At 42.5% G+C, this 72089-nt stretch overlaps 3 protein-coding genes and 1 long non-coding RNA gene across 4 annotated transcripts in view; all 4 read left to right on the forward strand.

Annotated features, from left to right (window-relative positions):
- The first annotated feature begins 9050 nt into the window (after positions 1-9050).
- On the forward strand, positions 9051-13124 carry LOC117490906 (stonustoxin subunit beta-like). The gene is made up of 3 exons (XM_034140685.1): positions 9051-9063; positions 12193-12239; positions 12366-13124. Exons 2-3 carry the CDS (start codon positions 12194-12196, stop codon positions 12920-12922), a joined length of 603 nt encoding a protein of 200 aa, XP_033996576.1. The 5' UTR covers positions 9051-9063; position 12193; the 3' UTR covers positions 12923-13124.
- Positions 13125-16852: 3728 nt separating this feature from the next.
- On the forward strand, positions 16853-19100 carry LOC117490909. Its single transcript, XR_004556713.1, has 3 exons — positions 16853-16999; positions 18835-18939; positions 19061-19100. It is a non-coding gene; the product is annotated as an uncharacterized LOC117490909 (long non-coding RNA).
- A 10-nt stretch (positions 19101-19110) lies between these two features.
- Positions 19111-43436, forward strand: LOC117490904 (NLR family CARD domain-containing protein 3-like). Its single transcript, XM_034140682.1, has 14 exons — positions 19111-19285; positions 20309-20413; positions 25965-26123; positions 27146-27250; positions 27733-27811; positions 27965-28193; positions 28337-30140; positions 30222-30395; positions 32131-32304; positions 33322-33495; positions 36851-37024; positions 38582-38755; positions 42638-42684; positions 42811-43436. Exons 1-14 carry the CDS (start codon positions 19218-19220, stop codon positions 43356-43358), a joined length of 4014 nt encoding a protein of 1337 aa, XP_033996573.1. The 5' UTR covers positions 19111-19217; the 3' UTR covers positions 43359-43436.
- Positions 43437-56857: 13421 nt separating this feature from the next.
- cdc5l (CDC5 cell division cycle 5-like (S. pombe)) overlaps positions 56858-72089 on the forward strand; it is a 20692-nt gene continuing 5460 nt past the window's right edge. The window contains exons 1-14 of the mRNA XM_034140670.1: positions 56858-57473; positions 58673-58776; positions 60120-60281; positions 60606-60733; positions 63445-63544; positions 64615-64741; positions 65926-66017; positions 66363-66507; positions 67878-68069; positions 68244-68392; positions 69355-69520; positions 70860-71024; positions 71111-71191; positions 71918-72089. The exon at positions 71918-72089 is cut by the window's right edge and continues 80 nt beyond it. Of these exons, the coding sequence (XP_033996561.1) occupies positions 57429-57473; positions 58673-58776; positions 60120-60281; positions 60606-60733; positions 63445-63544; positions 64615-64741; positions 65926-66017; positions 66363-66507; positions 67878-68069; positions 68244-68392; positions 69355-69520; positions 70860-71024; positions 71111-71191; positions 71918-72089 (1828 nt within the window). The 5' untranslated portion in view covers positions 56858-57428. The remainder of the gene's footprint in view (positions 57474-58672; positions 58777-60119; positions 60282-60605; positions 60734-63444; positions 63545-64614; positions 64742-65925; positions 66018-66362; positions 66508-67877; positions 68070-68243; positions 68393-69354; positions 69521-70859; positions 71025-71110; positions 71192-71917) is intronic.

Raw genomic sequence — 72089 nt, forward strand, 5'->3', positions numbered from 1 at the left:
TTTGGTTCTCTCTACTAGTACTGCACATCCCATCATGCTGTTTCTTTGTTACCTTTTTTACCTTAAAACACTCTCCAGAGTAAAGTACAATTGTATAACACCTCACAGTTAAACAATTTAAGGATGCATTGCCCATGATTAACAATGTGCAAATAACAACTACCATAGTGCAATGCCCATACAACTGTCAGCCTGATGTGCTTAACACTCATTCATAGGCTAACTCACCAGAGAGCAGAAAGCAGTGGTGTGGTTTCTATATGAACAATAAAGAAAATAACCTTTCACAAACAGGTATTTCATAACTGCTTACAATTGTAAGGAAGACATTTAAACTATTATTGGCAGTCAGAGGCTGTTGTAAACTAAACACCACTCTCACTGACAGAACACCTCACTGAGTGATTTCACTAACTTTCAGGTTTCTCTTTTCAGCCGCAGACCCCATGTCGCCTCTTTATGTGCATCGCTAAGTTACTCGTACTACTTGTGTACTTTAAAGCGGCACAGCATCGTTTACAATTTGCGAGCGATTTTTCAAGTTGACCGTCTTTCTTGAAAAATCCGAAGTGCCAAACGTTTGATTTGTAGGTATTTTTCGGTGCGCTGTGTTTCTCTTTCTCCTCGACTTCCATGTGTGTTGATAACTGAGACTCTCGGCCTCCGTAGTGGCGAAGCAAAGATCAAAGATCGTCTCTGCTGAGTGCTGACAAGATGAGAGGATATTATATGAATGAACAACACACTCTCACTCCATAAACGTCCAGGAGCGACGCTTGGTCAGGGTCCCGACCCGTGCAGTTGGGACGCTCCTAGGCTCCTTCAGCTTCATAAAGGGACGCAAATAGCTTTCAACTGATTGCAATGTATTCCCATCTGCTGCGGGATTTGACGCTCAGGGAAGCACGGCATTCGTTTGTGTCGGCGTTTGTTAAAGGCAATGTGAGCGTCCATTCCCATTGGATAACCGGAAGTAAGTATTCCCCTTACTGTCGATTGATTTGACAGTGATATCTCCACTACTCATCAACTCAAAAACACCAGATTATCCTTGTTAATTAAACGACATTGATAGGTTTTAGTGTACAATGCTTTTGTCACGTTTTCCCCTTCAATTCTGAGAAACAAGTCGTTTTCTATGAGTTTTGGATGGCCGAAGACATTACATTACCCACAATCCTCTGTAGCAACCATAGACTGTGGGTGTTTCTCAATGTCGAGTAAAGCTGCTTCAGAGCCACTATTTCAAGCATACTATGTCATCGAGTGCCGCCGAAGTACTGTTCCAATCTCCAGCATACTTGGAAATCTACCGAGCCCGGCGTACTCCGTTTGGAGAAATATCGAGGCTGCACATGAGTAGACTCCGCAGTCTTAAAATCCCCACAATGCTTTGCGCACGGACCAATTTCCCCAAATCTGTGGCGGAAGATGTAAGGCGGGGCCTCTCATATGACGCACACCTGCACACTTGCTAGCGTGTTCCACTCTTCGTTTTCCGAATGCCAGGAAGTATTCTTGACTCGCTTCTGAAGCAAGATGCTCGGCTGTGCTACCAAGCAAGCGTACTCGCGATTGAGAAACACCCCGTATATTGCAACAGGCAACAGCTTCGGTTCATGTTAATTTACAAACTCTTCAACTACAACCGTAGTTATATTTAAAAACATGTTAGAAGGCCTCACAAAATACTTTAATGTAAATTTAAATTTAAATGTGAAGGAATGTGTGTATATTAACTGTGGGTTTTTCTCTGGAAGTTTTTCCTTGAGGGTCAAAGGATGCCGTTTTTCTCATACTGATATTCCGCTATGCATGCTGGGATTTGGTGTTTATGCGATGTGAAATCTGAAAACATTTAAAAAACATTAAATAATACATTATTCCGAGTGTGCTTGCTTTTCTCTTTGAAAGTCATCACATAACAGCATTGTAATACACGTTTCGGCCGCATTAAATATTACATATCTGCCGTAGTTGTCTATGTATAGAGCCCTGATGAGAAGACTTCTAGACAAACAGGAACAACTGCCGTCAAAACTGAAAACTTGACGTGGATCTTAAATATATAAGCAATTAAACAACATCTTACATTTCTTTTCACACAATACGTCTCCTTGCAGTATCAACACTAATTCGGCTGACTTTTATATTTGATCCAATTGGTAGATAGGCTGTATTTACGCCATAACGGTGCACAGCTGATAGAAAGGGACACCTACTGGTTAAAGCACGTTATTGCATTTTATAATTTTATTATTAGATATTAATAGGATCCCTATAAAGTATATTCTTTACTCGTCGTTATTCTCTACTAATAGTTAATTAAAGACTGTATATAATGACTATTTTGCACATCCCATTCAAGATTTCAAGATTTTCTAAGGTTTATTGACATATCATATTATACACAACTACGGTGTAGTTATGCAATGAATGAAAAACTTGGGTCGCAGGTTCCTCAACAGTGCATTACAAGACATCTATCAATATGTGTGTACCTCCACCATTACATTGTCATATTCTGCACATTTCTTATTCTATCTACATACATCTTATAAGAGTATAATACATATGTATAATATCAGATAAAATAAGTGCTTAAACATAGTTGACATTGCAGGAAAGCAATATATTAGACGTTAAGTACTTTGTCAGGCTTAATATTTATCTGTAGATACAAATTTCACTGTGTGTGCTGTGTGCTCTGCATGTGTGACCATCAAAGAGGGTTTCATCCCTCCATATTCATCTTCTATACCCCCAAAGCTTTTGTCTTATTCATAAGAAGACCTTAACCTAAAGTATTCTTTAATGTTTAAATAAAGCCTTATTAGTTTGTCTGTTTTGCACATCCTCCTATTAATATCTAATAATAAAATAAAAAAATTCAATAACGTGCTTTAACCAGTAGGTGTCCCTTTCTATCAGCGGTGCACCGTTATGGCGTAAACACAGCCTATCTATCAATTGGATCAAATATAAAAGTCAGCCGAATTAGTGTTGATACTGCAAGGAGACGTATTGTGTGAAAAGAAATGTAAGATGTTGTTTAATTGCTTATATATTTAAGATCCACGTCAAGTTTTCAGTTTTGACGGCAGTTGTTCCTGTTTGTCTAGAAGTCTTCTCATCAGGGCTCTATAAATAGACAACTATGGCAGATATGTAATATTTAATGCAGCCGAAACATGTATTACAATGCCGTTATGTGATGACTTTCAAAGAGAAAAGCAAGCACACTCGGAATAATGTATTATTTAATTTTTTTTAAATGTTTTCGGATTTCACATCTTATAAACACCAAATCCCAGCGTGCATAGTGGAATATCAGTATGAGAAAAACGGCATCCTTTGACCCTCATGGAAAAACTTCCAGAGAAAAACCCACAGTTAATATACACACATTCCTTCACATTTACATTTAAATTTACATGAAAGTATTTCGTGAGGCCTTCTAACATGTTTTTAAATATAACTACGGTTGTAGTTGAAGAGTTTGTAAATTAACATGAACCGAAGCTGTTGCCTGTTGCAATATACAGTCTATGGTTGCTACAGAGGATTGTGGGTAATGTAATGTCTTCGGCCATCCAAAACTCATAGAAAACGACTTGTTTCTCAGAATTGAAGGGGAAAACGTGACAAAAGCATTGTACACACACTAAAACCTATCAATGTCGTTTAATTAACAAGGATAATCTGGTGTTTTTGAGTTGATGAGTAGTGGAGATATCACTGTCAAATCAATCGACAGTAAGGGGAATACTTACTTCCGGGTGTACAATTCTCCGTTATCCAATGGGAATGGACGCTCACATTGCCTTTAACAGCCTCCGACACAAACGAATGCCGTGCTTCCATGAGCGTCAAATCCCGCAGCAGATGGGAATACATTGCAATCAGTTGAAAGCTATTTGCGTCCCTTTATGAAGCTGAAGGAGCCTAGGAGCGTCCCAACTGCACGGCTCGGGACCCTGACCAAGCGTCGCTCCTGGACGTTTATGGAGTGAGAGTGTGTTGGAATGAATCGTTTTTTTACCGATGCAAAGACGCTACAATCAATGCATCGCAAGTTCAACCCAAACTGTAGCCGAGGTGCACTCTTTCAACCGGTGCACTCGCATCTTGAACGTTTATGCCGTTGCACCGATGCGAATCGGTGAATCTTAACATCCCTAGTCTACTTGCGTGTGAGATTAACACACACAATACGTCAACACTTGTAATGTTTTTATGATCCTGATTGGCGGAAGTCTTTTTCAGCAGTTTTATTCTGCTGGTATATTTTGGCTGACTGAACCGAGATAAGAAAGTAATCCATTGATATTTATCATAGCTAATATTTAATTAGAGAACACTATAGGCAGACAGACATACACAGAGGACTATTCACAAAAACAGAGCAAGATATAGCTGGGGAGGGCAGCAGCTGAACACAATCAGACAATCACACAGGCGGGAAAACACAAAGACAGGAAGTAAAACCAGACAAGACAAAATGAGAAAAGGCATTTCAAAATAAAACCAGGAAACAAAACTGAGATCATGACACTAAGGAGTGAAATAACCCGGGAGTACCTACATTTTGTTTGAATGGTGATATGTACACTGGTAGATGTAGTCGTGTATATGCCTTAGTGGTCCTAAAGTATTATTTATTCAAATTGTTTCATACAATCATCCAAATTGGGATCCATGTCGGTTAATACCAGTGGACAGGAAGGCGAGGACCCATTTACTTTGACCTTCCATATTTAAATTCAATCCTTGGTAATGAAGTTACATATTTGTAACGGTTGTCAACGTTTATAAAGCCAGCATCAAACAAAATGATAACAACAAAATATCTAGATTTAAGAAGTCCATCCATTAAAAATGTTAGTTTTCCACAGCAGACGCACATTAATACAATCCGCTGTACATCATAATGACATCTCCAAGCGATTCTCTTAGCACAGAAGTTCTCTCCAAAAATCCTGAAGAATTCTCCTTCACACCTTTCCTTGAGCCCAAGACATTTTTCACAGAGGTTAAAGCAAAGTGGTCAGGAAGAGATAGGACCGGATCTTTTTTGACAATTCCAGATTATTTCCTGTTTGTCTCTGTATGGATGGAGATAATGTGAGTTATTTCTTCATGATTCCTCACAGAGAGGACCAGCAGAGCTCAGAGGCTCCCAGAGGTCAGTCTGCCCAGCAGCATCAGACACAGCTGGACTCCATATTTATGGTCTGTACATGAACTACAGCTACTTTACATCTGTTATTGTCACAATTATTTCCAAGATGCACTTTTTAGAACATTGGATGGTCAGTCTGACCAAGTCTAATGATTGGTGCCTTTAGTTTAAAGGTTTTGTTCATGTATTCTGTTCCAGCTGCTGGAGGAAGAAATCATCACTTTTGTGAAGAACGAGTTGAAGAAGATCCAGAAGGCTCTGAGTTCAGATTACCCAGAATGCTTAGAGTGTCAGAGGGAGGATGAGGAGGTGTTGGATGGTGAGGATGAAGAGCAGAGGAGGAGCAGCAGAGAGGCCTTTCTGAACATCACTCTGCACTTCCTGAGGAGCATGAAGCAGGAGGAGCTGGCTGACCGTCTGCAGAGCAGTAAGAGGGTTTCTATAGAGATTTAACAAGCTGGATAAATGTTGACTAATGTCTCAAGAGATGGAGCAAAGTATGTTCAGATCTTCATTCTTTAAGGATGTATTTGGAGTTGAAATGTCTTGACGTATTGATCTGATTTGTTGTGTGTTCATTCAGGAAGTCATTCTGGAGTGTGTCAGCGTAAACTTAAGTCTAACCTGAAGGAGAGGTTCCAGTGTGTGTTTGAGGGAATTGCTAAAGCAGGAAACCCAACCCTTCTGAACCAGATCTACACAGAGCTCTACATCACAGAGGGGGGGTCTGCAGAGGTCAATGATGAACATGAGGTCAGACAGATTGAAACAGCATCCAGGAAACCAGACAGACCAGAAACAACCATCAGACAAGAAGACCTCTTTAAAGCCTCACCTGGAAGAGATGCACCAATCAGAGCAGTGATGACAAAGGGCGTGGCTGGCATTGGGAAAACAGTCTTAACACAGAAGTTCACTCTGGACTGGGCTGAAGGCAAAGCCAACCAGGACATCCAGTTCACATTTCCATTCACCTTCAGAGAGCTGAATGTGGTGAGAGAGAACAAGTACAGCTTGGTGGAACTTGTTCATCACTTCTTCTCTGAAACCAGAGACGCAGGAATCTGCAGGTTTGATCAGTTCCCGGTCGTGTTCATCTTTGACGGTCTGGATGAGTGTCGACTTCCTCTGGACTTCCACAACACTGAGATCCTGACTGATGTCACAGAGTCCACCTCAGTGGATGTGCTGCTGACAAACCTCATCAGGGGGAAGCTGCTTCCCTCTGCTCGTCTCTGGATAACCACACGACCTGCAGCAGCCAATCAGATCCCTCCTGAGTGTGTGGACATGGTGACAGAGGTCCGAGGGTTCACTGACCCACAGAAGGAGGAGTACTTCAGGAAGAAATTCAGAGATCAGAAGCAGGCCTGCACCATCATCTCCCACATCAAGACCTCAAGAAGCCTCCACATCATGTGCCACATCCCAGTCTTCTGCTGGATCTCTGCTACAGTTCTGGAGGAGGTGTTGAAAACCAGAGAGGGAGGAGAGCTGCCCAAGACCCTGACTGAGATGTACATCCACTTCCTGGTGGTTCAGGCCAAAGTGAAGAACGTCAAGTATGATGGAGGAGCTGAGACAGATCCACACTGGAGTCCAGAGAGCAGGGAGATGATGGAGTCTCTGGGGAAACTGGCTTTTGAGCAGCTGCAGAAAGGCAACCTGATCTTCTATGAGTCCGACCTGACAGAGTGTGGCATCGATATCAGAGTAGCCTCAGTGTACTCAGGAGTGTTCACACAGGTCTTTAGAGAGGAGAGAGGACTGTACCCCAAAGACAAGGTGTTCTGCTTCGTCCATCTGAGCGTTCAGGAGTTTCTGGCTGCTCTTCATGCCCATCTGACCTTCATCACTTCTGGTATTAACCTGCTGGCAGAAGAACCAACAACCTCCAGGCGGCTTAAAGTCTTCAGAGTCAAACCTAAACTAGCCCATCTCTACCAGAGTGCTGTGGACCAGGCCTTACAGAGTCCAAACGGACACCTGGACTTGTTCCTCCGCTTCCTCCTGGGTCTCTCACTGCAGACCAATCAGACTCTCCTACCAAGCCTGCTGACACAGACAGGAAATAGCTCAAAGACCAACAAGAAAACAGTCCAGTACATCAAGAAGAAGATGGATGAGGATCTGTCTCCAGAGAGAAGCATCAACCTGTTCCACTGTCTGAATGAACTGAATGATCGTTCTCTAGTGGAGCAGATCCAACAGTCCCTGAGTTCAGGAAGTCTCTCCACAGATAATCTGTCTCCTGCTCAGTGGTCAGCTCTGGTCTTCATCTTACTGTCATCAGAAGAAGATCTGGACGTGTTTGACCTGAAGAAATACTCTGCTTCAGAGGAGGCTCTTCTGAGGCTGCTGCCAGTGGTCAAAGCCTCCAGGAAGGCTCTGTAAGTTCAGAAACATTCATATATCGTGATTTAAATGTTCTGTTCATCATTTTAACATATTACGTTTCTTTCCTTTATCAGACTGAGTGGCTGTAACCTGTCAGAGAGAAGCTGTGAAGCTCTGTCCTCAGTCCTCAGCTCCCAGTCCTCTAGGCTGAGAGAGCTGGACCTGAGTAACAACGACCTGCAGGATTCAGGAGTGAAACTGCTGTCTGCTGGACTGGAGAGTCCACAATGTACTCTGGAGACTCTCAGGTCAGATTAGTTTTTTTTTTTTAAACTATTTTTAATTGTTTATTTTCTCACTGACTTTGTATTCTTCATCACCGCTCTCTCTCTCTCTCTCTCTCTCTCTCTCTCTCTCTCTCTCTCTCTCTCTCTCTCTCTCTCTCTCTCTCTCTCATATTGCTCGTTTATAATCTCCCTTTGTCTCTATCTCTTTTTAAATCAGTCAGGTATCCAAAAGCAAAGTCTTCTTTTCTATTAAACATTAATAAACAACAGTTTATGTAAAATAATCATCCTGTTAATCAGACTTTTGACTGAAAAAGCAATAATTAATGCCATCGTGGAGAAGAGATTACAGTATATCATCAAAATTGGCCCCACAGATGTTAAGCAGTAAACTGTTGTACATTTGTAATAAGGATTAATGTGCGATAAGGCAGTCATTAATGAAAAAGAACACCCTGAGGTAATTGTATTTATGTTGTTGTTTATTATTTTCTCCTCAGACTGAGTGTCTGTAACCTCTCAGAGAGAAGCTGTGAAGCTCTGTCCTCAGTCCTCAGCTCCCAGGCCTCTAGTCTGAGAGAGCTGGACCTGAGTAACAACGACCTGCAGGATTCAGGGGTGAAGCTGCTTTCTGCTGGACTGGAGAGTCCACACTGTACTCTGGAGACTCTGAGGTCAGGATTCATCAAAATATGAAGCTACTTTCTAATATATATTGTTACATATATATATTGTTATATATAATGTAGCCCAGAGAAGTAATAGGCAAGTACCAATGGGAGGGTTAAAGCTTCGATCCCCACTCCCTACAGTTAACATGTTGAAATATCCTTGGGCAAGATACTCAACCCCAAATTGCTCTTCTATACATGGTATTGCAGTGTATCTTAGTCGCTTCAGTAAAAACATAAGCTAAAATAACATGTATGAATACTGGATGATCTGGATTTCAGATTGTATAAGCCCCTTTTTGAACATAAAGTTCCAGGAACTAGAAAAACAGAGGAACTGAAGTGGGTGTATGAATCCATTTTGTGTGTTTTTGTTTGGATGATATTTTTACGTTTACCGTACTCAAACAATTTTTTCACTCAGTTTTGTTGTTCAATTTTTAGACCCTGTGTAACATAATTTAGTATATTTTATATTAGTTCTATTTAGCTCAGAAAGATACATAATATGCACTCTTTATTCACTTAAAGTGGACCTATCATGCTATATTTGAATAATATAGTGTAGGAGACTGGACGCCCTCAGGTATTATAAACATATACAGTGGAGGAAATAAGTATTTGATCCCCTGCAGATTTGTTAAGCCTGAGAGACCCCGGTACCAAGGCCCTCCCGCAACATGTTGCAGGAAACAGTGTCTGAGGGCATGTTCATTTAATAAACTATGAATGTTTTATATCCATGTAACGGGAAGAAACTCATCTAACTGATCATTTTTTTTTTTTTTTCAAAAAACCCACCACAATGCTAACACTGAGCCTCTGAATTAGCAATGAGCGAAAAATGCTAACAGATTACTGCACCGAAATTCACTCATAAAACCTTATTATTTATCTTTTCTGCACATCCATGACATCGATTCACATCGTGAGGTGACACAGAATCGATGGGTATCCTCATTATCACTCTATGATACGAACTCGCGACTTTATAAACAAAAACAGACATCAAAACATGTGGCGCTAGGTAGCTAAAAACGCTAACATGGCTTACCTGTGTCGTAGTCTGGTCAAAAGTGGTCTTCAATGGCATTAAAACGATAAAAACGCTGCTGAAGTTAATCCATAGGTTAATCCAATGTGTCTGTGTCCCTTTGAAATGATTTCTGATAATCCATAAGCATTAAAACTGCTTTTCCGTTTCCAGATGTCAGAGCTAGAGATAGGTTCGCTCTGATGCAAAACTGCATGCGCGAAGCCCCCACCTTTTTTTTTTACCATGTGTGTGAGTGGGGAAATGCCCCTTCGATTCTATTGGCTCTAACGGTCAGAAAGAGATGTCAATCACCAAAATCGACCAATGGGTTCCAGAGAAACGGTAAAACCCCCATTTCCACCCAAATCACCTCAGAGGTGGAGTTTGTTTTGCTAAACCTCTCTAAAAAGGTCAAATGTCACTTGTTTTGCATCAATCTTGATACAGGATACTTATTATATGTTGTACTTTGGATTCCTAAAGCTTTCCTTTAGTCTACCTTACCATCATCCAAGGGTAGTTTTCACTATAAGTAAAAAATTATTTTTGGACGGACACTATAATTTACAGTTTTTTACTATGTTCAATCTGAATTTTCTTTAAAATAAAAAACATCTATATTGATTCTGACTTTTCTACATCCAACTCACAGGTTTATCATTACTTTGAGGAAAAAGATTATTAATTTAACCCTTTTAGAAGGGAAGATATGGTCATTTGTTCTGGGAATGTCATTTTCGAGACCTGAAAAACAGGCTCAGGGCTAAACAGGTTAAGTTTGCCCACAGAATACATTAACAGTCTATCATTTGAATGGTAGGTTTATATAAACATTGAGAGTAAGAATATCAACAAAGAAAATCCAGAAATGTACATTATATAAAAGATAAAAATGTATTTGCCTTTAATTGTGGGAAATAAAAAAGTAATCCTACTATCGACTTGTTAGCTGTATACAAGACACCTGTCCACAGAATCAATCAATCAGATTCCAACCTCTCCACCATGGGCAAGACTAAAGAGCTGTCTAAGGACCTCAGGGACAAGATTGTAAACCTGCACAAGGCTGGGATCGGCTTCAAGACCACCAGAAAGCAGCTTGGTGAGGAGACCACTGTTGGTGCGATTATTCAGGAGAATAATGTGTGTGTTTCTAATTGGAAGAAAAACAAAATGAGCATCAATGGCCCTCAGTCGGGGGCTCCACACAAGATCTCTCCCCGTGGGGTATTGATGATCATGAGAAAGGTGAGGGATCAGCCAAGAACTACACCGAAGGAACTTGTTAATGATCTCAAAGCAGTTGGGACCACAGTCACCAAGAAACCTATTGGTAACACACTACACCAGGAGTCGGCAACCTTTTTGATATGAAGTGCCATTCAAAAAAAGAATTGTGATCAGTGTGCCAACGATCGAGAACTGTCAACGGGGGGGTGAAGAGCTCGAAGCTTGTGAACTGTCAACAGGAGGGCGGGGGGAGCCTCGCAGCAGTGTCTGGACCTCTTTCACCTGTCAGCACAACTTACATGATGCAGTTTAAACACATTTAACTAATTGGTTTACACAGCATAATAATGCCGTTCTGTGATTCTCCAGAACACACAGATGGCCAGTCCACCCCTGTGTAGCATATTATTTCGATGAGAGATGAGCAGATCGCCACTGGGCTTTCAACTAAAGACACAGCCATGCAAAAACATTGGCATTTGTGCAGTTCCTTATGGGTACTGCAATTTGTGAAGTGCTTTCCTCTGTGGTGAAACGATCAGCCCTGCACCACGGAGGAAAGCAGCAGAAAGTCGCCTGGAGTTAAAGAGAGCGGGGCTGCATTGCATGCATGGCTACCTTCTGCAGGTAACGGAGAGACGCGCTCTGGCGGCGGTCTCGTTCAGGATCCGAAAATTAACTTTAAATATTTTGCACACTTATTCCACTTATTCCTAGTGTGCCACTGGTTACGGTGCCAGGGTTTGCAGACCCCTGCACTACACCATTATGGATCAAATCCTGCAGCTCCTGGCCCCCTGCTCAAGATGAACATGAACGAACCGTCTGAAGTTTGACAATGAACATCTGAATGATTCAGAGAAGGCTTGAGAGAAGGTGATGTGGTCACAAAATGTTGATCTTTGGCATCAAGTCGACCCGCTGTGTTTGGACGAAGAGAGATGCTGACTATAACCCCAGAACACCATCTCCACCGTCAAGCATGGAGGTGGAAACATTCTGCTTTGGGGGTGTTTCTCTGCTAAGGGGACAGGAGGACTTCCCTGCATCGAGGAGAGGGTGGACGGGGCCATGCACCGTGAAAATACATCTTTATCATTTTAGATTCTGAACTCGATTTTAATGCTCATTTTAATTTGCTGACCAAAACTGCTTTTATCATTTTGGCAATATAGTCAGGGGGACATTTACTTAGTCGGCAAGTTTCACAAAATCCATCCAACAACATAAACCTACAGCAGAGACCATCCCACTCCTGATGGACACAATCTACACTGGCTCCTGTATCTGAATGGAGTCTGAAGTGCTTCTCCTATTTTTAAAGCACAAAATGGCCCCTCCCTCTTTTAAAAACAACTTCTGTGCATGAAAGATAGCTTAAGGTTTGAGAGTGATGTAATGTCCATGTTTCCATGCTGCTCTGACCCCCCCCCCCCCCTCTTCTTTCAGGATGGAGCCTGGTGGAGTCCGATGGTTGAGACCCGGTCTGAGGAAGTGTGAGTGTGGTTTAATTTGATTCATGAAAACAAAGCAGCCACCATCTTCAAATGTAACCTTCATCATCAAAGTGTCAATAAATGAACAGCTGATAGATTAATAACTGCTGCTGTTTCTCTCATCAGATTCCTGTGAACTCTCACTCGACACAAACACAGCACACAGACAACTCAAACTGTCTGACAACAACAGGACGGTGACACATGTGAGAGAGAAGCAGCCATATCCTGATCATCCAGAGAGGTTTGATTACTGGTATCAGCTGATGTGTAGTGAAGCTCTGACTGGTCGCTGTTACTGGGAGGTCGAGTGGAGAGGAGGGGTTTATATATCAGTGACTTACAGAGTAATCAGCAGGAGAGGAGGCAATGATGACTGTTTGTTTGGAAGGAATGATCAGTCCTGGAGTCTGAGCTGGTCTGATGGTGGTTACTATGTCTGGCACAATAAGAGAGAAACACACATCTCCTCCTCCTCCTTCTCCTCCTCCTCCTCCTCCTCCTCCTCCTCCTCTGGTAGAGTAGCAGTGTATCTGGATCATCCTGCTGGCTCTCTCTCCTTCTACAGAGTCTCCTCTGACACACTGATCCTCCTCCACACCTTCAGAACCACATTCACTGAACCTCTCTATGCTGGGTTTACAGTTTGGTCTGGTTCCTCAGTGTCTCTGTGTCCTCTGTAGGAGGAAGAGTCTCCTCCTGTTCCAGAAACGTCCTCCCTGCTGCCCAGATAGTTCAGTCTGTACAGGATCACAGCTGATGAATAATTTGTACCATGGTGTACTTATTATGTGTTTTGACTTATTGTGCTTCTTTATTATTAATAATGTCTTCCTACTTTGTTATATTTTAAGAAAGAGACAGAAATCAGTTTGTGGCTCAGTGGTTGGCGCAGATTCAAGATTCAAGGCTTTTATTGTCATGTGTGCATAGCTACCGTTTAGTTATGACAATGAAGATCTGAGGTCACAGGCTCCTCCCACAGAGCAACACAATAACACAGATAAAAGAGTACAAGTAAATAAAATAAAATAGAATATAGTAGAAATAGTGCAGCCCATAACCAGTGCCGCTGTGTGAATGAGGGCTCAAACCCTGAGCCAGGTAAACAAACACATACTGGACTCTGAATACAAATGAAATCTCTCTGGCCAGAACTACAGAAAAGGATAGGGGACACGTCTGCTCCCCCATGAAGTGGAAACTCTGTACAGATCTTAACCTCTGCCTAACGTTAGCAGTAACATCATGAACTTCTAATGTACTAAAGACTGGTGTTTACATGGTGTTTGTCCTCGGTTCCCCTCCTCGACTCCTCCGCTCGCATCTCCTGTGGGCGGGACTAAGACGCGAGGAAAGGAGTCGAGGAGAGGAGTCGAGGAGGGGAACATTAGAATTGAGAAAGGGCTATAGGTTTTGAAATATCATTGGGATAACAAGTAGAGGTCGTAGAGACAGGCTTGAATGCCCTCTGAGAGTCTTCATTCATAGGACTAGCTTTACGGGGCGGGATGAGTGTCTTCCTAGTTGGTTAAGTTAGAAAGATATTGACAGATCAATAACTCAAACACAATCGTCGTCTCTGAACAACCACAGTAAGGTAGACAACAAGCTATAACCCCTCTTTTCTATCAAAACAAGCCAATACACACCGTCCTCTGAGCTGCACAACTTCTATCTGAATGCAGGGACCGTCTACAAAGTGCAACACCGAACAATTATAATACACAAATATTCAATAATTTCCCTTCCCACACTTCTACAGTTTATACTACTACGTTTATATTGGAGTTTTTTTAATTATCAATAATCCCTCTGCTATTCAGTAAAGTGCTTCCAGTTCATGTTCACATGAATGGTCAAATTATTCAAATTAATCGTTCAAATTCACTGAAAATGTCGTGCAATTTGAGCTTTATTTTTCTTTCAATTTATTTAGGATCTCTAAACAGTACCAGCTTCTTCTATAATTTGTATCGTCATCATGTTTGAAAAATATACTGCCATTTACTTTGTTTTAACCGTAGTGTACTTATTATTTGTTTTTACTTGTTGTGTTTTTTATTATTAACAACGTGTGCCTACTTTGATATATTTAATATACTTCTGCTGTTGTAATTCCGTAAATGCAAGTGTACTGTATAAATCAGGTGAAAGGGTCGGAGGAAACTGTTAACTGTTAAACAATTAACAGTTTCCTCCGTCCGTAGTTCCCGAATCCCCCTACCTCTTCAGCTTACAGAAATGTGTTAATAAATGAATGTAAGTGAAAATAAATGTAGAAAAACATTAAAGATATATAATAATGTGTGTCTTGTTTGTTCTCAATCTATATTTATTTATTTTCTACATCATTTTCTTTTTAGTTAAAGTATTTATTTATTTATTACTGTATTATTTGTATTTCTGTATCTATTTCCACAGTTATTTATATTTGTATTCCTGTATTTATTCAAACATTTATTCATACATTTATGTATTTATGTATACCTATGTCATGTTCTGTCCTCCATAGGTTGCAAGGAGGCGAGATGGTATAAAACCAATTTGAGCCAAGACTAAATACTCTTGAGTGTTGAACCCTGGGCCCCCACATTAAGAACCAGCACTCTGACCTCTGGGCGACCTTCAGTGTCATGAATGTGCAAAACAATGGCTCTGCCCGACCCTGCTCGGCTTCTGAGATATACGAGATCAGGCATGAGTTTATATATATCTCATTATCCAAAATACTTCATTACTTTCCATGTACACAAACAAAATACTTATTTTATAGTATTATATTGCACATAAGCACCACTCAAACAGAATGGAACAAAACAAATGCGTTGATAAAAGACTATAAGAAATAGAAAAGAAAACATTTGAAGTTTAAGGTTTCAGAAAAATTCCGTGAACAAGAATAAAAGACAAACGCACAAATCCTACGGGAAATGACGACAAAGCAAATACAAACATAATTTAAACTATGATACAGAAATAATTAGAACACAGACTTAGTACAACTGATCCATTGTGTTCAGGAATAAACAAGACAGAAAAACTGATCGTACTAACAGAATAAGTAACAAAATAGACTTTATAGATCAGAAATAAAAGTACAAAAGAAAAACTTAGCAGTACTTTTACTCCTAATACCTATTACAAAATAAGATTTGAAATGATTAATTTGATCTAAAGGGGTGAATGGATGTCTACCAATCTGAAGAACAGCATTCAATTCCTATGTAAAGTGTGAATAAACTACCATACTATAACGCGCGGAAAAACACAGTTTTTACTTAGAACGTGTTGAAATAGTGGCGTATTTTGGCACAACGAGCTTCAACCTTATTTCTATAAGAACAAGTCTATATTCAGATTCAGATTCAGATTACATTTTATTGTCATAACATAGTACATGTACTAGTGACGAAATGTAAGTTCGGCATCTGACCAGAAGTGCAAAATAGCAGTGCAGGTGTCTACATAATAAGAAAAGTTATAAATAGGCTATAAACATATGAATATGTACAGTATAAACAGTATTGACAGTAAAATATATAAACAGGTGGATGGTGGGTATGGGCAGGGGTTTCTCAGGGGGCAGAGTTCAGCAGGGTAACAGCTCTGGGGAACAAGCTGTCCCTGAACCTGCTGGTCTTGGACCGGAGGCTCCTGAGGCGCCTCCCCGAGGGTAGGACGACAAACAGATAGTTTGCAGGATCAGAGGTGTCTTAAGCATAAAGTGAGCATGCAGACATACCATCTATAGCAGGTAAAGCACTGGAAATGTGTGTTTCTGAATCCATCATTGTTGGGTCAAAGGCTTTGTATGAAAATAACCCAGTAAAACTAAAGCAGAATATCAGCTGCCAATTCTCCTTTTAGCCGTAACCCTAATTTACAAAAAAACCCACCCGGTAAAATTTGACTGCAATCCGTCCGGGTGGTTTGGCTCAAGGGGTTAATGGATGTCTGAGAGTCTGAAAGTTGACAATCCCCAGCATGACAAAGTGAACGTTGGTGTGAGGCAAGAGGCACGGAAATGTGGGAGAGATGGTGGAGATAACACACGTTGGAAGGGCGGTCGAGAGGATGTTACACCTGAAATGAGAGTCAGATACCTGTACTCATCTCAGAGGTACATGTTGTACTTTTTACTGGACTACACTTATCTGACAGCTGCGGTTACTCTACAAATGAAAAACCAGATCACCAAAGAGCAGTGATGAGATCAGTTTGTGTTGTTTTAATGAATGTATATATTCAAGCTGTGTCCAGGAAGCAGAACTCTACACAACAGAGGCTGCAAAGAGTCCAATCTGACACTCTGGACTATTCTGCAAAATTGCAAAAAAGTAATGACTTCCTATATTTTGATAAAAGGCACTGCAGGTTAGAGTAGCAGGAAACTCTGTTAAAGATCCCTTCCCAATATTTATATTCACAAACACATTTGATCCTGTGAACGCAGCACAGACTGAGACTCAGTCCAACCAGTCTGACTGCTAACTGTCATAGTGAGGCGAGGACACACACACACACACACACACACACACACACACACACACACACACACACACACACACACACACACACACACACACACACACACACACACACACACACACACACACACACACACACACACACACACACACACACACACACACAGACTCAGGATAGGAAGCGCCTTCACTTCACTTCGTCTGATGGACGCTGAAGTTCATGAAGCTCAGACGAGGCTGCTACTGATGAAGCTCACGGCTAACAGTTCAGTAAGTAGAGCTGTGATTGGTTGACGTTGTTGATTGTTGTTGTCGCAGAAACGCTTGAGTTGATGAACGTGTGATTGTTTAAAGCTGGGAAACAAGATGGCCTCCTAGCTGTGAGAGCAGAGAGAGTGCAGGTTAGTTTAAAGAGTTCCCTGTGAGGAGGAAGAGGAGTTCAGGCTGATGGGGGTCAGTCTGTCAGGACGGCTACTGATGTGGAGGGGGAGGCAGCAGGCAGGCACTAGGACCCAGCAGCCATCAGAGAGCTCACCTGGGCCTTTGCTCCTGAAACACCTGAGAGACTCTGGCTGTGTTTCATTGGTCGATCAACACCCCCTCCTGACCCCCCCCCCCCCCCCCTCAGGAACTCTGATCTAAAGTCTAAACAGTGACATTCAAACGTCTTAATGCAGTATTCTCACCTTGTTACATGTGTCCTGATAATGAAGAAGTGTACTTGTACTAGACTGTAAAGTTACAAAATGTACTTACAGCCAATATCTGTATCTGATGGCATTAGAATATATTCTATAAACTGCCATTTAAAGGGAACTGTTTCACTACTTTAGCTGACAGACTTTCAACATATTTCTAAGTTTTCTGTTTTCACAGAGCACATTAAGGCTGTAGTTTCTGATGAAACTGGGACTCTTTCTCTATTGTAGTCTTCTCTTCAGGTGTTCTGTGTCAAACACCAGCTGAGAAAAATACATGTTGTTTCTTAGTGTTCACTGTAAAGACAAAAACTCAAGTCCAAACACGTCAACAAACCAAAAAAAAAGGTGTGTTCCATTCAGTCGGGAAGTTCAAATATGTGCCAAAAATAAAAGCGAGAGGAGGAGGAGAGGAGAGGAGGAGGAGGATGAGGAGAGGAGAAGAAGAGGAGGCGGAGTTAAACAGGGAACAGTGAATGGAGGACCTCCAGTGGTCACTCTGAGGAACTGCAGCTGGTTTCTGGTTTCTCTCAGAGGAGGACGAAGGACTCAGATCTTTAGTTTCAGAAACATTAGTGAAACCACAGTGTGATAATAATCTGTTACAGGTCCTCTATTCAACACTTCACTAAAGTACAAGTTTAAACATCAAAATATACTTAAACTACAAAAGTAAAAGTACTCATTCTGCACCAGAATATTTTAATATATAGTTATTGCATGATATTTTGGTGATTATATTTAGTGTTATTAATCTAGGGCTGAATTTTTTTTATCTTAAGATATCACATAAATGTACTGCAGACTAAAGTACAATACTTGCTTCAAGGAAGTAGAATGGTAGAAGTATAAAGTAGCAGGTAATGAAGTGAACTAAAGTACCTAAAAGCTAAAAGTACCTAACACCTGAGTCAAGGTGCAGCAGTGAAATCCTCCATCAGCTTCATCTGGTGGAGCTTCCTCTGCTCTGATTGGTCCTCACCACTGACTCGGGACAATAAGCAGACTCTTCTCTGTCCAATCACAAACCACTAGTGTGTTCCTTTATTAAAGGAACTAAAATACAGAACATATATTTCTTGTTCTTTTTTTTTTTTAAATAACTTTATTTTCTTATATTTTCATCATCTTTATTTTTTACCCTCCTCTGAACTCCAAACTCAGTTTCCTGTTGGTTGTTTAAAATGTATGAACCTCTAAAACAGAGGAAGATTTTAAGGCCAAGTATAATCCACATGAAGGATATTCCTGAAGTCTTCAAACCGTCCTGAAGACCACAGAGCATTGAGAGGGTCTTTAACACGCTGCAGCTCAAAGAGCCAACAACATGGAAACTGTCTCATGAGTGTGTTTAGTTTGGAGGTGTGTGAGCTCTCTGTCCTGATGAGATCATGTGTGATTCTCCAGCAGGTGGTTGTGTGTGTGTGAAGGTGTGGGCTCTGCTATGAATCCCTGTGAGGACACTGAACCCGCTCTGAGTGGGGACCCTGAACGCCTCACCAAAGCTCAGAGGTGAGATGAAGACCTCTGACTGTCCTCTTCTCCAGAGCTCAGCAGGCATTATTCACACTCAAAGCTCTGTGTGTGTGTGTGTGTGTGTGTGTGTGTGTGTGTGTGTGTGTGTGTTTTGTAGCCCAGAGCAGCATGGACCTGGACCTGGACCTGGACCTGGACCTGGACCTGGACCTGGACCTGGACCTGGACCTGGACCTGGACCTGGACCTGGACCTGGACCTGGACCTGGACCTGGACCTGGACCCAGCTGTGTGTCAATAAAGAGTGACTGGTCGATGCACGAACCAATGCGTTTTCAAAGACAATCTTCAAAGAAAATACAAGTAGAGACTATACTAGCAAGGTGTGTTCAGCCTGAAGCCAGAGTTTAATGTGTCGCACTGGCTCAATAAAAGAGATCCTCTTTAAAATCGCATCTAGTATATGTTAGTAGTTGACTATACTATTCAACAGAATGACGTCTACTTGCGTGTGAGATTAATACACTTGTAAGTCAACACTTGTAAGGTTTTTATGATCCTGATTGGCGGAAGTCTTTTAGTCAGCCGTTTTATTCTGCTGGTATATTTTGGCTGACTGAACCGAGATAAGAAAGTAATCCGTTGATATTTATCATAGCTAATATTCAATTAGAGAACACTATAGGCAGACAGACATATATACACAGAAGACTATTCACAAAGATAGAGCTGGGGAGGGCAGCAGCTGAACACAATCAGACAATCACACAGGCGGGGAAACACAAAGACAGGAAGTAAAACTAGACAAGACAAAATGAGAAAAGGCATTTCAAAATAAAACAGGAAACAAAATGTAAGATCATAAAATTAAACATTAGTAGATGTAGTAGACGTAGACTGTAGGCCATACCAGTCATGCATATATCGCATAAAGTATTATGTATTCAAAGAGTTTCATACAATTATCCAAATTGGGATTCATGTCGGTTAGTACCAGTGGACAGGAAAGCGAGGAACCATTTACTTTGAGCTTCCTTTTCTATTTGAATTCAATCCTTGGTAATGAAGTTACATATTTTGAACTGTTGTCCACGTTTATAAAGCCAGCATGAAACAAAATGATGAGAACGCGCGGGGCAAAATATCTAGATTTAAGAAGTCCATCACTGGAAAATGTTGTTTTTTCACAGCAGACACACATCAATAAACTCGGCTGCAGAATGACGTCCTCAGTGATTCTCTGAGCACTGAAGTTCTCTCCTGAATCCTGATGAGTTCTCCTTCACACCTTTTCCATGAGCCAAAAAAAATGTTCACAGAGGTTATGGCAAAGTGGTCAGGAATAGATAGGACAGGATCTTTTTTGACAATTCCAGATTATTTCCCGTTTCTATCTTGTGTTTTAGGTGGAAGCTGGAAGAACCTGAACCCAGCTGTGTGTCCATGAAGAGTGACTGGTCTATGGGTCATCCTTATAAATTCAAAGAAGGACATCACTCTGATGGTCAAAGGTGAAGTTGCAATTTCAACATGAAAAGTGATAGTTATTTGATGATAACCTTTACTTCAACCTGGTGCCCCGTGCGAAGCCTAGGTAAACCCAGGGATGTATGCAAACCCCTCCTTTCTCCTGATGCTCACACGTGCACTCAATCCACATTTTCAGCACCACTGAAGCATATCAAAACTGACCTGCATTGATTTTATGTTATTTTACAAATGTGCTGTGCATAACAGTATACATGTGCATAGCTGGACATGTATACATAGGTATAGGTATGATATTTGTGATTCATTTGTAATTTACCAGGTCAGCTTTTTTCAGTAGTTGACAAATTTGGTAAAATTCTACAACTGATAAGCCAAACTCATTGGGATTAGCAGGAGGAATAAATATTTGCTACTACAGGAAGTCACTTCAAGGACCTTTACCTTGTGTTTGTCTCTGTATGGATGGAAATAATGTGAGTTATTCCTTCATGATTCCTCAGCTGAACGCAATTTTTATTTTAAACAAACAGTTTTTATGATCCTGATTGGCGGAAGTCTTTTAGTCAGCCGTTTTATTCTGCTGGTATATTTTGGCTGACTGAACCGAGATAAGAAAGTAATCTGTTGATATTTATCATAGCTAATATTCAATTAGAGAACACTATAGGCAGACAGACATATATACACAGAAGACTACTCACAAAGATAGAGCTGGGGAGGGCAGCAGCTGAACACAATCAGACAATCACACAGGTCCTGGACCTGGACCTGGACCTGGACACCCCCAATGTTACCTTTTATACTGACGGTATCTCGGCACCGAAACCGTAGTTTCGGATACACACCGGTGGTTTCTGACTTGGCTCGTTGTCAGCCGGTAACCAGCTGTCCAGATATTTCGAGGGGAAAAAGGATGAAGACGATGCGTTCAGGTGCCGTGGGAAGAACCTCCGTTTATTCACATTCTTCAATTACATTGACACTGTATTGAATACATACAAACTAGACACTATTCCTTTTCTGACCACTTTCTCTATACTTTCGTCTCTCTCTTCATACCTCCGCACTTCGCCTTGGCGTGTGTGTGTGTGTGTGTGTGTGTGTGTGTGTGTGTGTGTGTGTGTGTGTGTGTGTGTGTGTGTGTGTGTGTGTGTGTGTGTGTGTGTGTGTGTGTGTGTGTGTGTGTGTGTGTGTGTGTGTGTGTGTGTGTGTGTGTGTGTGTGTGTGTGTGTGTGTGTGTGTGTGTCATAGCGGCCACGCGTGAGTGGTGAGAGGAACTCGCTCACCTTTTTTGAACATCTAAGCTCACATACACCCGTTGTAACTGCCATCGTTATTGCAGTGGGGATATAAGATGCACTGGACGCTTTTGGTACACAATGTGTCTCGTTACCACGCTGAGATTGGCCTTTAAACAAGCCCTGAATAGTGGGCGAGTCTACAAACAATGCCTGAACGTCTGCGACCCAAGCCCAACACCGGCCGGAGATGTTCGTGTAGACTTCGAGCAATATGCGCGATTATTGTCAGATTGTGAGTGGACTACTTTCCAGAGAGATGAAAGAGCGTACAGGGGGACACTGGACACAAAACTGCTCCAGGTAAGATCTAACTTTGCTGTTACTCACGGAGGCGCAGAGAAGTGGGGCAGGCTGGTGACAATCCTGACCAGCGCTTTTTTCATTAATGGAATATTCTCCACGACGCAACGAAACTCGCGTCCGTACGGATTCCAGCTTCTGAAATATGTCCCCAGAATCCTGAAGAAATTCCCTCTTTCTGCCAACTTCCCGGTGGACCTTACACCTGACTCGCTGATACCATGGATAGAAATGCAGCTTCGCTTCATCCGTGAGAGAATACAACCAGCGCTGCGGGCCGCCGGGACAGAGACACTACGGCAGCAAAGGAAAGTTTCCAGGAACAAGCTGGCATATCTCTGGCAACAACGCAAATCAAAGGCAATCGATATCATTTTAAATAACAGCTGTTTTCCGGAAACCCCACCCACTGTTAGTGATACAGCCAATGTATATAACTACTATAAAGCCAAATGTCAAACTGTGCCGAGGGCTACTCCCCTGGCCACGCCCCCTTGGTACAATTTCATTGACAGAATAGAGCCAGGCTATTTCCCAGATACCCAGGATTTTACAACTGAGGAGGTGGATGCAGTTCTGGCTTCTCTTCCTAATAACAAGGCTAGTGGATCTGATGGGGTCATCTATGAGACGCTGAGAGCTACCAGGCCCACGTCAACACAGACACTCACACACATCTTCAATGCCTGCCTGATCAATGAGAAGGTGCCTGCTTCGTGGAAAGGGGCCCTCATTCACAGGATACCAAAAAAGGAAAATGTCCCAGATGATCCTTCCACTTGGCGTGACATTTCACTATTGCCCACTATATACAAAGTCTTTATGAAGTGCCTACTCACCCGCATCTTACCCTGGCTGGTGGACACTGTGATTCTCTCCCCCCATCAGAAAGCATATATCAACAGACAGGGAATGAACGAACATGTGTTTTGCTTAAAAACCGGAATAGATGATTTCAAACATTGATCATCTAAATTCGACACAGTGTTTTTGGACTTTAGAGACGCGTTTGGTACACTCTCCCATGAGGTGATGCTAAAAGCATTAGAGGAAATACACCTGCCTCAGCCTTTTGTGAATGTGGTATCCAATGTGTACCAAGGTTCATTTCTCCAGGTTATCTGTGGGCAGCAGCTCACAGAGCCGATTGCACTGAAGGTGGGAATAAAAACTGGCTGTCCCTGGAGTGCCGTGAACTTCATCCTAGCACTCAACCAATGGATGAAGTGGATTTACCAGTGCGCTCCTCTGCATGTCAGGTCCCCAAATCCTGTTCAAGGATACGCTGACGACGTGCAGGTGTCGTCACGACAGGAGGATGTCATCATTGGCATGCTAGCACGCACTGATGAGTTCCTCCAATGGTCAGGGCTGGAGGTGAAGCAAGCTAAGTGTGCCATACTCCATGAGCGCCGCAGTGGAGGCAACCGCTGGTATAAAGCCAAGAACGACAAGCCCCCCTCCTTTCTTGTAATGGGCCAACCTATTAAGGTGTATTCCCGTAATGAGACCTACCCATACCTTGGCCACAGGTTTAACATCGCTGGCGAGTGGGGGGAGCAGGTCGAGGAGCTCACGACAGAGTTTCTCCATCGTCTCCACCTGATTGACTTGTCCCCCCTCCCCGTCCTCATGAAGTTCCAGGCTGTGAGAGAGGTGGCTTTGGCTAAAATTCAACATCTCTTTGCCAATGTACACATCCCTCTCAAGGCACTGAGAGAAATGACAAACAAAACTGTCCAGTTGGTCAGAAAGTGGGTGGGCCTCAACACACACTCCACACGGGGCATGATCTTTCTCCCATGTGGAGAGGGGGGGCTGGGTGTCCCCAATGTCGAGTGGACCTACATAGCCACCAGGCTAGCCCACCTGATCCACATGCTTAACAATGATGATGTCAACGTAAGAGAAATGGCCAGGGCCTCTCTCCTGCTGGATCTACAAAGAAGGAAGATCCCCCTGGCCAGCGCAGACCGGAACAACTTCCTCGGCTTCAGGAGGAAGGACTCTGGGAAACTGGACTCTCAGGCCAAGGGCTTCGGGGTCTGGTCTGACTGGCCAGATCTCAATGACCTCTGCAATCGGACTGGAGTCCAGCTGAAATGGACAAGACTCAACACACAGACTGAAGTCCCCGTCTCTGATGAACTGATCACAGACCCCAGTGTGGTTGTGAAGGCCGACATCACAACACCTCAGGAAGAGACTGTGGAACTGCACCGAGACTCTGCAAGGAGGGTTCTGCTCAGCATGAAGCAGTCTGAGATCAAGCAGCACTGGTGTGGACTCAGATTACAGGGAAAGCTAGCCTGTTTGGGGTTTGCTGACCACTCAGTCTCACACTCAGTGTTTAAGAACGCCGCTGTTGGTGAGGATGTTCTGACATTTACCATCAAAGCAAGACTGCAGGTATTACCTACTAATGGCGCGTTTCCACTACACGGCCTCGCTCGGCCCCGCTCGGTATGGCTGGGCCTCGTTAGGACTGGCTCACTTTATGGCGCATTTCCATTACAGTTTAGGAACTGGGGCAGTATCTATAGTAACGCAGTGTAGGCGGAGCCGTGACGTGATCTTCAGAGGACCCCAGAAAAACAACACAGCCGTTAGCTGTTAGCACTCAGAGCTCATAGCTCCTCATATATGTTCAGAAACTGGACAAAAGTTAAACAAGTACAAACCACAGACTGCCTGTGTCATGGTGAATACAGTCGCTGCTTTATTTATGTCTGTATAGGCCGTTGTTGTGAGTGTGGACGGTCGGAGCATATACTGCGTTAGCTTAGCCAATCTCCATTTAGAAAACAAGCATTTTATAAGGTTTTTCCCCTGCCGTCTGTCTGCAGACTTGACAAAGCATTAATTCATGGTTTTTACTAACCGGTATCAGTATGTTGTTACTTCGGCATCATTTTGAAACGTGTATTACAATTAAATCACGGTCAAATATGTCCATCTTGTTGTAGTTGTAGCCCCCTTGCCAGCGACGCTCTCTCTAGTTTAGCATACTCAGCCCGACTCAGCCTCGTTGTCTCTGGCCCTGGACCCACGATTTTATGAGGCCAGAAAAACTGTGAATTAGGACCCGCCGGCCGGTACTAGGCCAAGTGGAAACGCAACCAAAGACGGGCCGCTGACATCACAGCCCTCTTAAACCGGGCTGCGCGCTGTAGTGGAAACGCGCCATAAGTACAATCTGTCCACCTGGTACCCTCACATTCACACTCCATTCTGTTTAAACCATCAGGATTCACAACAACACCGAGAATCCATTGCACACATAACAAATGGATGTAATGCATACAAACGCCTGTACATAGCCCGTCATGACCGTATTGTGGACATTGTGTCTGATGCGGTACAAAACATCTTACCATCTAGCGCAGCAATGTACAAGCACACTAGAGTGTTACCAGAATGGTTTGGTTTGACCAATGATGTCTTTGCTAACATCCCAAATACACCTGATGTTGTTTTTGTTGACACCAACCACAGGGAGGTGCTAATATTAGAAGTAGGCTGTGCCTTTGACCTGTACATGGACCAGGCTTTCCAGGACAAGTATATAAAATACCAACCACTGCTCCATGTGATAACCAGCTTTGGGTACAAGTGTAGATATAGCATACTCATATTCGGAAGTCTTGGCCATGTATATAAATGCACCATGATTGGTCTGAGAATTGCTGGAATGTCAAAGAGAAAAGCCAAACAAATTGCCAAATATTGCTCTGTTTCAGCTTAGCCGTGTGGAGAATGAGATGCTATGTGTTCCCCTAAGTCTTCTGTGCTGCTTAGCCCCGATATATTTGATTCCCTGTCTTATGTAATATAATTTGTGGAACCAAATAAAGTATTCAAATGTGTGTGTGTGTGTGTGTGTGTGTGTGTGTGTGTGTGTGTGTGTGTGTGTGTGTGTGTGTGTGTGTGTGTGTGTGTGTGTGTGTGTGTGTGTGTGTGTGTTTTGAAGCCCAGAGCAGCATGGACCTGGACCTGGACCTGGACCTGGACCTGGACCTGGACCTGGACCCAGCTGTGTGTCAATAAAGAGTGACTGGTCGATGCACAAACCAATGCGTTTTCAAAGACAATCTTCAAAGAAAATACAAGTAGAGACTATACTAGCAAGGTGTGTTCAGCCTGAAGCCAGAGTTTAACGTGTCGCACTGGCTCAATAAAAGAGATCCTCTTTAAAATCGCAGCTAGTATATGTTAGTAGTTGACTATACTATTCAACAGAATGACGTCTACTTGCGTGTGAGATTAATACACTTGTAAGTCAACACTTGTAAGGTTTTTATGATCCTGATTGGCGGAAGTCTTTTAGTCAGCCGTTTTATTCTGCTGGTATATTTTGGCTGACTGAACCGAGATAAGAAAGTAATCCGTTGATATTTATCATAGCTAATATTCAATTAGAGAACACTATAGGCAGACAGACATATATACACAGAAGAATATCCACAAAGATAGAGCTGGGGAGGGCAGCAGCTGAACACAATCAGACAATCACACAGGCGGGGAAACACAAAGACAGGAAGTAAAACTAGACAAGACAAAATGAGAAAAGGCATTTCAAAATAAAACAGGAAACAAAATGTAAGATCATAAAATTAAACATTAGTAGATGTAGTAGACGTAGACTGTAGGCCATACCAGTCATGCATATATTGCATAAAGTATTATGTATTCAAAGAGTTTCATACAATTATCCAAATTGGGATTCATGTCGGTTAGTACCAGTGGACAGGAAAGCGAGGAACCATTTACTTTGAGCTTCCTTTTCTATTTGAATTCAATCCTTGGTAATGAAGTTACATATTTTGAACTGTTGTCCACGTTTATAAAGCCAGCATGAAACAAAATGATGAGAACGCGCGGGGCAAAATATCTAGATTTAAGAAGTCCATCACTGGAAAATGTTGGTTTTTCACAGCAGACACACATCAATAAACTCGGCTGCAGAATGACGTCCTCAGTGATTCTCTTAGCACTGAAGTTCTCTCCTGAATCCTGATGAGTTCTCCTTCACACCTTTTCCATGAGCCAAAAAAATGTTCACAGAGGTTATGGCAAAGTGGTCAGGAAGAGATAGGACAGGATCTTTTTTGACAATTCCAGATTATTTCCTGTTTCTATCTTGTGTTTTAGGTGGAAGCTGGAAGAACCTGAACCCAGCTGTGTGTCCATGAAGAGTGACTGGTCTATGGATCATCCTTATAAATTCAAAGAAGGACATCACTCTGATGGTCAAAGGTGAAGTTGCAATTTCAACATGAAAAGTGATAGTTATTTGATGATAACCTTTACTTCAACCTGGTGCCCCGTGCGAAGCCTAGGTAAACCCAGGGATGTATGCAAACCCCTCCTTTCTCCTGATGCTCACATGTGCACTCAATCCACATTTTCAGCACCACTGAAGCATATCAAAACTGACCTGCATTGATTTTATGTTATTTTACAAATGTGCTGTGCATAACAGTATACATGTGCATAGCTGGACATGTATACATAGGTATAGGTATGATATTTGTGATTCATTTGTAATTTACCAGGTCAGCTTTTTTCAGTAGTTGACAAATTTGGTAAAATTCTACAACTGATAAGCCAAACTCATTGGGATTAGCAGGAGGAATAAATATTTGCTACTACAGGAAGTCACTTCAAGGACCTTTACCTTGTGTTTGTCTCTGTATGGATGGAGATAATGTGAGTTATTCCTTCATGATTCCTCACAGAGAGGACCAGCAGAGCTCAGAGGTTCCCAGAGGTCAGTCTGCCCAGCAGCATCAGACACAGCTGGACTCCATATTTATGGTCTGTACATGTTCTACAACTACTTTACATCTATTCTGATCACAATTATTTCCAAGATGAACTTTTTAGATCAGTGGATTGTCAGTCTGTCCAACATGGATCTGATGTTTGGTGCCTTTAGTTTGATTGTGTTGTTCATGTATTCTGTTCCAGCTGCTGGAGGAGAACATCATCACTTTTGTGAAGAATGAACTGAAGAAGATCCAGAAGGCTCTGAGTTCAGATTACCCAGAATTCTTAGAGAGTCAGAGGGAGGATGAGGAGGTGTTGGACGTGGAGGATGAAGAGCAGAGGAGGAGCAGCAGAGAGGCATTTCTGAACATCACACTGCACTTCCTGAGGAGCATGAAGCAGGAGGAGCTGGCTGACCGTCTGCAGAGCAGTAAGAGGGTTTTATAAAGATTTAACAAGCTGGATAAATGTTGACTAATGTCTCAAGAGATGGAGCAAAGTATGTTCAGATCTAGCTTCATTCTTTAAGGATTTATTAGACTTATTGCTCTGATTTGTTGTGTGTTCATTCAGGGCTAATTACTGGAGTGTGTCAGCGTAAACTTAAATCCACCCTGAAGGAGAGGTTCCAGTGTGTGTTTGAGGGCATTGCTAAAGCAGGAAACCCAACCCTTCTGAACCAGATCTACACAGAGCTCTACATCACAGAGGGGGGGTCTGCAGAGGTCAATGATGAACATGAGGTCAGACAGATTGAAACAGCATCCAGGAAACCAGACAGACCAGAAACAACCATCAGACAAGAAGACCTCTTTAAAGCCTCACCTGGAAGAGATGCACCAATCAGAGCAGTGATGACAACGGGCGTGGCTGGCATTGGGAAAACAGTCTTAACACAGAAGTTCACTCTGGACTGGGCTGAAGGCAAAGCCAACCAGGACATCCAGTTCACATTTCCATTCACCTTCAGAGAGCTGAATGTGGTGAGAGAGAACAAGTACAGCTTGGTGGAACTTGTTCATCACTTCTTCTCTGAAACCAGAGACGCAGGAATCTGCAGGTTTGATCAGTTCCCGGTCGTGTTCATCTTTGACGGTCTGGATGAGTGTCGACTTCCTCTGGACTTCCACAACACTGAGATCCTGACTGACGTCACAGAGTCCACCTCAGTGGATGTGCTGCTGACAAACCTCATCAAGGGGAAGCTGCTTCCCTCTGCTCGCCTCTGGATAACCACACGACCTGCAGCAGCCAATCAGATCCCTCCTGAGTGTGTGGACATGGTGACAGAGGTCCGAGGGTTCACTGACCCACAGAAGGAGGAGTACTTCAGGAAGAGATTCAGAGATCAGGAGCAGGCCGGCACCATCATCTCCCACATCAAGACCTCACGAAGCCTCCACATCATGTGCCACATCCCAGTCTTCTGCTGGATCTCTGCTACAGTTTTGGAGGAGGTATTGAAAACCAGAGAGGGAGGAGAGCTGCCCAAGACCCTGACTGAGATGTACATCCACTTCCTGGTGGTTCAGTCCAAAGTGAAGAACATCAAGTATGATGGAGGAGCTGAGACAGATCACCACTGGAACAAAAAGAGCAGGAAGATGATGGAGTCTCTGGGAAAACTGGCTTTTGAGCAGCTGCAGAAAGGCAACCTGATCTTCTATGAGTCCGACCTGACAGAGTGTGGCATCGATATCAGAGCAGCCTCAGTGTACTCAGGAGTGTTCACACAGGTCTTTAGAGAGGAGAGAGGACTGTACCAGGACAAGGTGTTCTGCTTCGTCCATCTGAGCGTTCAGGAGTTTCTGGCTGCTCTTCATGTGCATCGAAAATGTATAAATTCTCGTATGAACCTGCTGTCAGAAGAAGCAACAACCTCCAGGCGGCCTAAAGTCTTCAGACCCAAACCTGAATTAACACATCTCTACCAGAGTGCTGTGGACCAGGCCTTACAGAGTCCAAACGGACACCTGGACTTGTTCCTCCGCTTCCTCCTGGGTCTTTCACTGGAGACCAATCAGAAACTCCTACGAGGCCTGCTGACACAGACAGGAAGTAGCTCAGAGACTGAAGAGGAAACAGTCCAGTACATCAAGAAGAAGATGGATGAGGATCTGTCTCCAGAGAGAAGCATCAACCTGTTCCACTGTCTGAATGAACTGAATGATCATTCTCTGGTGGAGCAGATCCAAGAGTCCCTGAGTTCAGGAAGTCTCTCCACAGATAATCTGTCTCCTGCTCAGTGGTCAGCTCTGGTCTTCATCTTACTGTCATCAGGAGAAGATCTGGACGTGTTTGACCTGAAGAAATACTCTGCTTCAGAGGACGCTCTTCTGAGGCTGCTGCCAGTGGTCAAAGCCTCCAACAAAGCTCTGTGAGTACAGAAACATTCATATATCATGACATAAATATTCTGCTTATCATTTTAACATATTACGTTTCTTTACTTTATCAGACTGAGTGGCTGTAAACTGTCAGAGAGAAGCTGTGAAGCTCTGTCCTCAGTCCTCAGCTCCCAGTCCTCTAGTCTGAGAGAGCTGGACCTGAGTAACAACGACCTGCAGGATTCAGGAGTGAAGCTGCTGTCTGCTGGACTGGAGAGTCCACACTGTACACTGGAGACTCTCAGGTCGGGATTCATGAAAATATTAAGCTACCTTCTAATATATATATATATATATATTGTTACGTATATATACTGTTGCCCAGAGAGGTGATAGGCAGGTACCAATGGGAGGGTTAACCTCTTAAGCCCGATCAGCTATCAGACAATATTAACCACTTTTAGCTAAACGAAACACAAGGGTAACACCAAGTGTCTGATTTAGCACTAAGCGAAGAAATGCTAACGCACTAAGCACATAACTCACGGTAGAGATATTTTATACTTCATGCTATCTGCACAGACTACATATGAAAGCTGAGATTCCACAGATCCCATTGGTATAAATGTCATCACTGTACAACCAAAAATCACAGCAGCGAAAGCCAGGAAAGACAACACACAACTTCACTTTACGGGGCCAAAACGGCAAATACGTCTTACCGTTGCTGTTTTCTGATCAAAGGTTGTGTTCAAGGGCATTAAAACGCATATAAACGCTGCTGAAGGTTAATCCAATGTCTCTGTGTCACTTTGAAATGATTACTGATAATCCATCATAACATTTATGGCAATAAAAGTAGTTTTCATATAGAGTGTAACAGAGCTTTCGGTTTTGGGCAAACTGCGTGCGCATCACTCTCACTCCTCAATGGTAATGTTAAGATGGATTTAGGAACACACCATCGATTCTATTGGCTCTAACGGTTACTAAGAGGTGTCAAACGTCAAAATCGACCAATGGGTTTCAGATATACGGCAAATACATCCAAATGTACCAAGAGGTGTTTTTTTTTTTCTAAACCTCTCTAAAAAGGTCAGATTTCACTTGTTTTGCATCAATCTTGATACAGAGTACTTATTATATGTTATAGTTCGGATTCCTAAAGCTTTTAGTATACTATCCCATCATTCAAGGGTGGTTTTCACTATAAGTAATGGTTTTTTTGGACAGAAACTATCATTTACATTTTTTTACTATGATCAATCTGAATTCACTTTAAAATAAAAGCATCTATATTGATTCCGACACTTCTACATCCAACTCACAGGTGTATCATTGCTTTGAGAAAAAAGATTATTAATTTACCCCTTTTAGAAGTGAAGATATAGTCATTTGTTCTGGGCATGTCATTTTCGAGCCTGAGGCCTGAAAAACAGGCTCAGGGCTTAACAGGTTAACCGCAAATTGCTCTTCTAGACATGGTATTGCAGTGTATGTTAGTCGCTTGAGTAAAAGCATAAGCTAAAATAACATGTATGAATACTGGATGATCTCGATTTCAGATTGTATAAGCCCCTTTTTGAACATAAAGTTTGAGGAACTGGAGAACCAGAGGAACTGAAGTGGGTGCATTAATCCATTTTGTGTGTTTATGTTTGGATGAGATTTGTACGTTTACCGTACTCAAACAATTTTTTTTTTACCCAGTTGTGTTGTTACATTTTTAGACCCTATGTAACATCATTTAGTTTACTTTAGAGTAGTTCTATTTAGCCTAGAAAGATTAATCATATGCACTCCTTATTCACTTTACATTTTTGCAATTCTTTTGTACATTTGCTTTAAATCCAACTATTATGCAAAATTATCTCTTTCAGTTCAAATAATTGCTTTCAGGGGATAACATTATTAATACAACAGACCAAATGTCACACTTTGTTTCTCCTATATGTGGTTTTATGACCATTATGTTTGATTATTTTGTTAATGCAAAGGGTAAATGGAGAGGTTTTTATTTCAATTATTTTGTCTCTTCAGACTGAGTGGCTGTAAGCTGTCAGAGAGAAGCTGTGAAGCTCTGTCCTCAGTCCTCAGCTCCCAGTCCTCTAGTCTGAGAGAACTGGACCTGAGTAACAACGACCTGCAGGATTCAGGAGTGAAGCTGCTGTCTGCTGGACTGGAGAGTCCACACTGTACTCTGGAGACTCTCAGGTCAGATTAGTTATTTTTTCTTAATTATTTTAAATGTATATCTTTCTCACTCCGTATTCTTCACCACTGCTCTCTCTCTTTCTCTCATTCTGCTCATTTACAATCTCCTTCTTTCTCTATCTCTTTTTAAATCAATCAGGTAGAAAAAAGCAAAGTCTTCTTTTGTATTAAACATTAATAAAATACAGTTGATGTAAAACTCTCATCCTGTTAATCAGACTTCGATTGGAAAAGCAATGATTAATGCCGGTGTGGAGAAGAGACTACAGTATCTCGTCAACATTGGCCTCACAGATGTTAAGCAGTAAACAGTTACTCATTTGCAATAAGGAAAAATGTGCGATAAGGCAGTCATTAATGAAAAAGAACTCCCTGAAGTTATTGTTTTAATGTTGTTCATTATTTTCTCCTCAGACTGAGTGGCTGTAACCTGTCAGAGAGAAGCTGTGAAGCTCTGTCCTCAGTCCTCAGCTCCCAGTCCTCTAGTCTGAGAGAGCTGGACCTGAATAACAACGATCTGCAGGATTCAGGAGTGAAGCTGATGTCTGCTGGACTGGAGAGTCCACACTGTACTCTGGAGACTCTCAGGTCAGATTAGTTTTAGTTTTTTTTACTATTTAAAAAAAGGTTATCCCTCACTTAGTATTCTTCATCACAGCTCTCTCTCACTCTTGTTCTCTCATTCTGCTCATTTACATTCTCCTTCTTTCTCTATCTCTTTTTAAATCAGTCAGGTAACCAAAAGCAAAGTCTTCTTTTCTATTAAACATTAATTAATAAACAACAGTTGATGTAAAACACTCATCCTGTTACTCAGACTTTTGATTGGAAAAGCAATAATTAATGCCATCGTGGAGAAGAGACTACAGTATATAATCAAAATTGGCATCACAGATGTTAAGCAGTAAACTGTTGCACATTTTGAATAAGGAATAATGTGCAATAAGGCAGTCATTATTGAAAAAGAACACCCTGAAGTTATTGTTTTTTTGTTGTTGTTTATTATCTTCTCCTCAGACTGAGTGTCTGTAACCTCTCAGAGAGAAGCTGTGAAGCTCTGTCCTCAGTCCTCAGCTCCCAGTCCTCTAGTCTGAGAGAGCTGGACCTGAGTAACAACGACCTGCAGGATTCAGGAGTGACACTGCTGTCTGCTGGACTGGAGAGTCCTCCCTGTACTCTGGACACTCTCAGGTCAGATTTTTTTTTTTCTTAAATTATTTTAAATTGTTATCTTTTTCACTCACTTTGTATCTTTTACCACCGCTCGGGCTCTCTTTCTCTCATTCTGCTCATTTACATTCTCTAAGGTCGCATTCACACCTAATATCCGTTTTCAGGTGCGCACCAGACGACTATTTGTTACATTGTTTCATTTTTCAGAAGGTTCGGTTTGCGTTCACACGGGCAAAACTCAAACGGACTATAAACTTTAACCTGTTACGCACCGCCCCCCCCGGTACCGGGCGGATAAACGCGTCATTTGCAGGAAACAACGTCTAAGGAATCTTAATATTTAATAAACTATGAATGTTTTATATCCATGTAACGGGAAGAAACTCAGCTAACTGATCTTTTTTTTTTTTAAATCCAAAAAAAAAAACACAATGCTAACACTCAGCCTCTGAATTAGCCACGAGCGAAAAAATGTAACCTATCACTGCACCTAAACTCACTCATAACTCCCTTATTACTTATCCTAGATGCACAGCCAACCCCTCGATTAGCATCTCCTGGAGACGCAGAATTTGGAGGTGCCCACCTCAACACTCAGTGATAAACCTTTGCGACGCTATAAACGAAAACGTACATCAAAACATGTGGCGCTAGGTAGCTACAAACGCTAACATGGCTTACCTTGGTCAAAACTGGTCTTCAATGGCATTAAAACGATAAAAAAACGATGCTGCAGTTAATCCATAGGTTAATCCAATGTGTCTGTGTCCTCTTTGAAATGACTTCTGATAATCCATAAGCAATAAAACTGCTTTTTCGTTTCCAAATGTCAGAGCGAGAGATCGCTTCACTCTGGTGCAAACCTGCATGCGGGAAGCCCCCACCGTTTGTTTTCACAACGAGTGTGTGTGGGGGACTCCCCCTTCGATTCCATTGGCTCTAACGGTCAGAAAGAGGTGTCAAGCATCCAAATCGACCAAGGGGGGCCAGAGATATGAAAAAAAAAACATTTTCACCCAAATCACCTCAGAGGTGGAGTGGTTTTGGCTAAACCTCTCTAAAAAGGTCAAATGTCACTTGTTTTGCATCAATATTGATACAGGGTACTTATTATATGTTGTACTTTGGATTCCTAAAGCTTTTAGTCTACTAACCCATCATCCAAGGGTAGTTTTCACTATAAGTAAAAAAGAATTTTTGGACGGACACTATAATTTACAGTTTTTTACTATGTAAAATCTGAATTTTCTTTAAAATAAAAAACATCTATATTGATTCTGACTTTTCTACATCCAACTCACAGGTTTATCATTACTTTGAGAAAAATATTATTAATTTAACCCTTTTAGAAGGGAAGATATGGTCATTTGTTCTGGGAATGGCATTTTCGAGCCTGAGACCTGAAAAACAGGCTCAGAGCTTAACAGGTTAAACACAAGTCATGTGCTCCGAAATGCTGTTCAACCATTGGTAAGTAAGTAAGTAAGTAAGTAAAACTTTATTTATATAGCACCCTTCTCAACACGGATGTACAAAGTGCTTTACAGTACAGTACACAGGACACAATTCAAAGTACAACTATAAAATGTAGAATAAAAGGCATAAAACAGCAGCGGGTAATACATACGATAAAACATACGATAAAACACCAATAAAAGACAGCCACTAACTCACCTCCTCCGACGACCCAAAGGCCTGTCGGAAAAGGTGGGTCTTTAACTGCCCCTTAAAAATCTCTACTGAGGCAGAGGCTCTTAGTGTCTGGGGGAGTTTGTTCCAAAGCCTTGGGGCCACCACCTCAAAGGCACAGTCCCCCTTAGTTTTTAGCCTGGCTCGGGGCACCCTTAGAAGGCCTTGCTCAGAGGACCTCAGGGCCCGGGTTGTGCTGTGAGGGAGGATCAAGTCATTGATGTAGGCTGGGGCTTGGCCATTGACAGCTCTATATGTGAAAACCAATACCTTGAATTGGGTTCTGAGATGGACAGGGAGCCAGTGCAGAGCAGAAAGAATCGGAGTGATGTGGCATGTTTTTTTGGACCGAGTGAGTAATCTGGCTGCAGCATTTTGGACCTGTTGTAGCCGGTTTATTGATGTTTTGTTGAGGCAGGAGAACAGAGCATTACAATAATCAAGCCGGGATGAAATAAAGGCATGGATAGCCATCTCCAGTTCTGCGTTTGATAGAACCCCCCTGAGCTTGGCAATGTTCCTGAGATGGAAAAAACACGTACGGGTCAGAAGTTTTATGTGTTTGTCTAGTAGCATAGACTGATCGAAAGTTACACCAAGGTTTTTTATGTTTGCCCTTATGTTACCACTGAAAGAACCCAGGTGGCTTGCTACCTTAGAGGCGATGTTATCAGCCGCTAAGATCAAGACTTCCGTTTTTGATGCATTGAGCTGCAGGAGGTTGCTTGACATCCACTCAATTGCAGACAGACGTGTGATGAGGTCAGACATTAAGGGGTTAAAACCGCAAATCCCGGCAATTTCTACCAGAGCCTCCGCCATAGAGCATCGGCATTTTCGGCAGGTTATTTTTATGCGGCTGTTAATCTGGAGATCAACAGACACTAGTGGCCCGTGCAAATTATTATATAATCAGACAACGTCCGTTAAAAAACATTATAACACATATAATGAGAGAAGTTCTGCAGTAAGGAGAGGCATTTCACCGACGATAGGTGGCTCTGACTTTTATGTACAGTTGACGGAGCATTTTTACTTTACACGACACTGTTCAACACTTAATTCTGCTTCACTCTTTAACTGAACAACCGTGGATGTCTTGAAAGACCCTTTCGTTAAAGATTTTGAAGACATCCGCATTCTTGTGACTCGTAAATACCACGCTTGTTATGTTTTGGTGTGGACTGCGTTCACACCAGAGATTAACCGCTCCAGAGTTCACTTGCAAGCGGTCTGAGACCACCTCTTTTAGGCGGACCAGAGTCCAGTTGTTTAGTTCACTTCAGAGGTCTAGGAATGCGTTCACACCGACCCAAACGAACCGCACCAAGCGGTGAAACGCACCAGGGTTCGATTCAACCGGACTATACAAGGCTGGTGTGAAAGCGACCTTATTTTATCTTTCTCTTTTTTAATCAGTCAGGTAACCAAAAGCAAAGTCTTCTTTTATATTAAACATTAATAAACAACAGTTGATGTAAAACACTCATCCTGTTAATCAGACTTTGATTGGAAAAGCAATGGAGAAGAGACTACAGTATCTCGTCAACATTGGCCTCACAGATGTTAAGCAGTAAACAGTTACTCATTTGCAATAAGGAAAAATGTGCGATAAGGCAGTCATTAATGAAAAAGAACACCCTGAAGTTATTGTTTTAATGTTGTTCATTATTTTCTTTATCAGATTGAGTGGCTGTAACCTCTCAAAGAGAAGCTGTGAAGCTCTGTCCTCAGTCCTCAGCTCCCAGTCCTCTAGTCTGAGAGAGCTGGACCTGAGTAACAACGACCTGCAGGATTCAGGAGTGAAGCTGCTGTCTGCTGGACTGGAGAGTCCACACTGTACGCTGGAATCTCTCAGGTCAGGATTCATCAATAAGTTAAACTTATATGCCTTTTTAGTCATGTATTCTGTACCTGCTGTGTTTATTTATTTATTTAATTTCATTATCTTTGCTTTTTATGCCTGTTTTTAAATGCCTTTTTAATAATGTAGTTATGCTGTATTTGTTCTTAACCTGTTAAGCACCAAGCCTGTTTTTCATGTTTCAGGCTCGAAAATGACATGCCCAAAACAAATGACTACAACCTAACTTCTAAAAGGGTTATATGAATAATTTCTTTTATCAAAGCAAGGTTACATCTGTGAGTTGGATGTAGAAGTGTCAGAATCAATATAAATGTTTTTTATTTTAAAGAAAATTCAGATTTTACATAGTAAAAAACTGTAAATTATAGTGTCCGTCCAAACATTATTTTTTACAGATAGTGAAAACTACCCTTGGATGATGGGTTAGTAGACTAAAAGCTTTAGGAATCCAAAGTACAACATATAATAAGTACCCTGTATCAAGATTGATGCAAAACAAGTGACATTTGACCTTTTTAGAGAGGTTTAGCCCAAACCACCCCACCTCTGAGGTGATTTGAGTGAAAATGTTTTTTTTTTCATATCTCTGGCCCCCCTTGCTCGATTTTGATGGTTGACACCTCTTTCTGACCGTTAGAGCCAATAGAATCGAAGGGGGAGGCCCCCACACACACACATTGTGAAGAGAAAAGGTGGGGGCTGTGCGCATGTAAATGTAGAGCAGAGTGGAGCTATCTCTCCCTCTGGCATTTGGAAACTAAAAAGCAGTTTTATTGCTTATGGATTATCAGAAATAATTTCAAAGAGGGCACAGATACATTGGATGAACCTATGGATTAACTGCAGCATCGTTTTTGTATCATTTTAATGCCATTGAAGACCAGTTTTGACCAAGGTAAGCCATGTTAGCGTTTCTAGCTACTTAGCTCCACATGTTATGATGTACGCTTTCGTTTATAGCGTCGCAAATGTTTATCACTGAGTGTTGAGGTTTTTTACACAGATTCAGTGTCTCCAGGAAACCAAAAACGAGTGGTTGGCTGTGCATCTAGGATAAGTAATAAGGGAGTTATTGTGAGTTTAAGTGCCGTTTTAGGTTAAATTTTTTCGCTCGTAGCTAATTCAGAGGCTGAGTGCTAGCATTGTGGGGTTTTTTTGGAGAAAAAAAATTAAAAAGATCAGTTAGCTGAGTTTCTTCCTGTTACATGGATATAAAACATTCATAGTTTTATTAAATATTAAGATTCCTTAGACGTTGTTTCCTGCAAATGACGCGTTTATCCGCCCGGTACCGGGGGGGCCGTGCGTAACAGGTTAATGTCTTTTGCTTTTAATCTGTAAAGCACTTTGAATCGCCACGTGCAGAAAAGTGCTATATAAATATTGCCTTGCCTTGCCTTGCCTTGCCTTGCCTTGCCTTGCCTTGCCTTGCCTTGCCTTATAGCCAGTTAAATTGCGATTTACATTAATGATGGATAAACTCATAACCTTTTCAATAACATGTGTTATTGTTTTTTTACTCTCTTGTTTGAACTTGTTTGTGTTCAGTCTGTCAGGCTGTCTGGTCACAGAGGAAGGCTGTGTTTCTCTGACTTCAGCTCTGAGATCCAACCCCTCCCATCTGAGAGAGCTGGACCTGAGCTACAATCATCCAGGAGACTCAGGAGAGAAGCTGCTGTCTGCTGGACTGGAGGATCCACTCTGGAGACTGGACGCCCTCAGGTATTATAAACATATACAGTGGAGGAAATAAGTATTTGATCCCCTGCAGATTTTGTATGTTTGCCCACTTATAAATACATTAACAGTCTATAATGTTAATGGTAGGTTTATATAAACATTGAGAGTAAGAATATCAAAAAGAAAATCCAGAAATTGACATTATATAAAAGATAAACATTTATTTGCCTTCAACTGTGGGAAATAAGTATTTGATCCCCTTGCAACAAACAAGGATTCTGGCTCCCACAGACCGGTTGAATGATTCATCTTCCTTTAAAAAAGTACTCCTAATCAACTTGTTAGCTGTATACAAGACACCTGTCCACAGAATCAATCAATCAGATTCCAACCTCTCCACCATGGGTGAGACTATAGAGCTGTCTAAGGACCTCAGGGACAAGATGGTAGACCTGCACAAGGCTGGGATTGGCTACAAGACCACCAGAAAGCAGCTTGGTGAGAAGGAGACAACTGTTGATGTGATTATTTGGAAATGGATGAAAGACAAAATGACCATCATTGCCGTCGGTCGGGGGCTCCACACAAGATCTGGCCCCGTGGGGTATTGATGATCATGAGAAAGGTGAGGGATCAGCCAAGAACTTCACAGGAGGAACCTTTTAATGATCTCAAGGCAGCTGGGACCACAGTCACCAAGAAAACAATTGGTAACACACGACACCATAATGGATCAAATCCTGCAGCGCCTGATGGTCCCCCTGCTCAAGAAGAACATGAACGAACTGTCTGAAGTTTGACAATGAACATCTGAATGATTCAGAGAAGGCTTGGGAGAAGATGATGTGGTCAGATGAGACTAAAATCAAGATCTTTGGCATCAACTCGACACGCCGTGTTTGGAGGAAGAGGGATGCTGACTATAACCCCAGAACACCATCCGTCAGTGGAAACATTCTGCTTTGGGGGTGTTTCTCTGCTGAGGGGACAGGAGGACTTCCTGCATCGAGGAGAGGATGGACGGGGCCATGTCCTGTGACATCTTGGCTGATAGCCTCCTTCCCTCAGCCAGGAATATGGGTCATGGACGGTTCTTCCAGCAGGACAACAAACCTGAACATACGGCCAAGGCAACACAAGAGAGGGCTAAAGAAGAAGCACATTTAGGTGATGGAGGAGCCTAGCTAGTCTCCAGACCTTAATCCCATAGAAAATCTGTGGAGGGAGCTGAAGCTCCGAGATGCCAAGCATCAGCCTCAAAACCTTCAGGATTTGGAGAGGATCTTCAGAGAGGAGAGGACCACAATCCTTCCTGAGATGTTCACAAACCTGGAGACCAACTACAAGAAGCGTCTGACCTCTGTGTGACCTCTGTGTGTCCAACAAGGGTTTCTCCACCAAGAACTAACACATGTTTTGCAAGGGGATCAAATACTTATTTCACTCAGTTAAATGCAAATACATTTTTATCTTTTATATAATGTCAATTTTCTTTTTGATATTCTTTCTCTCACTGTTTACATAAACCTCCCATTAAAATGACAGACTGGTCATTTCTTTGTGGGTAAACTTACTAAATCTGCAGGGAATCAAATACTTATTTTCTCCACTGTGTGTATGCCAAGACAATAACATTGAATGGAACTAAAGTCAGTGGATAAGACTCAGGCAGCAGCTGTTACGGTTTTGTATTTATGTTTTCATTTTCCACCTTTGTTTTGAAATGTTTTCCTCCTTGGCCCGTTCTCATGTCTTCAAATGTCCCTCCTCGACTCCCCTCCTCGACTCCTATCCTCGAGACTTAGTCCCGCCCACAGGAGATGCGAGCGGAGGAGCCGAGGAGGGGAGCCGAGGAGAGAGGAGGGGAAGCAGCAGGCAGTTAGAGAAATGAGAACTCCTCTCCTCTGAGCGGTCATTTTAAAGAGACGTCCATTAATGATGACAGGAGACACAGCCCTCTGTCTGATGGACAGATGTGTTCATGACCACTTACATATTTACTTTGATTCATTCACAGTGCGGTATAATGAGACAATGCGGACACACACACACACACACACACACACACACACACACACACACACACACACACACACACACACACACACACACACACACACACACACACACACACACACGTATATATTTATATAAATATATACAATTTCAGAATCAAACAGAGCACTCTCATAATAACGTAACACTATCAGAGACTGGATATATCCCCCCCCCCTCTCCCCTCTCTGGTCACTACAATGAGGGAAATAAATGACGGGCCAAAAGTTGTATTTACAAGTATTAAAAGTAAGCAGAGGACACCAAACCAACTGAGACCTGTCTGTCCGCTGCATCTACGCACACACTGTACCACACACACCTACACACTGTACCACACACACCTACACCACACACACGCACCTACAGCTCCTAAAGCATAATCAGGCTACAGCCGTTGTGTATTTTATTTTGTGAAGCAAGCGATGAAAGCAGTTAATAAAATAATATCCAGGGGATGCATGCAGAGCTGTCATTGGCTGAGATAAGTCCGGCCGTGTGTCTCGACTCTTTGAAACATCACTGTTCCCGGAAATGCATCCACGAAGGAGCCGTGGAGGACCGTGGAGGACCCATCAGTGTATCCTCGGTTATAGCTCCTCCAGAGAGCCTCCTCGACGCTTGATGCTCGGTCCTCGATGTGCATTTAGAGAAATGAGATGTCCTTCAACATGGCGCACTAAAATTAATTTCCGGGTCACTACCGGAGGACCGAGGAGTCGAGGAGTCGAAGAGGGGGATTTGATTAAATGAGAACGGCCCCTTGTGTCTTCTCTGTTCCTTCTTCCTGTGTTTGCCTTCCTGTCGTTAGTTTCCCTGGTGTGTCTGATTGTCTGATTGTGTTCACCTGTTGCCCTTGTGTTTCTGCCTCCCTTACCCCAGCTGTGTCTTGTCTTGTGATTACCCCTCTCTGTATTTAGTCTTGTCTTCCCCTGTGTGCCTTGTCGGTTCATTGTTGGTTTTTCCTGTCTCCCTCCATGTCAGTCACGGTCAGTTTTTCGGTAAATGTTTTTTCCTTGTGCTTTCGTTTTGTTTCAAGTCATGTTTTTTGTCATCAGCTTTTGTAATAAAGCTCGTTTTTGTTTATAGACCTTTACCCTTTTTGTAGTCTGCATTTGGGTCCTACCTTTTTCACGCATCATAACAGCAGCTCTGTGTTTACAGAGAAGACACGACAACAAGAAATACATCTTTATCATTTTAGATTCTGAACTCGATTTTAATGCTCATTTTAATTTGCTGACCAAAACTGCTTTTATCATTTTGGCAATATAGTCAGGGGGACATTTACTTAGTCGGCAAGTTTCACAAAATCCATCCAACAACATAAACCTACAGCAGAGACCATCCCACTCCTGATGGACACGATCTACACTGGCTCCTGTATCTGAATGGAGTCTGAAGTGCTTCTCCTATTTTGAAAACACTAAATGGCCCCTCCCTCTGTTAAAAACAATGATGGACTATCAGATGTCCTGTGAATTAATAATAATAATAATAAATGGTATGTGTAAAGCACCTTTCATTGCTCAAAGCAAACCCAAAGTGCTGTGCATGAAAGATGCTTTTAAATAAAGTTAATTTATTTTCCTCTTCAGATTCCAGGTAAGAAACACTCCATGACTGCTGCTAGCAGATGCTGAGGGAACACTAACTGAACACTGATCAATTCTTACATCTTATTTTCTGATCAATAATAATTGAAGTTAATGAGCTTTATTTATCGGCTAATAATATGTTCGACTAATCTAAAATGATATCGTGAACATATAGGTTCATCTGTGGAGGATAACAAAGCTCTGTGTTTGAGAGTGATGTAATGTCCATGTTTCCATGCTGCTCTGACCCCCCCCCCCCCCCTTCTTTCAGGATGGAGCCTGGTGGAGTCCGATGGTTGAGACCCGGTCTGAGGAAGTGTGAGTGTGGTTTAATTTGATTCATGAAAACAAAGCAGACACCATCTTCAAATGTAACCTTCATCATCAAAGTGTCAATAAATGAACAGCTGATAGATTAATAACTGCTGCTGTGTCTCTCATCAGATTCCTGTGAACTCTCACTCGACACAAACACAGCACACAGACAACTCAAACTGTCTGACAACAACAGGAAGGTGACATGTGTGGAGGTGGAGCAGCCATATCCTGATCATCCAGAGAGGTTTGATTACTGGCGTCAGCTGATGTGCAGAGAAGCTCTGACTGGTCGCTGTTACTGGGAGGTCGAGTGGAGAGGAGGGGTTACTATATCAGTGACTTACAGAGGAATCAGGAGGAGAGGCGCCAGTGATGACTGTTTGTTTGGAGGGAATGATCAGTCCTGGAGTCTGATCTGCTCTGATGGTCGTTACTCTGTCAGGCACAATAAGAGAGAAACACACATCTCCTCCTCCTCCTCCTCCTCCTCCTCCTCCTCTCGTAGAGTAGCAGTGTATCTGGATCATCCTGCTGGCTCTCTCTCCTTCTACAGAGTCTTCTTTAACAGACTGACCCTCCTCCACACCTTCAGAACCACATTCACTGAACCTCTTTATGCTGGGTTTGGGTTTACAGTTTGGTCTGGTTCCTCAGTGTCTCTGTGTCCTCTGTAGGAGGAAGAGTCTCCTCCTGTTCCAGAAACGTCCTCCCTGCTGCCCAGATAGTTCAGTCTGTACAGGATCACAGCTGATGTTAGTTAGACCAACGTTGTTTAAAAAATATATTTCCATCTATTTGTTTTTAACCATGGTGTACTTTTTATGTGTTTTGACTTATTGTGCTTCTTTATTATTAATAATGTCTTCCTACTTTGTTATATTATAAAATACAGTCTACTCTGTTCACTTTATCTGCACTTTACTTCTTTTGATGTAATAATGTAGATTTCCACTTTTTGGGACGAATAAAGGAATTCTGATTCTGAAAATATGCTTTTGCTTCAGATTCAATATATTGGCTGTGATTCAGGAAAGTGCTACAAACATCACTTCACACACAAATACAGATAGAAATCAAACAATCAAATGTATACTATAGGACAGTAAACCAAAAATATCGTTTAAAACTGGAGAGATTAAAAAATATGCATGAATAAATAAATGTTAACTAGGTAAAATAAGATATGAATGAACAACAAAAATAAAATACGTTACATTCATTTGTTATTGGCTATGGTAGGTTATTGGTTGTTCACATACTTATTTGATTATTAAAATGTAAACCGATCTTTTTCATATGGGTGTTTTACGGCCCGTCCACACAGCGGCTTTGGAAAAAGCTTGCCGGCGGGCGTGTCTGAAGCTCGACCAACAACCAATCACATGAATCTCCCGCCCCTGACACACAAGCAGTGGTTTGATTGGCTAGAGCTTGTACTGGCATATGATTTGATTGGCTGACGCTTCCACCAAAAGCTTCAGAAGCTTCAAAAGTTGAACATTGCTCAACTTTTGCAGCCTGAAACGCCAGGAAAGCTCCGCTCTGCTTCCCACAATGCAGTTCGGCGAAAAGTGACGTCACCCCATTCAAAGTGAATGGGCAGAAGCGTTGGAAGAAGCTTCCAACGCCGCTGTGTGGACGGGCCGTTAGAGTTTAAAGTAAACAGATATGGTTCTAAACTGTATTGAAGTAAACATGTATTATTTTGAATTGTATTTTAGTGAACATGTATTGTTTGAACTGTTTTAAGTAATCACATATATACATATTGTCTTCTCACTTACAACTCACTGACCCAGAGATCCTGTTACACACACATACACCTCCTTCCACCAGCACACACACATATTCTTTTCAAGGTTCTTTCTGGGCATCAATATATCTGTGTACAATGTTTGGTTGTCTGGGAAAGAATAGTTTGTGTGAAATATTCCTTGGGAAAGTAAAGGAGTGAATACAGGTGCAGAGATAAGATTGACTCTGTCCTTGTGTACTTCCGAATCTCACGCTCTGCTCAGAAGAAAACATACTTTTTCTCAGAACTCTGATTCGCTGTATTGGACCCGACCAGAAGTGAATCCAACCAGTAAAAACACCTGGGGGAGTGAGCAGCTCACACAGCTCCTCCCCACGGACTCTCTGATTCGCTTCGGAGTAAAATGGGAAGGAAGAAGTCAACACATCTCCGCCCCAAAATATGGATATGAATACTGTTGTTTTTGCATGTAAAATGCTTCCTGTTTTCTGACTGGCTGGTCCCGATACCTGTATCGCACAGCAGTGGAAATTGAAAGTCCGGAGTACTCTGTAATCTTGTATACGTGTTTTGTTTCTTACCAGTAAAATCAGATTATTGTTATAACCTTTATTCCGGTGTTTTGAATTCTTTCTTTATTAAATATAACCAGCCTCATCTAATGAACGGCGCGTAGCGGAGGGGGGCTTCAAGCCACCATCCAAAGTATTTGCTATAACAATTATGGTGACCTGCGACGTGGTGAGTGCTGATCTCTAGAAAGGAACACCGACAGCCAGCGGATGGAATTCAGTCCAGGGGAGGACACCTCGACACCGTTGACAACTAAACCATGGCCATATACAAAAGGTGAGCAGACACCTGTTTTGACTACCAAAAATCTGTGATTGATTATACTACAACATTTTAGAGTTGTCAGCGGCGTTCTCAGTGTTCTTAGTCACGGTAGGAAATACAATACATATTCTAGTTGGGAAAGTGCTTAGAGTCAGGTAGAGCATTCCTGTACCTAAGGCACAAAGTGTTTGTAAGAGGCGGGTAGCTAAGTCCCGTGCCTTAACTCACTAAAGAAAGACTGCAAGTACGTAAAAAACAGATGGGTTAAAATCCCCGTAAATCAAGTAAAGATTATACGGTTGTCTTGTTAGTGCTTTAATGAAGACTGCGAGGGCGTAAAAAACAGATGGGTTAAAATCCCCGTAAATCAAGTAAAGATTATACGGTTGCCTTGGTAGTGCTTTAAATGTATAGAACTGCGAGGACGTAAAAAACAGATGGGTTAAAGTCCCCGTAAATCAAGTAAAGATTATACGGTTGTCTCGTAGGTAAAAGGTTGTTATAAAGAACTTCCTATTGAATAACAATCGAGTGGGCAATCCCTTTTTGAAAATTGCTAGAATTGTTATATGTGGGTGATACGAGAGGAGGGATACGCGACTTCCAACTAACCATTTGGAACGACCGAATCTCATCACAACTCTTGCTGTGGGGTTAATCAGGCTCATTAAACGTGACGATAAAGAGATTTTGTTGACTGGGTTCCGACTCCTTGCCTGAAGCCGCAGCCGCCGTAAGGGGGTTGTAGAAGCTTGCTTCAGGAAGTCACGCTATCTGTTGAAATATACATCGCACAATAAAAATCTGCCTGACTGTATGGGGATAAATATATGTAAAACTGCAAACATAATTTAAGAACACCACTCTGTACACAGTACATACTTAGAAAAGAAGTAGTACACGGAGATAGAATTCAGATAGTACGAAGTCTGTATAAGGGAATAAACTCTGTGTGATTTTTTACGTCAAATCTATGTAATAATTGAGAGAAAATTATAGAAGGAGAGTTGTGTGGAAGACTGTGCAGAGTCTGCACCAGAGAGGGGAAGCTCATTCGTGGTCAGCTGCTGCCCTCTGATGGCGAACAGGGTGTGTAACAATATTCTACACTGTTTCACGCTGGACAACTTTAAATTTCGGACAGGGCATTCCAATAAATATAATAAGGACGTTAAGAGTAAAGACAAGAATTGTCTAGTATATTAAATAAATACAAGCGAACACATATCAACATAGTCAGATAATAGAAACGAGGTCAATCATGGAAGGAGAGTTTGAAAAGAGTGATATAAGCGTTCCAATTTCCGGAAGCTTCCGCGAGCAATGGGAACAGACTGAGAGATTGATTTTCAGTGGAATCAAAAAAAAAAAGTATTTGTGGCTGAAGTGAAGCTCATTCCTGGTCAGGTGCTACCATTTGGTGGCCAACAGGGTGTGGCACAAAACAAACAGAGACTAATGGTAAATTAAGGTTTGGCTCCATCTGCTGGACATATTGTATATTATATTATATTTAGAATTTGAACGAGAAGAACAGTGGGGGCAGACAGAGAGATTGATCGTTAGTGGGATCAAACTGGGGGACCGGAAGAAGGCTGATATTTAATGACTGATATATAAGTAATAATAATATATAATATATAACTGATATTTAATAACTGATATATAAGGCTCGATATTTCTGAAAATGAGAACACCGTTAACGGCATTCTATTTCAGAAAAAGGGGGGATATAGGTCAATACTGATGTACATAAGTATCACACTGGACAGAGTTGACAGTTCCAAATGCTCGTCATGAAGTCCACTGACTTGCTGCCCGCCATAACAGATGACACTCTTAAAGAAGCACAGGAAGCAGGCTCTTTACTGCTTTGCAAGAAATATAGTACTCAGAGAGATGTGCTTTTCCAGACACTGAAGAAAGCAAAATTCCATGACTTGTCGCTATCAGGACTGTTGGGAAAAAACATCAGGCAATATGTATGTGAGATTATTATGTTTTTAAGAGAAATTGATCAATTTAAAATAATCTAGTTTTGGTTCTTTTTTTTTGTTTTGTTTTGTTTTGATTGTTTGTTTGTTTGTTTGGTTTTGTTTTATTTCTTTTGTTTATTGTTTTCTGCATAGTCTCTTGTCCACACTCCAGTCCAGTTGGTGGCGGTAATGCACCTACAAGTTGGTTTGCCAACCGCCAATAAACACTAAAGAAGAAGAAGAAGGCTCCCCACAGGATAAATCAGTATGGTTAGACAGGGGAGCTACCAAGAAGGACGGGATATGGCTCTCCCCAGATGGGAGACCTGTCCTGCCCCCAGGGTGGATGATTGATTGATTGATTGAAAAGTTTATTAACAGCTTGTATATTGGGTACAGTACAGTACAGCTCAAAACATACAATTGTTAAGGGGATGCAGACCAGAGAAAGACTTTCGTCTTGTTTACATCAGGGTCCCCCATTTCCAATTCATCATATCATTTAAGACATATAAGACATATTTGACATACAGATGGCTTATTTACAATTTACATACAGGTGGTTTTTTACATACAGATGGCTTATTTACAATTTTCATTTTAGATTTCGTTCTAATACATCCTAACCGGACATTTAAGACATACCAAGTCTACAGATATACAGTTAGTAACAGAGTCTAAAATGCGAGTATATACATAGATGGGGGGGGGGAAGCTGTCCATTGTACGACAGGTTGAGATTTGTACCATTACCGGGGCCAGTTTTGCAATGCTTTCCCCCGAAGGTGCTCTTTAAGAGAGGTTTTGAAGGTAAGTATAGTTTTACTTTCCTTTACAGTTGTGGGAAGAGCGTTCCACCTTGATGTGGCATAATTGCGAAACGTGTATTCCCCTTTTTTTTGTGCCAAATCTGGGTTTTACATGATTTGTGGAGCTCCCTCTGGTGTTATGATCATGGTATTCCTTGACCTTTGGGAAGAATTTTGACATGTACATGGGTACCATAGAGGTGTAGTGGATCTTGTAGACCAGGCCCATTGCAAGTAGCTGTACTCTGTCGTCTACTCTAAGCCATCCTAGGTTGTCAAAGTGGGCAGAGGTGAGGTGGGTTCTAGATGAAAGGTCAAGCAGTAGTCTGACCAGTTTATTTTGCGATGTTTGAAGTTTTATTTTTAGCGCCTTGGAGGTGCTATGGTACCATGACGTGCAAGCATAGTCATAGTACCCTTGAATGAGTGCTCCTGCCAGAGTTTTCAGGGTGTTTTTGTTTACCAGAGAGGAGATCCGGTATAGGAATCTAGTTCTTTGATTGACTTTTTTTATTACATTGGATGCCATTTTGTCACAGGAGAGGTTTGCCTCAAGAATAGATCCTAGGTATGTAATTTCCTTCTTACTTGTGACAATAATGTCACCCACTGCAACTGAGAAGTCGTCGGATTTGCTGAGATTATGTTTCGAACCGAAGAGAATGGACTCTGTTTTACCCAGGTGTAATGATAATTTATTATCGGCGAGCCAGGTGCAGATTCTGCCGAGCTCGGAGCTGAGGGTTTTTTCAACCTGCAATCTGCTCCTGTCAGAGACCAGCAGGGCTGAGTCGTCCGCGAACAGGAACAAGTTGCAGTCACATGCTGATGACATGTCATTTGCATAAATTAGGAACAGTAACGGACCTAATATGCTTCCTTGTGGAACACCACAGCTCACTGGGAGGGGGGGGGGACAGAGTACCGTTTACCTCCACCATCTGTTCTCTCCCCTCCAGGTAGGATTGCATCCAGCTCACCGATAGTTTATCAAAACCAATTGCTTTTAGCTTGTCAATCAGAATGGGGTGATTGACAGTGTCGAAAGCCTTTTGTAGGTCCAGCATCACCATGCCGCAGTATTTACCCTCGTCCACCTCTTGTTTGATGTGGTCGTTCAAATAAAGAAGGCATGTGTCAGTGGAGTGGGATGTTCTAAAGCCAGATTGAAATTCATAGATTAGTTTCTTTTCTGCGAGGTACTTTTCGACCTGTTCATATACTATTTTTTCCATGACTTTCGAGATGGAGGTAAGTATAGAAACAGGGCGGTAGTTGCCTGGGTCCAATTTGCTGCCCTTTTGTGCAGGGGGGTTACTCTTGCAATTTTGAAGTCTTTGGGTACTTTTCCCTGTTTTATGGAGAGGTTAATTATGTGAGCTATGACTGGTGAGATGGCGGTTGCTGTGTCTCTGAGGAATTTGGAGGGGATATTGTCGTGGCCAGTGGCCTTGTTAGGTTTGAGGGCGCTCAGTTTAATGAGTACCTCTGCTGTTGTTACCCTTGCTAGACTGAAATCATCTTTGCGTACCCCTAGGTTTTTGTAGTAGGTCATGATGTGATCTACTCCAAAAAGCCCTGAGTGGGAGGGTAATTTATTTACAAGAGTTGTGGCTATGTTTGTGAAAAAAATGTTCAAGTACTTGGCCACATCCAGTTTGTCTGTGATGAGCCTGTTATCTGTCTTTATGTTTAAGTTTGAAAATCTCGTTTTGAGTTTTTTTACTGCAGCCAAGCTGGTTATTGAGTAATTTCCAAAGTTCACGGGGTTTATTTTTGTTTTCCTCAGTTTTGTCATTGATGAAATTCTTTTTGGCAGTTTTGATCATGGAGCTTACGTCATTTCTTAGTCTGTTTCTTTCAATTTTTAGTTCAGTCACGTGGGCCTGGAGTTCACTGCTCGTGCTTTTGGAAAGCATTGACTGACTTTTATGAAACTCAGAGCATTTTTTGTCTCTGGTTTTCATGGCGGTCAGTATGCCGGAGTGCATCCACGGCTCAGCGCGATTTTTTACCCTGGTTGTTCTTAGGGGGGCCAAATCATTGAGTATTGCAGAGAATTTGTTTTTGAAACCAAGCCATGTTTCTTCAACTTGTGTACCACTGAGCTCATCTGACCAGTCCAGGCTCTCCAGTTCTAGGTTAAAGGCCTCGCTAGAGTAGTTTTTGAGGTCTCTAGATATGACTGTTTTGTGACAGCCGGCCTTTTGTTTTAGCTTTTTGCGGGTACAGAATATCATATAATGATCACTTAAACCGCATGCTATAACCCCTTTACTGGAGATCTTGGACCTGTCAGAGGTCAGAATGAGATCAATGGTAGTTTGTGTTGTTTCACATACCCGGGTGGGTTGGGTGATTAGCTGGCTGAAGCCGTGCAGATCACAAATCCTACTGAAGGACCTGAAGACGGACGTGTCTTTACGTTGCATATCCGTGTTCCAGTCTCCAATAATAATTGTCTCTACATCCCCCACATCAGCCAAACACCCATCTAATGTATCATAAAAGTCACTCTGTTCCGGTGGTCTATAGATTGTCCCGACTATTACAGATTTAGCATTGTCAAAAAGAATTTCAACCCACACAGATTCAATATTTTCATGATGCAGGTCAGTACGGTTTTTGAAATTGGTGTCTTTATGTATGTACATGCAGACACCACCTCCATTCACGTTCCTGTCCCTTCTCACTACAAGATAATCTTCAATTTCAATCTCTGAATCTGTAATGGAATTGTCCAATTTGGTCTCAGAAAAGCATAATATGCTTGCCTTACCGTTCATGAACAGTTGCCTGAGTTCAGCCAGTTTGTGTCTCAGGCTGTTAGTGTTCAGATGAAAAATATGTAGTCCATTTTTGTTGTTTAAATGCATAATGTCGTCAGCTTGCAGATATTTGTCTTTGTCCGTTACAGCAAACGGCTTGCGGCCTGCCGTGGTGCTTGGAGCGGTGGGGTGGTGGGGGGAGGGAGGCTCCGTTGTAGCTTTAGCCGTCGATATGCTAGCAGGGTGGCTAACAACATGGTGGATATTTGTTCCCTCGGATCTCGGTTCTCTTCCTCTCGTCACTGCCTCATGCGTGTCTGTCTGCCGAGGCGTCCCCGGGGGAATGTCGAAGTCTCCGTTGATTCCTCGGTCTCCGCTGTCTCCATGGTCTCTGTTGTCGTCGCGTAGTTGTTGCTGTAGCGGAAGAGATGCTAGTTGTGATGCTAGTTGTGATGCTAGCTCCTCGAGCCTGCAGGAATGGCTTCTTGTCTGCACCGGGCCCGGATTCAGATGGATGTCTCCCGCTAACAATAAGACCAAGACGATCATACTTCTTCGGTCTAGTTTGCCTGACGGGGGTAAGTACTTTCGCGTCGGGTTTGCAGTTAATAATGCATGAATGCTTGCACTTCCAAAAGCGAGGTGTTTCCTTTCCCAGCCGTTGAGAAGGTAAAAGTCATTGTGGTTCATTTTATCCCTGCTTTCACTACTCTCCTTCTCTAAGTGATGTTGCCTCATTGATGAGTTGAGGTAGGAGTCCATAATCCATATTGTCAGGAGGATGAAATATGTAAAAAATCGTGAGGAATAACCTCCAAAGCGGGAGCTCTCGAAAATGCGACCACTCATGGCGAAACCGGAAGGCAACTCGATAAGATAAGGATAAGATCCATGCTTAAAGAAGCTCAGCAAGGCATGTGATGAAACAGGCAGGAACTGGTTAGATGCACTACCCCTAGCTCTTATGTCAATCAGAAGCTCTATTAACCGAGGGACAGGTTTCTCCCCTTTTTAGTTGACCCACGGCCATCAGTTCCCAGGCCCCGGAGCCTTGAGCGTAGGAAAGAAAGTAGAGGTCATGAGTTCAAAACCATATTTCCAGCAACTTAAGGGCTTGGTATGAGACTTCTCCACACAGGTTGCTGACGCCAAAGGGGGACCCGAGAAACACGAGGCCAACACAGCAGAGTTCGTCTGGCTGAAAGTCATCAGGCCTAAGTGGCTCAACCCCAGGTTTTCTGGCCCCTACCGAGTGACCCAAAGGACCTCCCATGCCGTCCGCCTAGAAGGAAAGGGAGACAACTGGTACCACTGGAGCCAGTGTGCAGTCGGGAAAACACCTGCGAGGACCCTAGACGACATCAGGACAGATCTGGCCCTCGTCACGTCATCAACGGACCGGAGGAGGAGGATCGGGAGGACATCTCTCCAGCAGTCGACCCAGAAGGCGTCATCAGCGGACCGGAGGAGGAGGATCGGGAGGACATCTCTCCAGCATCGACCCGGAAGCCGCCATCAGCGGGCCGGAAGGAGGAGGATCGGGAAGACATCTCTCCAGCATCGACCCGGAAGCCGCCATCAGCGGGCCGGAGGAGGAGAATCCAGAAGACATCTCTCTAGCAGGCAGCCCAGAAGCCGCCGTCAGCGGGCTGGGGGGATAAAGACACGGCAAACCAAGACGGCACAGGGAACTCCACTTCCCGCTGAAACAGGTTGATATAGCCGGTGTGGAACTTTGTTTTAATAATCCATTTTTTGAGGAACTTTGAACTTTGTTTTAATAATCCATTTTTTGAGGAACTTTGAACTTTGCTTTTATATCCCATTATTTAAGGGATTGGTATATTTTTGCCCATTATTTTTGGGGACTTGATTCATCCCATAATTTAAGGGATTTGTATATTTTTTGCCCATTGTTTAAGGGATTTGTTTATTTTTATTCTACAGAACTATGTGTTAAAGGTTCTAGGAAATGTTGAAGGGTTCTTTTGGGGCAGACACAGGAATCTCTCTTCAGACTCCGAGCAACACGAGTACCTTTCAGAGGCGCTTAGAAAACCTCTGTGAGATAGGTAATAAAACCCGGGTATCTCCCTCACCCCTGCTAACTTGGATCAGTTGGTGGAAGACTACTGATATATGTGGGAACCCGCATTTACCATTTAAAACCTATAGCTTAAAATCAATCACTAACCAAGTTGGGAGTAACTCCTGTTTTACTTTCCAAATAGGCCCTTTTAAAATAGGCCCTTTTATCATTACTCAACATCTGGACGAGGGTAGATGTATATTTAAATACTCCTCGTATTCAAGAGGGTTTTGGCATATCTGGGTCTCAATCTCCCTCAGGGGGCACGTTTTGTATTCTGGGGAACCAAGGTACGATCGCATTGACCATTGGTAATATACGGTTTAAAGATACCAGAAGAATTGGAGCTAACAGCATAATTATGTACGGGCACTGGAGAATGGTAGCGGGCCTGGGCCTCCTACTTACCATTATGGTAACGATAATTTTCATTATCTGTAAAACTAATGATGTTCTTTCTCCAACTCCCGCCCCAGAGGAAGAGATAGTAAGGACCAAAAGAGGGACTAGAGTAGCGAGCCTTATGTCTCCAAAAAGAACCTTCACTCTCCAAGAAGGTAGCGACGGAATAGTGGACATAGATCTGTGCGCAATCGCCCCATGTTCCAACTCTGACAAATCATACTCAGGTCTCGCTAAATATGTCTGCCTCACCCCAACAGTCTTCTAATTTCTGTGGCTATTTTTATTGCCATTTTAGTGACATGTGGTTGTTGTTGTGTGCCTTGTATCCGCTCATTGTGTGTTAGACTCATCAGTTCCACCATTGAGGGAAAAGCTGCCCCTTCCCCTTCGTACCAAATGCCCTTGTTGGCTTACGCGTCGGAGGGGGAAGAGTACGATGACTCAGCCGACAAGGACGAATTTTTTTAAACATATTTTGGTCTCCCTCCACTGTCATAAGAAGTTGTTATGGTGGACTGTTCCTAAAGGTTTAAAGTGCTCTAAATCCCAGCTTCTGATGGATTTATATAAATGTTGGGACAGACACAGTAGAAAAGAATGACAGTGGTTATGTTTCAAATGCTGTGTATATGTTGATCTCGTGAGGTGAGATCAAAAGAGGGATTAAAGTAAACAGATATGGTTCTAAACTATATTGAAGTAAACATGTATTATTTTGAATTGTATTTTAGTGAACATGTATTGTTTGAACTGTTTTAAGTCATCACATATATACATATTGTCTTCTCACTTACAACTCACTGACCCAGAGATCCTGTTACACACACATACACCTCCTCCCACCAGCACACACACATATTCTTTTCAAGGTTCTTTCTGGGCATCAATATATCTGTGTACAATGTTTGGTTGTCTGGGAAAGAATAGTTTGTGTGAAATATTCCTTGGGAAAGTAAAGGAGTGAATATAGGTGCAGAGATAAGATTGACTCTGTCCTTGTGAACTTCCGAATCTCACGCTCTGCTCAGAAGAAAACATACTTTTTCTCAGAACTCTGATTCGCTGTGTTGGACCCGACCAGAAGTGAATCCAACCAGTAAAAACACCTGGGGGAGTGAGCAGCTCACACAGCTCCTCCCCACGGACTCTCTGATTCGCTTCGGAGTAAAATGGGAAGGAAGGAGTCAACACATCTCCGCCCCAAAATATGAATATGAATACTGTTGTTTTTGCATGTAAAATGCTTCCTGTTTTCTGACTGGCTGGTCCCGATACCTGTATCGCACAGCAGTGGAAATTGAAAGTCCGGAGTACTCTGTAAACTTGTATACGTGCTTTGTTTCTTACCAGTAAAATCAGATTATTGTTATAACCTTTATTCCGGTGTTTTGAATTATTTCTTTATTAAATATAACCAGCCTCATCTAACGAACGGCGCGTAGCGGAGGGGGGCTTTAAGCCACCATCCAAAGTATTTGCTATAACAATTATGGTGACCTGCGACGTGATGAGTGCTGATCTCTAGAAAGGAACACCGACAGCCAGCGGATGGAATTCAGGGGCTTTAAGCCACCATCCAAAGTATTTGCTACAACAAGTTGTACCCCCTAGATCTACTTGGGCGCTCAAAGTGCACCAGATTGAAGCATTTTACTTTAAAATGTTACAACATTTCTTTCCGTGGGGGCACACCCGGACCCCCCTAGAGGATGTGACGTCCACCCCCCAATTAAAACATGTTCATACAATACTAAATACATTTGAAGCCTTTTTATACAAGCTGTCCACCATGTCAATACGTTTCTCTGTTTGTAGTGTATTGGTCTTTTGTAGAGGTTTTTCATTGCCAGCTAAAATCTTGCCTAGGGCAGCACACTGGTCAGAACCGGCCCTGGTGTCATCCCCACAGCAACCCTCCTTTGGAAACATGTTCCCACGGCTATGCCCATGGAGAGATGTATGTTATATGTGGGGGAAGTGTTAGAAGATGTGCGAAGAGATTTTGGTAAAACTTTAGGACAGGGAAGTTATTTATTATTTTAGTTGTATCATGTTTCGGTGTTGCACTTTGTAGACGGTCCCTACGTCCCTGCAGAGAGGAGTTGCGCAGCTTAATTATTATTATAACTGACATTGTGATCATGTGACAGATGAGCAGCAGCAGAGCTCATAACATGTCCTATAAAGTAGACATTCTGTACAGATCTTAAACTCTGTTGGCAGTAAAATAATAAACGTCTATATACTGAAGACGGTTGGTGTTTACGGAAGGCAGGAAAGCTTGGCTGTGATTGGATGTTCGTCGTCACATGACAAGCGGCCCCGTTCAAAAAGTAAAATGTGGGCCCTTTCTCATGTCTTCAAATGTTCCTCCTCGACTCCCCTCCTCGACTCCTATCCTCGAGACTTAGTCCCGCCCACAGGAGATGCGAGCGGAGGAGCCGAGGAGGGGAACCGAGGAGGGGAACCGAGGAGAGAGGAGGGGAAGCAGCAGGCGGTTAGAGAAATGAGAACTCCTCTCCTCTGAGCGGTCATTTTAAAGAGACGTCCATTAATGATGACAGGAGGCACAGCAGCCCTCTGTCTGATGGACAGATGTGTTCATGACGACTTATATATTTACTTTTAATTCATTCACAGTGCGGTATAATGAGACAATAACAGGCTACAGATGCGGACATACACACAGACACACACACAGACACACACACACACACACACACACACACACACACACACACACACATATATATGTATATATTTATATAAATATATACAATTTCAGAATCAAACAGAGCACTCTCATAATAACGTAACACTATCAGAGACTGGATATATCCCCCCCCCCCCCCCTCTCTGGTCGCTACAATGAGGGAAATAAATGACGGGCCAAAAGTTTTATTTACAAGTATTACAAGTAAGCAGAGGACACCAAACCAACTGAGGCCTGTCTGTCCGCTGCATCTACGCACACACTGTACCACACACACCTACACCACACACACGCACCTACAGCTCCTAAAGCATATAATCAGGCTACAGCCGTTGTGTATTTTATTATGTGAAGCACTAAATGGTTTTAGAAAAATATCGACTTTGTTTGTAGATATCTACTAAACTAAAGCAAATAAAGAGAGTAGGCCTGTTATACTGAGTGATATGATATATATTATACACACTGCTCTGCTTTCTGCACGGACCTCACAGCTGTTCTCACTGTAAACATCGCGTCGCGATGAAAGCAGTTAATAAAATAATATCCAGGGGATGCATGCAGAGCTGTCATTGGCTGAGATAAGTCCGGCCGTGCGTCTCGACTCTTTGAAACATCACTGTTGCCGGAAATGCATCCACGAAGGAGCCGTGGAGGACTGTGGAGGACCCATCAGTGTATCCTCGGTTATAGCTCCTCCAGAGAGCCTCCTCGACGCTCGATGCTCGGTCCTCGATGTGCATTTCGAGAAATGAGATGTCCTTCAACATGGCGCGCTAAAATTCATTTCCGGGTCACTACCGGAGGACCGAGGAGTCGAGGATGGGACATTTGATGACATGAGAAAGGGCCGTGGTTTAGATGAAGAAACTGTAAAACGTGTCATCTGTCATTAAATATTAAAGACACACAGAGAATCACAACGAAGAGACAATGTGGGGTGGGTCTGTTTAATCTCAGGAACCTGTTAGTGTTGAGGAGGATGAATATAAAAGCCTGATTTGAGTATTGTAATGTTTCCACAGGGTCGCTACATTATTTAAGAAAACTGGATTGATGAAGAGGATGTCCTTTTTATTTTTCTACTGTTTATAATACCTCTAGAATGTGAACTACGTATATTTCTGATCCACTCCGGAACAGAAGGGTGGCGGTAATGCACCGTGAAGCTGGATGCTAACCGCTGTAAAACCCGAAGAAGACGAAGTCGTCGGACCGTTGATTCTGCGACACCAGTTTCCGGTGTGGTGCAGCTCGTTGCTCCCTCGCATTGGATGTAGTTTGATTGAAACTACAAAAAAAACATTGTGCAGCTCCACTTTCCTCCATAACTGACTGAGAATCAGTTATAACACTTTCACCGAAGGAGGAGAGACAACCAGGCCGCCAAGATGCCGAGAATCATGATTAAAGGAGGCGTGTGGCGCAACACGGAGGTTTGTGTTTACATGAAGCTAAAATGGAGCTAACATGATGCTAACAATGCTAACAACTCATAGTAAACCAATGGGAACGAGATAGCACGATGCTAACTGCTGCGTGAGCACGACGCTAACAACTCATAGTAAACCAATGTGACTGAATTAGCATGAAGCTAACTGCTCTCTCAACGGGAAATTAGCCCGCCTAGCTAAATATAAAGATATATATATATAAATCAGATGTGGGAGAAGTACTCAGATCTTGTACTTGAGTATAAGTAGAAGTACTCAGATCTAGTACTTGAGTCAAAGTAGAAGTACTAAGATCTTGTACTTGAGTAAAAGTAGAAGTACTCAGATCTTGTACTTGAGTAAAAGTAGAAGTACTCAGATCTTGTACTTGAGTAAAAGTAGAAGTACCAGAGTGTAGGAATACTCTATTACAGTAAAAGTCCTGCATTCAAAATGTTCCTCAAGTGAAAGTAGAAAAGTATTATCATCAAAATATAGTGAAAGTAGCGACAGTAAAAGTAGTCATTGTGCAGATTGGTCCATTTCAGAATAATATATATGATATGTTTTATAATGATTGATCATGAAAGTGTTCTCAAAGCTGGTAAAGGTGCAGCTAGTTTGAATGACTTTGTATACTGCAGGGTAGCTTGTGGATTTACTCCAGGTGGAACTAAAGTCTGATTTAACACTTGATTATATTTCACATCATTCATCCAGATCTGTGAAGTAACTAAAGGTATTAAATACATGTAGTGGAGGAAAAGTACACCATTTACCTCTGAACTGTAGTGTAGTAGAAGTACAGAGTAGCAGAAAAGTACCTCAATATTATACTTAAGTACAGTACTTGGGTAAATGTACTTAGTTACTTCCCACCTCTGCAAAGCTGTTGCTCAGATACTTAAAGGCAGAGTATTATAGTCAGAGGGTTCTTTAAACATCAAGGCTGTGTTTGGTGAATAAAGTACAACTACTTCTAAATGGGTTGTATTTAAACATATTATTTAAAGATGAAACGATGTAGGAGTCCAGGTAAAGAGTGTTAGACTTTGTCTCCTGAACTCTTCTTGTGTTTGTTTTTGCTGTTGATCCTTAGTTGTTAATCACAGTCAGATTGAAGGGATTAATAGAACCAGGACCGTGGCCAGGTTCCATGTTTAAGCTTTAATTTCTGTCTCTGTGTTTTCCTTTCCTCTCAGGATGAGATCCTCAAGGCGGCCGTGATGAAATATGGGAAAAACCAGTGGTCTCGAATCGCCTCCCTGCTGCATCGCAAGTCTGCCAAACAGTGTAAAGCTCGATGGTGAGTCTTCCTGTTACTAAGACATGTGATGGTGTCACGTCCCAGCTCGTTACAGGGAAAGGGAAGTGCTGGGAAATCCTGAATGTCCTCTTCCAATATGAGAGTAACATGCTAACAAAGCTATCCCAACTGTAGCTGTGAACATGACAGGATGTCTGATTACCTAGAAGAGCATCAGGACTGTTTGAGGCATATGATAGCTATGTGATTAACATGATGATTCAGCCTCTATGGAGATAGACATATGACAAGCATGCTCATTTCTGACGTGGAGCTAATCTGAAGTAAACATTGAATACTGCTTTCTATTCCTCCATCTTGTGACTGTGTAACTCCCTCTCTTGGATATCAGCATGTGAAGGACACTGTTCAGGAACTAGTTGATGCTCTGTATGTGATGACTACTTCCATTCTGGAGAGGATCAGAGATACATGGATCCTGAGATTGAAGCTCAAGCCGGGGACCAGTGATTAAAACATGTTAAAGTATTCAGAAAAAGTCAGAATTTTGAGAAAAAAAGTCAGAATTGTTTGATTTTGAGAGAAAAAAATCAGAATTTTTATATTTTTAGGAAAATACCAACACATTTTTTTTTTTTTTGACTACTTCCATTCTTGAGAGGATCAGAAATACATGGATCCTGAGATTGAAGCTGAAGCCGGGGACAAGTGATTATTAACATTTTTGAGATTTTGAGAAAAGTCAGGATTTTGAGAAAAAAGTCAGAATTTTGAGAAAAAAGTGAGGATTTTGAGAAAAAAGTGGGGATTTTGAGAAAAGTCAGGATTTTGAGAAAAAAGTCAGAATTTTGAGAAAAAAGTCAGGATTTTGAGAAAAAAGTCAGAATTTGGAGAAAAAGCCAACATTTTGAGAAAAAAGTCAGTATTTTGTACATGACAGGATGTATGATTACCGAGAAGAACCGATATCCAGTGAGATTTCTCGAACAGGAAGCAACACAAAACCAGATGCACTTGGTCAAATAAAGTACATCTGGTTTTTAGTGGGTGCTTTCTCCCATGTTTTCTCTGCTGGACTGAAGTCTGGGTGAGTTTTCATATATGTTCAGGCGGTCAAATTTGCGTTCAAAGTGGAAAAATCAAAACAATAGGGTCTTCGCCAACCTCTGGTCTCAGACCCTAAAAATAATAATCCTATCGATATCAATAATGTAGCGAGCATAGTGACCTGAGCTCCCTACTGTCATGATTTCGGCCCTTTTTCTGTGCTTTCGCCCGTCGGTTTGTTGTGTTTTGCCGCTCCACGAAACCCATCCTTTGTCCCAGTGTGATCTCCGGTTCTCATACCTCTTTGTTAAACGGTGTGCTCTGTCCGTCTGCAGGTACGAGTGGTTGGATCCCAGCATCAAGAAGACAGAATGGTCCCGAGAAGAGGAGGAGAAGCTGCTGCATCTGGCCAAGCTGATGCCCACCCAGTGGAGGACCATCGCTCCCATCATCGGACGCACCGCCGCTCAGTGCCTGGAGCACTACGAATACCTGCTGTAAGATCTGAATGCACAACATTCATACACTGCATAGGTTTCATGTTTATAATTATACTGTGAGATCAAAGCTGTGCATATTTACACTTACAGTCTAAAAACTTTAAATGTACAAAACTGTATAAATGTAGTGTATTTCTAACTGTGTGTTCATAAAGGGTTTTAGTAACCAAAGGATGCAAGTAACACTACCTGAAGCTCTTTAATTGAGTGTGTTATATATGTGTGGTGTGTGTGTGTGTGTGTGTGTGTGTGTGTGTGTGTGTGTGTGTGGGGGTGTGTGTGTGTGTGTGTGTGTGTGTGTGTGTGTGTGTGGGTGTTCAGAGACAAGGCAGCACAAAAGGATAATGAGGAGGAAGTGGGAGACGACCCCAGGAAGTTAAAACCAGGAGAGATCGATCCGAACCCTGAAACTAAACCTGCCCGACCCGACCCGGTGGACATGGACGAAGGTATGTTTTGGGGAAAGATTTAAAGGTCACCTAGTGTGCAAAATCCTCTTCTTCATGTCTCTTCTTCATCAACATGTGTCCCCTCTTCTTCATGTCTCTTCTACATCAACATGTGTCCCCTCTTCTTCATGTCTCTTCTACATCAACATGTGTCCCCTCTTCTTCATGTCTCTTCTTCATCAACATGTGTCCCCTCTTCTTCATGTCTCTTCTACATCAACATGTGTCCCCTCTTCTTCATGTCTCTTCTACATCAACATGTGTCCCCTCTTCTTCATGTCTCTTCTACATCAACATGTGTCCCCTCTTCTTCATGTCTCTTCTACATCAACATGTGTCCCCTCTTCTTCATGTCTCTTCTTCATCAACATGTGTCCCCTCTTCTTCATGTCTCTTCTTCATCAACATGTGTCCCCTCTTCTTCATGTCTGTTCTACATCAACATGTGTCCCCTCTTCTTCATGTCTCTTCTTCATCAACATGTGTCCCCTCTTCTTCATGTCTCTTCTACATCAACATGTGTCCCCTCTTCTTCATGTCTCTTCTACATCAACATGTGTCCCCTCTTCTTCATGTCTCTTCTTCATCAACATGTGTCCCCTCTTCTTCATGTCTCTTCTTCATCAACATGTGTCCCCTCTTCTTCATGTCTGTTCTACATCAACATGTGTCCCCTCTTCTTCATGTCTCTTCTTCATCAACATGTGTCCCCTCTTCTTCATGTCTCTTCTACATCAACATGTGTCCCCTCTTCTTCATGTCTCTTCTACATCAACATGTGTCCCCTCTTCTTCATGTCTCTTCTTCATCAACATGTGTCCCCTCTTCTTCATGTCTCTTCTACATCAACATGTGTCCCCTCTTCTTCATGTCTCTTCTTCATCAACATGTGTCCCCTCTTCTTCATGTCTCTTCTTCATCAACATGTGTCCCCTCTTCTTCATGTCTTTTCTACATCAACATGTGTCCCCTCTTCTTCATGTCTCTTCTTCATCAACATGTGTCCCCTCTTCTTCATGTCTCTTCTACATCAACATGTGTCCCCTCTTCTTCATGTCTCTTCTACATCAACATGTGTCCCCTCTTCTTCATGTCTCTTCTACATCAACATGTATCCCCTCTTCTTCATGTCTCTTCTACATCAACATGTGTCCCCTCTTCTTCATGTCTCTTCTTCATCAACATGTGTCCCCTCTTCTTCATGTCTCTTCTTCATCAACATGTGTCCCCTCTTCTTCATGTCTGTTCTACATCAACATGTGTCCCCTCTTCTTCATGTCTCTTCTTCATCAACATGTGTCCCCTCTTCTTCATGTCTCTTCTTCATCAACATGTGTCCCCTCTTCTTCATGTCTGTTCTACATCAACATGTGTCCCCTCTTCTTCATGTCTCTTCTTCATCAACATGTGTCCCCTCTTCTTCATGTCTGTTCTACATCAACATGTGTCCCCTCTTCTTCATGTCTCTTCTTCATCAACATGTGTCCCCTCTTCTTCATGTCTCTTCTACATCAACATGTGTCCCCTCTTCTTCATGTCTCTTCTACATCAACATGTGTCCCCTCTTCTTCATGTCTCTTCTACATCAACATGTGTCCCCTCTTCTTCATGTCTCTTCTACATCAACATGTGTCCCCTCTTCTTCATGTCTCTTCTACATCAACATGTGTCCCCTCTTCTTCATGTCTCTTCTTCATCAACATGTGTCCCCTCTTCTTCATGTCTGTTCTACATCAACATGTGTCCCCTCTTCTTCATGTCTCTTCTTCATCAACATGTGTCCCCTCTTCTTCATGTCTCTTCTACATCAACATGTGTCCCCTCTTCTTCATGTCTCTTCTACATCAACATGTGTCCCCTCTTCTTCATGTCTCTTCTTCATCACCATGTGTCCCCTCTTCTTCATGTCTGTTCTACATCAACATGTGTCCCCTCTTCTTCATGTCTCTTCTTCATCACCATGTGTCCCCTCTTCTTCATGTCTGTTCTACATCAACATGTGTCCCCTCTTCTTCATGTCTCTTCTTCATCACCATGTGTCCCCTCTTCTTCATGTCTCTTCTTCATCAACATGTGTCCCCTCTTCTTCATGTCTCTTCTTCATCAACATGTGTCCCCTCTTCTTCATGTCTCTTCTTCATCACCATGTGTCCCCTCTTCTTCATGTCTCTTCTTCATCAACATGTGTCCCCTCTTCTTCATGTCTCTTCTTCATCAACATGTGTCCCCTCTTCTTCATGTCTCTTCTTCATCACCATGTATCCCCTCTGTGTAAATAGACTCTCTCTTTTTGATCCATTTCTATAAAAACCTGTCTGAAAATGAGCTGATCAGATTTTGGCCACTTTATGATGTCATAACGATGTTCTGTCTTGTGTAACCATTAGCCAATCAGCAACCAAGGTAACCCCCCCCCCCCCCCCCCCACTTATCACCTGAATCTGCTCCTAGAGCACCATTGAGTTCTTTGTAACCAAATGTCTCTCAGAGGGGCGTGGGGAGGGGCTCCTTATTTTCATCTAAAGCAACAGACAGAGAATCAGCACTTTGGAAACAGGGCTGAAACAGAGGGGATTATGGGTAATGCTGCAATGATCTGTTTGGTGTTTCAGCCAATCAGAGACAGGCTCTGGATATATCTGAGACCTGTGATATATTGATGAGAAACAGTATAATAGGAGACCTTTAATGATATGTTTGTCTCTGTGCAGATGAGCTGGAGATGCTGTCGGAGGCCAGAGCTCGACTGGCCAACACTCAGGGCAAGAAAGCCAAGAGGAAGGCCAGAGAGAAGCAGCTGGAGGAGGCCAGGTCAGAGAGAGAGAGATCACTGCATCACAACGTCTTCGTATTTAGGGATATAGGAGTTACAAGACAAGTACAGTGTCACAGATACACAGAATAAACACATAAGGGGGGGGGGGGGTGTAAATAGTAGCAGGACCTTAAAGGAGTAGAAAGGGCTGGTCAATCTATCAATGGATGGGATCATAACTTCTTAATAATCGTAATTATTAGGGATGGGAATGATTAATCTAATATTAATTATTTTATATGGGAGGGGTGCCTAAGTTGATTACATATTATCAAATTGATTAATTAAATGTACTCAACAGTGCCATTTTAAATAGCTTGAGAAAAATATCAAAGAAAACATGGTTTGGTTTCTATATTAGTTTGAACATTTATTCATAGGATATGTAAATTAGGTTAACCTTTTTTTGGGGGGTCGAATATAAATCTGCTTTCAAATTCCCATCTCTAGTAATTATTATATCATTCATCTCTCTGCTTCCCAAGGGGTGACAACCTGAGGAAACTACAGAGGGTTTCATTCTTAGTCTTTTAATGTTATTGTACAATGCCATGTCTTTTGAATGCATTTGTGGACGGTGTTTGACATTTTACAAATCACACATTTACACAAATTATTTTTATGTTCACACAAATATTATTGAGACAAATCTAACACCATACACCCGGGTCATTTATTTACACCTAGAGTTTTCCAAAGGGGGGTTCGTTTAGCTTGAAACACTTGAAATAACTAAAGGATAAGTTAAACAAGAAAGTAGAAAGAAAGTGAAACTATTTGTGCTAAGAAGTGAGCGATGATTGAGAGTCAGAGCTCAACATTTCAGGTGTGTGTATCTCACACTGCAGTCACTTTAATTCCTTTGCTTTGAAATGAGTGGGTTTTAAATGCCATTTCATAATATGTGTCTTTCATGTCTGTAAAGCACTTTGAATGTCCTTGTGTTGAAAGGTGCTGTATAAAGAAAGAAACTTGCCTTGCACCTGATGATCTTTGTTGTAAGGATGTGAATGCGTGCATAGTTGATATATATATGTGACCGAGTGTCGTCCTGTTCGTTCTGCAGGCGTTTGGCGGCTCTGCAGAAACGCAGAGAGCTGAGAGCGGCTGGGATCGACGCTCAGAAGAAGCGGAAGAAGAAGAGGGGAGTGGACTACAACGCTGAGATCCCCTTCGAGAAGAAGCCTGCATCGGTAAACCTCCATCAGCTGCTTCCATGCGTTATGAAACAAACACCTGCACAGCTCTCTCACTGAAATGCTGCTCCTAAAACAAGCTAAACAAGAATGAAAAGAAGTCGGTTTCACTTGAAATAAGTCCAAAAATCTGCCAATAGAACAAGTGAACATTAGCTTGGTAAGATGTCTTGAAATAAGACGGGATGTTTAGATAAATCACATTTCCTCTGAGATACGACTCAAAATAAGATGTTTTGACTGAACGAGATGAAGCATTGTCTAAAAACGAGCCTATGTCTCACTGCAGTGTCACTTCTGAAGTTATTATGTCTTAGGTGGAGAGACATATTCTGATAGGTATTATGGCGCGTTTCCACTACAGCCCGCAGCCCGGTTTAAGAGGGCTGTGACGTCAGCGGCCCGTCTTTGGTTGCGTTTCCACTTGGCCTAGTACCGGCCGGCGGGTCCTAATTCACAGTTTTTCTGGCCTCATAAAATCGTGGGTCTAGGGCCAGAGACAACGAGGCTGAGTCGGGCTGAGTATGCTAAACTAGAGAGAGCATCGCTGGCAAGAGGGCTACAACTACAACAAGATGGACATATTTGACCGTGATTTAATTGTAATACACATTTCAAAATGATGCCGAAGTAACAACATACTGATACCGGTTAGTAAAAACCATGAATTAATGCTTTGACAAGTCTGCAGACAGACGGCAGGCGAAACACCTTTTAAAATGCTTGTTTTCTAAATGGAGATTGGCTAAGCTAACGCAGTATATGCTCCGACCGTCCACACTCCCAACAACGGCCTATAGACATAAATAAAGCAGCGACTGTATTCGCCATGACACAGGCAGTCTGTGGTTTGTACTTGTTTAACTTTTGTCTAGTTTCTGAACAGATATGAGGAGCTGTGAGCTCTGAGTGCTAACAGCTAACGGCTGTGTTGTTTTTCTGGGGTCCTCTGAAGATCACGTCACGGCTCCGCCTACACTGCGTTACTATAGTTACTACCCCAGTTCCTAAACTGTAATGGAAATGCGCCATAAAGTGAGCCAGTCCTAACGAGGCCAAGCCATACCGAGCGAGGCCGAGCGAGGCCGTGTAGTGGAAACGCGCCATTAGACGAATATACTTGAGTTGTAGTGCTGGCTCATTTCAAAGTATTAAATGTCTTTTTTTGGTCCACTTTTCAGGGTTTCTATGACACCAGCATGGAGGAGTACAACGCCCAGGAGCCCAACTTCAAACGGCTCCGACAGCAGCATCTGGACGGAGATCTGCGCAAGTCAGTAACACAACACCTTTATTTATTATACAACAGTGTTATTTAGTTCAGTACAACTATGACTAAATATATAAATGTGTTCGTCTCGACTTGGAGAAGATGAAGACAGAGCGGCCACATTATTAAACACCTCCCGCGACTATTCATATTCACCAATACGCCATATCTTTTACGAAAGAAGACGAGAACATTTTTTTTTTAACACGGACCACAGTCAGAAAAATTACTTTCTTTAACGCAAATACATGTTAAAGCTAAAAGAGAAAAACATATTGTTATATGATTGACGCAGAGTTTACATCCTAATGTGTGTGTGTGTGTGTGTGTGTGTGTGTGTGTTGTTAGTGAGCAGGAGGAGAAAGACAGGAAGAAAGACAAACAGAAGATCAAGAAGAAGAAGGAGAGCGACCTCCCGTCGGCCATCTTGCAAACCAGCGGGGTCGCAGAGTTCACCAAGAAACGCTCCAAGCTGGTGCTGCCCATTCCTCAGGTAACTAACACCTGTAACACTTTATATATATCATCTCAGGTAACTAACACCTGTACTCTTTAAATATCATCTCAGGTAACTAACACCTGTTACACTTTATATATATCATCTCAGGTAACTAACACCTGTACTCTTTAAATATCATCTCAGGTAACTAACACCTGTTACACTTTATATATATCATCTCAGGTAACTAACACCTGTACTCTTTATATATATCATCTCAGGTAACTAACACCTGTTACACTTTAAATATATCATCTCAGGTAACTAACACCTGTACTCTTTATATATCATCTCAGGTAACTAACACCTGTACTCTTTATATATCATCTCAGGTAACTAACACCTGTACTCTTTAAATATATCATCTCAGGTAACTAACACCTGTACTCTTTATATATCATTTCAGGTAACTAACACCTGTACTCTTTATATATCATTTCAGGTAACTAACACCTGTACTCTTTAAATATCATCTCAGGTAACTCAGTGCTGGTGTTATACTCAATCTCAAACACCTGTAACACTTTAAAGATCTCCTATCATGCTATATATTATGGGTCTCAGATATATAAAAATATATAAAACACATGTCTCTGATGTGATTTGCTCAAAGATGAGTTATAGCATTTAACAGAATCAATCTATTTCCAGCTGGAAGGACAGATAACCTGCAGAACAAGAATCTGAGCCGGTTGGAACGGACAAAGGAAAGGGGATTTACATTACAGGCCATTGAAATGTTGGCCAGACGGGCAAAACGTGCATACGTGCTAATTACAAACATAAGATCATGTGATAATCGCCTGAAAATGGTCAACCCTTCTGTCTGACAACATTTAGGAGCTAGGCGTGAATTTAGAAAATAAAGTTACAGTGACATTATATATAATTAAATGAGACTTATGAGACATTTCTACGATAAATATAATCTCTGGTTGGTGTTATATTTAATCTGCCGCTGTTCCCAGATCAGTGACGCTGAGCTGGAGGAAGTGGGCTATTTACGTATATTACGACATCGAAAAGTGCATTTTGCGTGATAGGAGACCTTTGAATATAGTCTCAGGTAAATCAGTGGTGGTGTTATAATGAATCCCAGATCAGATGCACGCTGAAGGCTTTGAGCAGCTTTTCTCTCTGTGATTGTGCCGTTATGTTACATGTTTGTGTCTTGATCTGACCATTAAAGTGTTATTGTATCGTATCGTGATCTGCCGCTGTTCCCAGATCAGTGACGCTGAGCTGGGGGAAGTGGGCTATTTACGTATAAAAAAAACATCGAAAAGTGCATTTTGCGTGATGGGAGACCTTTGAATATAATCTCAGGTAAATCAGTGGTGGTGTTATATTGAATCTGTTCCCAGATCAGTGACGCTGAGCTGGAGGAGGTGGTGAAGCTGGGCGTGGCGAGCGAAGTGGCCCGTCAGGCGGTGGAGGAGAGCGAGAGCGGGAACTCTGCCTCCTCAGCCCTCCTATCAGAGTACAGCGTCACCAACGCCATGGCAACGGGGCAGAGAACCCCCCGCACCCCCCTAATACAGGACAGGATACTGCAGGTAACACACACACACACACACACACACACACATATTGTTACAGCAGAAAAGAGCCAAAGACAGCTTAATGTTACCTAAGAAGCGTGCATAAAAAAATATTAAAATTACACAATTTACAAAATGCACTTCCTGTAACATCCTGTAACTTCCTGTAACTTGTGTGTGTGTTTTCAGGAAGCCCAGAACCTGATGGCTCTGACGAACATCGACACCCCTCTGAAGGGAGGCCTGAACACCCCGCTGCACGAGAGCGACTTCAGCGGAGTGACGCCTCAGAAAACACAATCTCAGACTCCCAACACCGTCCTCACCACACCCTTCAGGTAACAACACTCCACCTTTCCTCTGGTTGTTTTATATAGACGTTTATTTATTAGGATAAACCCCCCTGAGATGCACCATCTGGTTTTCAAGGGGGTCCCGACAAAAGCAACGTCTTACAGACATACATGAACAAAATAACAGAAAGCAAAGCACGACAAACCACGTACAGTCTGTTAAGAAAAATTCATGAAGTAATACATACAATCATTACAATGTGATCAGTTTCATCAATAACAAGAGCAGGGTGTCTTCCCATTTCGCCCCTTCCCAATTCGACCCTACATTATTACCTTTTCGCCGCTTTCCCATTTCGCCCCTTTCCCGTTTTGCCCCTTCCCATCTCGCCCCTTCCCAATTCGCCCCTAAATGATTCCCATTTCGCCCCTTCCCAATTCGCCCCTAAATGATTCCCATTTCGCCCTTTCCCATTTCGCCCCTTTCCCGTTTTGCCCCTTCCCATCTCGCCCCTTCCCAATTCGCCCCTAAATGATTCCCATCTCGCCCTTTTCCCATTTCGCCCTTTCCCATTTCGCCCTTTCCCATTTCGCCCCTTTCCCGTTTTGCCCCTTCCCATCTCGCACCTTCCCAATTCGCCCCTAAATGATTCCCATCTCGCCCTTTTCCCATTTCGCCCTTTCCCATTTCGCCCTTTCCCATTTCGCCCCTTTCCCGTTTCGCCCCTTTCCCATCTCGCCCTTTTCCCATTTCGCCCTTTCCCATTTCGCCCTTTCCCATTTCGCCCCTTTCCCGTTTCGCCCCTTTCCCGTTTCGCCCCTTTCCCATTTCGCCCCTTTCCCATTTCGCCCCTTTCCCATTTCGCCCTTTCCCGTTTCACCCCTTTCCCGTTTCGCCAGTGAGATTATTTTCTGACACAATCCAAAAGCACACGGAGGAATCCCATTGGCTACCGTTAATTTAAACGACCAATCAGCTGATGTTAACCCTCTCCTCTCTCCATCAGAACCCCCACTCAGAGTCAGGGTGACGGGATGACCCCTCAGTCTGCAGTGATGACCCCTCGGGGGGCCGTGACCCCCGGGTCGACCCCTGCCAGAACTCCTCTGAGAGACAAACTAAACATCAACAGTGAGGAGCAGCTGGCTGACCCCGCCTTCTCCAAACACCTGGTGAACACACACACACACACGCACACACACACACACACACACACACACACTCCTCAAACACACACACACTCTCACTCCTCAAACACACACACACACACTCACTCCTCAAACACACACACTCCTCACACACATACTCACACACTCCTCAAACACACACACATGCCTCAAACACACACATATACACACACACTCCTCAAACACACACACTCCTCAAACACACACACTCCTCAAACACACACACACACCTCAAACACACACACACACTCCTCACACACATACACACACTCCTCACACACACACTCACACAATCCTCAAACACACACACATGCCTCAAACACACACACATACACACACACACTCCTCACACACACACTCCTCAAACACACACACACGCCTCAACACACACATACACACACACACTCCTCAAACACACACACACGCCTCAAACACACACACACTCCTCACACACACTCCTCACAGACACTCCTCACACACACCTCATACACACACACCTCACACACACTCCTCACACACACACACTCCACACACACCCACACACACACTCCTCACACCTCACACACACACTCCTCACACACACTCCTCACACACACACGTTGTACTGAAAATACACAACTTAAAATAAATAAGCATAAGATTAATGTAAGTTTTGTGTTACTAAATAGGTTTTACATCAAATGTATTAAATAGAATAGAAGAATAGAATAGAATAGGGAGGGATGAAACCCTCTTTTAATGGTCACACATGCAGAGCACACACAGTGAAATTTGGCCTCTGCTTTTAACCCATCCTAGTACAAGGAGTCTAGTACTAGGAGCAGTGGGCAGCTATTGTACAGCGCCCGGGGAGCAATGGGAGTGGGGGGGAAGGGGGGTGTCCGGTGCCTTGCTCAAGGGCACCACGGCAGGGCAGGAGGTGAACTGGGACCTCTCCAAGTAGAAGTCCACACTCCATATTTAGGTCTGGTCGGGGACTTGAACCAGCGACCCTACGGCTCCCAGTCCAAGCCCCTACTGACTGAGCCACTGCCGGACTAACAAGTTTAATGCAAGTTGTGTGAAACCACAGTGTCTCCTTTTGACGAAAGTTATTATATTTACAGATTAAATATAGGTGTTCTTAAATAATAGGTTTTTCCAAATTAATTATGAAATACAACTTAAATAACTTTAATATTACAGGTTTATATGAAAGAATATATATAAATACAAGTTTTGTGATAATCCAGAGTGTTATTTAGAAGAAAAGGTGAATAATGACACCTTAAAGTAGGCTGTGTGACTCTGAACAGTTGGATGCATGTTTGTGTTCCCCTCACAGCAAAGGGAGAGCCTGCAGCAGCTGAGGCAGGGTCTGTTGTCACTTCCTGTTCCCAAAAACGACTTCGAGATCGTTCTCCCGGAAAACGCAGAGAAGGATCTGGAGGAAACGGAGTCGGAGACGGGATTCACGGAGGACTCCTCAGACGTGGAGGATCGCAAACAGGTAGAGAAAACATCTGAGGCCCGAAGAGGAGGGAGGGAGCCGTGAAGTCACTCGTATGTGATGTTAACCTGTGCGTGTGCTTACAGGCTGTTCGTGACTTAGAGAGAGAGAAGGAGCTGAAGCTGAGACACACTTCTGTTCAGAGGAACCTCCCCAGACCCACCGAGGTAACACACACAGACACACACACACACACACACACACACACAGACACACACACACACACAGACACACAGACACTTTCTGAGGGATTGATCTGAGTGGTTAACTCTCTGAGGTCTAAGCCCTGTGCTGCACAATCAAGTTATAGACATGTTTGTTTGCATGAAAAGCTAAGCTATCGGCATATGTCGACTGCAGGGATGTCACATGGATGTGAGACTACAAGTATAAAAGAAAAAACAACACAAAAATGTTATCACTCAATGTATTCGAAACCCACAGTGAAAAGTAAATGGTTATTTCAAGTCTTGGTGACCATAGGGACAAAAGAAAGTATTTCAAACCAAAATCAATATGTATCTATAATATTTAGCAAAAAAGTTTCTGTCAGAGACGAGCCAGAGGGCCCCAGTTCACGGTCTACACCTCCAGGGGGGAGGTTTATGCAGCCCCAACAACAGCCTCTGATTCGTCGACAGACTTCATGCAATGCTTCATGGGATGCATAATTACATCTATAATCTCTATCTAACTCCTAGAACATCTAAATCTACTTCCACCATGGATACATGTTCATAAAAGACATCCGTTGTTTGTTTATACGCTTCTTGAAATCTCAAAAAAAGCTCACAGTTTTTCTAGAATAGATTACAAATTGATTAAAACAAGTGGCATTAGCTGAGAAGCTACCTTAGCATTAGCAGCATGATGATGATGTCATCTCTCTGCAGGTGAACGAGTCGGTGCTCCGCCCCTCCTCCATGGAGACGCTGCAGGACCTCCAGCTGGCCGAGGAGCTGATCAAACAGGAGATGATCACCATGCTGCACTTCGACTGTCTGCACCACCCGTCAATCAACAGGGACAGCCAATCACAGCGCGGGAAAACCAGAGGGCCCGCCT

The sequence above is a fragment of the Trematomus bernacchii genome, unplaced genomic scaffold (genome assembly GCF_902827165.1).
Source record: "Trematomus bernacchii unplaced genomic scaffold, fTreBer1.1, whole genome shotgun sequence".
NCBI lineage: Eukaryota > Metazoa > Chordata > Actinopteri > Perciformes > Nototheniidae > Trematomus > Trematomus bernacchii.

Bases quoted from the DNA above. Each gene is read 5' to 3' on its own strand.
- LOC117490906 (XM_034140685.1), top strand. From the start codon at position 12,194: ATGGAGCCTGGTGGAGTCCGATGGTTGAGACCCGGTCTGAGGAAGT. The intron at 12,240-12,365 runs GTGAGTGTGGTT...TTCTCTCATCAG, and splicing joins GAGACCCGGTCTGAGGAAGT to ATTCCTGTGAACTCTCACTC.
- LOC117490904 (XM_034140682.1), top strand. From the start codon at position 19,218: ATGCACGAACCAATGCGTTTTCAAAGACAATCTTCAAAGAAAATACAA. The intron at 33,496-36,850 runs GTCAGATTTTTT...TTTCTTTATCAG, and splicing joins TGTACTCTGGACACTCTCAG to ATTGAGTGGCTGTAACCTCT. The intron at 37,025-38,581 runs GTCAGGATTCAT...GTTTGTGTTCAG, and splicing joins TGTACGCTGGAATCTCTCAG to TCTGTCAGGCTGTCTGGTCA.